Here is a 61797-nt window from a genome sequence, read left to right on the forward strand (position 1 = left end):
TGAGAGTGGACTCCCCCGTTTTGGGCGGGTCCATACTCCACCTCGCCTGGCGGCGGTCCTCACTCGCTGGGAGGGTCTTCCTCCATCCGCTGGGAGGGTCTTCCTCCATCCGGAGCCAGGCTCCCTCAGTCGTCCGCCAGCGCTCAGAGGGGACGGACGTCGCTCCGTGTTCCTCCCTCTCCACTCTCCTATTTCAGGCTTTCTGCCTTATTAAAATATGTCTAACTTATAAATAAACATCGCTACTGTCGCTGGGCACACGACCAAACTACAAACAATCACTATGAACTGGCGTTTATCGTGCTTACCACAGATTAATTGGTCGAGGGCGCTTTCCCTCTGACGGCGTCTGGTCAGGGCGCTCCCACGGCCCACAATAATGTCTCTGGCCGGCTTGATACTCTCTTCTTCGACCAGGACTTGAGACCACAACGTTCCCAGCTCGGTTCCACAGCTGGCACGTCTACACACTTCTCTTCTCTTCGAGATATATCACTAGGGGTTCCCTTCTGATGGGAGCTCAACGGAGCGCGGCTACCCCCTGCGATGTCTGGCACTCAAGTGAGGTCAAGGTCCTCCGGAAGCGAGCCTCACGCCTCCAGCAAAATGTCCACATCTCCTAGCCCGTCATTTATCTATTTTCTTCTACATTGCCCTTAATCTCAAACTGTTACACATATCCAACCAACTATTTTACATATGCAATATTACCTCAATACTTGCTAGACCTTCTAGTTAGGTCAGGCTTGCTGAATAACTCTCAAGAAGGGAGACTCGTTTCTCCTGCAGGCTGAGATCATAACAGATTGTGGGGTAATGTGCATACGAGCAGTAACAGACTCGTAGATCCCATACCAGTGATTATAAATAATGCCTTACTAGTGCTCTGTAGCAGTCGATGGGAACGGGGAAATTCGTGTCAGTGTTTTAAGGCAGATTTCCCATGTTCGTGTAAGACGCTATCGTTGTGCGCGTCACCTGGGTATGAACGCTTCACTTCGCCAGTGGGTCGAGGGTGCGAACCGAGCCGTGTTGTGAGTGGGAGGGGTTCGAGTGCGCGCCAATTGTACGTAAAATACCACGTGAGGTACTATCGCCGCCTACGCCACCTACCACTGCCGTGAGCGAGCCAGCCACCCGTAGCTGGGTGCCTGATGTATGGGAATGGTGTGTAAGTCGGCAGTATGAATGAGTAAGTACCTATGTGTGTATTTCTGGTGATCAGTGTTATGATCTCAGCCTACAGAAGAAACGAGTCTCCCCCTTGAGAGTTATTCATCAAGCCTGACCTGATTAGAAGGTCTAGCAAATATTGAGGTGATAACACATATGTAAAATAGTTGCTTGGATATATATAACAATTTGAGATTATGGGCAATGAAGAAGAAAACAGATAAATGACTGGCTAGGAGATGTGGATATTTTGCTGGAGGCGTGAGGCTCGCTTCTGGAGGGCTTTGACCTCACTTGAGTGCCAGACATCACAGGGGAAAGCCGCGCTCCGTTCGAGCTCCCGTCAGCAGGAACCCCTAGTGATATATCTCGAAGAGAAGAGAAATGTGCAGACGTACCAGGTGTGGAATCGAGCTGGGAACGTTGTGGTCTCAAGTCCTGGTCGACGAGGAGAGTATTAAACCGCCCAGAGGCATTATTGTGGGCCGTGGAAGCGCCCTGACCAAGCTTCGTCAGAGGGAGGAGCGCCCTCGACCAGACAATCTGTGGTAAGCACGATATACGCCAGTTCATAGTGATTGCTTGTAGTTGGTCGTGTGCCCAGCGACAGTAGCAATGTTTATTGATAAGTTAGACATGTTTTGGTGAGGCAGAAAGCCTGAAATAAGAGAGTGGAGAGGGAGGAACACGGAGCAACATCCGTCTCCTCTGAGCACTGGCAGGCAACTGAGGGAGCCCGGCTCCTGACGGCGAAGGACCCTCCCAGTGTGACTCACACCCGCCAGGCGAGGTGGAGTATGGACCCGCCCAAAACGGGGGAGTCCACTCTCACTGTATGTAGAGGACAGATAGAGGTTTGAGGCAAACATATTGTGTGATTATTTTTGTTTATGTGTTAAAGGGGAAACATTTTATTGGAGTGTCGATGGGTTGCAGGTTTGTCCTTTGGGGAAGAAGTTGCTGAGAACTTCGAAGCCAACACAGAGGGAGTAGTGATGAGACTCCAAGGTAGTGGAGGAAAGGACCTCGAGCTGTGAGAAAAAGCAGTGAAGAGGAGTGTCACGTGCTTCTGTAGAGGTGGTGAAGCACCATAGTTGCTCGAGGAAACTTCATGGTGTAGCAGCCCAGAGAGCTGTGGAGGACCCTAGCAGATGGGTGCAGCACCGTAGTTGCTCAAGGAAATTTCATGATAGCAGCCTGGAGGAGCTGCAGAGGATCCTGGTAGTGAAGCCCGGAAGAACCTGAAGATATCAGGGTAGTGAACTTCCAGAGGTGGAAGGGAAGTTCTGGTGGATTACTTGTAGGGAGTTGATAGTGTTTGGTTGTCATTAGCGTGCTAGACGCAGTGAGAGGTGAGTGAGTGATTGCATTCTTATGTCAAGGAGTGTTTTATACTGAAGTTTAGAGTTACAGTCGTAGGCTGGATTACCTACAGATGTATGTGTTCTAGGACTGATAGAGTGATCGATTGATCATTGTTGTGTATCAAGGAACATTTATACTGATATATGTTATTGCATTCAAATGCTGATTTTCTTTGTACACATTTATAGATACATATATATATTCTCTTGCTGATGGTGCAACAGCGTATGTAGACTTGATCAACTTGAGGAGGTTGATAGTATCAGGTGGTGAACCAGGAGATAGGATACCACTTGATAAGCTAATGATAGAGTTCTGATGGTGTTGGAGAGCAACCTGATTGTAATAGTATAGAGTATAGGATTCATTATTATTATATGTGTGTATGTGCTTTGTCCAGTAAATGTGTTCCAATTTGCTGGTGTTTGCCCTTGTCCTAGTGAAGCTTCCCATGAAATAGTACAGAAGAAGAGAGAGAGAGAGAAAGAACCAAGAACCACTGCTGTGGACAGGGTAGAAGGTAATACTAATAAGTCAAAAGGGGATTGAAGAGTTCATATCACCTAAGGAGAGAGTGGGGAGTCACAGCGGCTCGAGTGGGTGTGTGCACGTGACAACGAGGCTAAGTGTTGGAGCCGCATCCCCTAAACGTGTGACGTTGAGCCCCTCTCCAAGAGCCAGAAACGCCAAGGGTGATCTCCTAGTGAGGTATAAGCACTCTACCGAGTTGTGGGTTGGGTTGTCCGTAAAGGAGGAACACAACGACACCAACACAAACTATAAAATCAGTTAGTCTCTAAAAGCTTGAATTCGAGGTCAAGTGTTCCGTCACATTGTCACGCAGCACCTGCAGAGGTGAAGTGAAGTGTGGACGAGGAGATAATCACCCTCTATTGTCATCTTGTCAGTCCAGAGGGACTTAATACGTCTTGTGTACACAGACGTACAGTGTGTGTGTGTGGGTACACACGGGATCAGAGTATATATAGATTAGCCAAGGACTGAAAGGATGTCCATGTAATATTATATTATTCCATTGTTGTAATTAAATAATTTTTGATCGTCCGTGGGACGGAGTGATATTATTTCCACGTGTAGTCTTGCAGGCGTGGAATTCCAACACGGAGCGCTCAGGTTAGTGTGTGTGTAAAGTCAGTGATTCCTGGCAATGATTATTGTAGGGTGTACCACAGTGTGGTCTTAATTTCTTGTATTGTTCCCAAGGCCGTGACAAGTGTGATTTATATATATATATAATAGTATTGTGGTTGCAGTATTAACGTAATTTTGGTAGAATTTGGTGAGTGACGAGTCTGTCTGCAGAGACCGCCGTCGCTCTGTCGAGTAACGTAATACTCTGTAGTGTTTATCGGCATGCGGGATCGATAAATCACTCACCCATGTGATTTATGGAGTGCAAGATCTCCATAGGGTTCCCAATAACGTTTGATAGCTGTAGGGTACATGTGTTAGCAGTAATTATATGTATATATATAATCGTAGTGTCACAGTGCCCAGTGTTATTGTGTTATTTACTGTGGTGATTGCAAATTGTGGACCTATGTTCTAAGGGTTATTGAGAGCACTGGGGTCATTTGCAACAGTAAGTAAGTGTGTGCAGTATTCTAATACTTCGAAATTAGAGTACTTGCCGTGTGTGTTATTGCAAATGGGTTGTCATTGTTAGTGATTGTTGCTAGAGTTGAGCAATCACCGTATGTGATTGCACTTCAGTAAAGTTATTGTGGGGCAGTGTTCTAGAGGGTTCATGTCCTGTATGTTATTTTACTAGGTTCTGCAGAATTGTCATTGCAACCGGATTGTAACGTAAATCACTGTGATTTGTTAGTGTGATTGGTCATTGTCGTGGGTGAACTCGGCTGTGGACGAGTAGTTGGGTTATATATTCTCCTGGTTATCTGGTAGGACATCGAAGTCCAGTATTCACTGAGGTGATTGCGAGGCAATTAATATAACGTAACCAAGGGAACACCCATTGCTTTAAGAGAATTTGTTCTCCCTCACCCCACCCTCTAGGCTGGGTGAGGGAGGCCATCACCCCTCCAGGTGGGGTGAGGGAGGCCATCATCCTCCAGGTGGGGTGAGGGAGGCCGTCACCCTCCAGGTGGGGTGAGGGAGGCCATCACCCCTCCAGGTGGGGTGAGGGAGGCCATCATCCTCCAGGTGGGGTGAGGGAGGCCGTCACCCTCCAGGTGGGGTGAGGGAGGCCATCACCCCTCCAGGTGGGGTGAGGGAGGCCATCATCCTCCAGGTGGGGTGAGGGAGGCCGTCACCCTCCAGGTGGGGTGAGGGAGGCCATCACCCCTCCAGGTGGGGTGAGGGAGGCCATCACCCTCCAGGTGGGGTGAGGGAGGCCATCACCCCTCCAGGTGGGGTGAGGGAGGCCATCACCCCTCCAGGTGGGGTGAGGGAGGCCATCACCCCTCCAGGTGGGGTGAGGGAGGCCATCATCCTCCAGGTGGGGTGAGGGAGGCCGTCACCCTCCAGGTAGGGTGAGGGAGGCCATCACCCTCCAGGTGGGGTGAGGGAGGCCACCACCCTCCAGGTGGGGTGAGGGAGGCCATCACCCCTCCAGGTGGGGTGAGGGAGGCCATCACCCCTCCAGGTGGGGTGAGGGAGGCTATCATCCTCCAGGTGGGGTGAGGGAGGCCATCACCCTCCAGGTGGGGTGAGGGAGGCCATCACCCCTCCAGGTGGGGTGAGGGAGGCCGTCACCCTCCAGGTGGGGTGAGGGAGGCCATCACCCCTCCAGGTGGGGTGAGGGAGGCCGTCACCCTCCAGGTGGGGTGAGGGAGGCCATCATCCTCCAGGTGGGGTGAGGGAGGCCATCATCCTCCAGGTGGGGTGAGGGAGGCCATCATCCTCCAGGTGGGGTGAGGGAGGCCATCATCCTCCAGGTGGGGTGAGGGAGGCCATCATCCTCCAGGTGGGGTGAGGGAGGCCATCACCCTCCAGGTGGGGTGAGGGAGGCCGTCACCCCCCAGGTGGGGTGAGGGAGGCCATCACCCCTCCAGGTGGGGTGAAGGAGGCCGTCACCCTCCAGGCGGGGTGAGGGAGGCCATCACCCCTCCAGGTGGGGTGAGGGAGGCTGTCACCCCCCCCCCCCCCAGGTGTGGTGAGGGAGGCCATCACCCCTCCAGGTGGGGTGAGGGAGGCCGTCACCCTCCAGGTAGGGTGAGGGAGGCCGTCACCCTCCAGGTAGGGTGAGGGAGGCCGTCACCCTCCAGGTAGGGTGAGGGAGGTCATCACCCCACACTGACAACACACGAGGCCACACGGCTCTCCTTCTCTCCATAAATACACTCAATTACTTTATTCATTCAGTTTTTTCCTACCAAACTGATTATTTTTTATTCTTTCATTCTCTCCGTTTTGATACAGAGTGTAGATATTTTCACCCTAAGCTATGCACACTCTCAGTCAATGAGAGGAAATGCTACGATCTTCACTGCCCCGATTTCCACGTCAGAGGTACACAGCGCCATATAAGAGAAGAAGTCCAACATAATAGCCCTGAAAATTTTTTAGAGGCAGGTACAAACAGAGGGAGAAACAGACAGGCAGAAACGTGGCAGGAGTACGGATGGAGAGGGGGAAATGCCCAAGACTGGACTACAGTTCGGCATCAAGCCCACACATACTACACCCCCCAACTACACAGAGACTACCACACTCCCCAGTATCACTTCCAAAACTGGACAAACCATTGCCACAACAACACACCCTGGGTCAGGGTAGAGAGGAGGGAGAACTACCAAAACCTTCCAGAAGTGACACACAATATGGACAATCATTCATATTTGCAAACATTCAAGGTTTAAAGCCAAAGTCAAGAAATAAAGTTAAGTTCATAAATGGCCTTCTATTAGAGTCAAACTCAATATTTGGGGCATTCACGGAAACTCATACAAAAGATTACATGGATGGTGAAATCTGGATTCCAAATTATAATCTATATAGATGTGATAGAAAAACTAGGTCAAATGGAGGAGTAGGTCTGTATATTAAAGAAGACCTGGTATGCACAGAACTACTAAATTCAACTAATGAGGTGGTAGAGGTACTTGGAATGAAGGTAGAGAAACTAAACCTAATTATTATTCTAATATATAAACCGCCAGATACAACGATTGAGGAATTCACAGAGCAGATGCACAAAATAGAGAACATACTTGACAACCTAGCAAACCCAGCTCCAGATATTATCTTTCTTGGAGATTTCAATTTACCGAGTCTAAGATGGAGAACGGCAAACACAAATATCATAGCAGGGAATGACCCGGGAAATAACCAACCACAGGTTAGAGAACTTTTGAGATTCTGTGACAAATTCTCGCTCAATCAACAGATTACAGAACCAACTAGGAACGAAAACACACTAGACTTGTTATTCACAAACAATGATGAACTAATCAGGGATATCACAATCTCAGATACTTCATACTCAGACCATAAGCTCATTGAAGTGCGAACTAGCATAAATAACGGTAGTAGGTCTAAGAGACCCAACAAGCGAGAAGGAATATTCAATCAATTCAATTTCAACAATAAGAGGATTGACTGGGAAAAAATAAATGTAGACCTTGCAACCATTCAATGGGAGACGGTCTTAAGCGACAAAACTCCCACACAGGGAATAGCTCAACTGACAGCTGAAGCTTACAAGGTCTGCTTGAAGCACGTACCTGTGAGGAGGGGCAGAAAGAGGACCACTCTAGAAAGAGAACGGAGACGACTGTACAGGAGAAGGAAAAAAATAACGGAAATGCTTCGGCAGACACAACTATCACAAGCAAGGATTTCAAGCCTAAGCAGGGAGATTGAGGAAATAGAACAAACGTTGAAGCGATCATATGAGTCTGAGGAAATGGAATTGGAACAGAAAGCTATACAAGAGATAAGGAAAAATCCGAAATATTTTTTCACATACGCAAAATCAAAATCCAAAACCTCGACCAGTATTGGACCGTTAATTACAAATGAAGGTACGTACACAGAGGACAACAAAGAGATTAGTGAAATTCTAAGAAGCCAGTATGAGGCTATGTTTAGCACACCAATAAACAACATGAAAGTTGATGACCCAGACAGCTTCTTTATGAATGACATTCAAGCTGCAGATAATATAACGGATATTACCACAAACTCGGAAGACTTTGAAAGAGAAATTTATAATATGCCTATGCACTCAGCTCCTGGGCCTGACTCATGGAATTCAATATTCATAAAGAAATGTAAAGTACCAGTAGCGAGAGCACTCAGCTCTCTCAGCTCTAATATGGAGAAAGAGCCTGGATACAGGGGAGATACCAGCAGCACTTAAATCTGCAGATATAGCTCCGTTGCACAAGGGGGGGAGTAAAGCCTTGGCAAAAAATTATAGGCCAGTTGCACTAACATCACACATAATAAAAGTGTTTGAAAGAGTGATTAGGAATCAAATTTCTAGTTTTATGGAAAACAATGAATTGCACAATCCAGGACAACATGGATTTAGAGCGGGAAGATCCTGTCTGTCACAGTTACTCAACCACTATGACAAAATCACAGAAGCCCTAGAAGAAAAGCAAAATGCAGATGTTGTATACACAGACTTTGCAAAGGCGTTCGACAAATGTGACCATGGGGTGATAGCTCACAAAATGAGGTCAATGGGAATAACTGGAAAAGTAGGACGCTGGATACTCAATTTCCTGTCGAACAGAACACAAAGAGTAACAGTCAATCAGATAAAATCGAGTCCAAACGATGTTAAAAGCTCTGTACCTCAAGGTACAGTCCTTGCACCGCTACTGTTCCTTATTCTCATATCTGATATAGACAAAAATACACGTCACAGCTTCGTGTCATCCTTTGCAGATGACACAAAAATCAGCATGAAAATTACCTCTGCTGAAGACATTGAAAAACTACAAGCAGATGTCAACAAAGTTTTTGATTGGGCAGCAGAAAATAACATGATGTTTAACAGTGATAAATTTCAGGTACTCAGGTACGGCAAAAATGAGGATCTGAAACATAATACAGGGTACAAAACACAATCGAATCTTCCCATAGTAGAAAAACAGCATGTCAAGGATTTGGGAATAATGATGTCCGTCGATCTAACGTTTAGGGAGCATAACCAAGCAAATATCGCGTCAGCCAGAAAAATGATCGGATGGATTACGAGAACTTTCAAATCCAGGGATCCCATCACAATGGTTGTACTCTTCAAGTCACTTGTGCTGTCCCGTCTCGAGTACTGCTCAGTACTCACTTCCCCCTTCAGAGCAGGAGAGATTGCTGATATAGAGGGAATACAGAGAACATATACGGCACGCATAGACGAGATAAAACACCTAAATTATTGGGATCGTCTCAAAGCTCTCCAAATGTACTCTCTAGAAAGGAGACGAGAGAGATACCAAATAATATACACATGGAAAATACTGGAGGGTCAGGTCCCAAATCTACACAGTAAAATAACAACGTACTGGAGTGAACGATATGGAAGAAAATGCAAGATTGAACCAGTGAAGAGCAGAGGTGCCATAGGCACAATCAGAGAGCACTGTATAAACATCAGGGGTCCGCGGTTGTTCAACGTCCTCCCAGCGAGCATAAGAAATATTGCCGGAACAACCGTGGACATCTTCAAGAGAAAACTGGACGGTTTTCTAAGAGAAGTTCCGGATCAGCCGGGCTGTGGTGGGTACGTGGCCCTGCGGGCCGCTCCAAGCAACAGCCTGGTGGACCAAACTCTCACAAGTCGAGCCTGGCCTCGGGCCGGGCTTGGGGAGTAGAAGAACTCCCAGAACCCCATCAACCAGGTATCAACCAGGTATCCCCCTCCCTTTCCCCTCCCTTCCCCCTCCCTTTCATGTCTTCTATCCCTCTTCCATCACTATAATGTTCATAGGCCCATTAAAGATAAATACAAATATTATTGAAGCAAATAATGTTTCAAAAGTTTTCAAAGCATTACCATTGTTTCTGGAATTTATTGAGAAACACCTTTGTGCAGAATAAATAACTATATTTTGGTACATATAATTCTGAGAGGCCACACGATAGCCATAACAAATGTTACGAGATATAATATGTGATAACAACCACAACATTGGACACGTGCAGCTATATAACACATCGTTCAAAGCCAGACGATACTACATGATAACTAGGAGGTGTTAAATGGCACACAGCTTACTGGACACGATAGCCTCATAGAGTGATAACCACTGTACCGTTTATATATCATGTTAACCACTTCATTGGATATCACACATCACACCCTGGCTGTAGTTACACACTGTATTAATGGCACCTCCTCCCTCCTCCCTCTCGCTTCTTCCCTCCTCCCTCTCGCTTCTTCCCTCCTCCCTCTCGCTTCTTCCCTCCTCCCTCTCGCTTCTTCCCTCTTCCCTCCTCCCTTTTTCCACTCTCCTCCTTCCTCCCTCTTCCCTCCTCCTTCCTACCTCCTCCTTTCTCCCTCTACCCTCCCTCCTTCCCCACCTCCTTCCCCTCCTCCTCCCTCCTCCCTCCTCCCTACTCCCAAACACCAAGTTTCCGTGGAAAAAAGATCATTGTCCACAAATACAATATAATAACAATAATAATAACATTAAATGTGATATATATTAGAGAGGCAAAAGGAAGACCCAATAAGCATATTAGAAACATATTAACATAATTTCAACTTAGACAACACGACAACCTCAACAATTACGTAACGAAAATATAGCATTTTTATTACAAAATTCAACATGGATCATATAATACACGATGATAATATTTAACACTATCGCTCACTTCGGACACGTATCATGTCCATCATGTCCTTATCATGTCCATTTCCAAGTTAAAAAATGTTTATGTTATGTCGAAAACGATAACATGACTCGCAAAATTGTCCACGATGTCACTAATTAAAGTACTACCTAATTGTAATTAGGTTGAGAGTTGAGAACCACAATAGAGCATTAGTCAATACTGAGACAGGCAACAGACAGTGTCAGCCAGTGTTAACTTTATGCCCTTGTGTCATCATCTATGATCTAGTATAATCTGATACCAACTGTTCGTGAACTTCCGTCAGGATGTAAGGTCACCAGACATCCTTCAACAACACGTGCCCCCATAACTCGTCACCAGTACTCTCTGACTTATGACTTATCACTTATATTACACTGCACCATGGGCCACCATGGGTCACTATGAGCCACCATAGGTCACCATGGTCAACATGGGTCATCATGTGCCACCATGGGTCACCATGGGCCACCATGGGCCACCATGGGTCACCATGTGCCACCATGGGTCACCATGGGTCACCATGTGCCACCATGGGTCACTATGAGTCACCATAGGTCACCATGGTCAACATGGGTCACCATGTGCCACCATGGGTCACCATGGGTCACCATGGGCCACCATGGGCCACCATGGGTCACCATGTGCCACCATGGGTCACCATGGGTCACCATGTGCCACCATGGGTCACTATGAGCCACCATAGGTCACCATGGTCAACATGGGTCACCATGTGCCACCATCGGTCACCATGGGCCACCATGGGCCACCATGGGTCACCATGGTCAACATGGGTCACCATGTGCCACCATGGGTCACCATGGGCCACCATGGGCAACCATGGGTCACCGTGGTCAACATGGGTCACCATGTGCCACCATGGGTCACCATGATCAACATGGGTCACCATGGTCAACATGGGTCAACATGGGTCACCATGGGTCACCATGGGTCACCATGTGCCACCATGGGTCAACATGGTCACCATGGGTCACCATGGGTCACCATGTGCCACCATGGGTCACCATCGGTCACCATGTGCCACCATGGGTCACCATGGGTCACCGTGTGCCACCATGGGTCATCATGGGTCACCATGGGTCACCATGGGCTACCATGGGTCACCATGGTCACCATGGGTCACCATGTGCCACCATGGGTCACCATGGGTCACCATGTGCCACCATGGGTCAACATGGGTCACCATGGGTCACCATGGGTCACCATGTGCCACCATGGGTCACCATGGGTCACCATGGGTCACCATGTGCCACCATGGGTCACCATGGGTCACCATGGGTCACCATGTGCCACCATGGGTCACCATGGGTCACCATGGGCCGCCATGGGTCACCATGGGTCACCATGTGCCACCATGGGTCACCATGGGTCACCATGGGTCACCATGTGCCACCATGGGTCAACATGGGTCACCATGGTCAACATGGGTCACCATGGGTCACCATGTGTCACCATGGGTCAACATGGGTCACCATGGTCAACATGGGTCACCATGTGCCACCATGGGTCAACATGGGTCACCATGGTCAACATGCGTCACCATGGGTCAATATGTGCCACCATGGGTCAACATGGGTCAACATGGGTCACCATGTGCCACCATGGGTCACCATGTGCCACCATGGGTCACCATGGGTCACCATGGTCAACATGGGTCACCATGGTCAACATGGGTCACCATGGGTCACCATGTGCCACCATGGGACAAAATGGATCACCATGTGCCACCATGGGTCACCATGGGTCACCATGGGCCACCATGGGTCACCATGTGCCACCATGGGCCACCATGGGTCACCATGGGTCACCATGTGCCACCATGAACGACAATGTGCCACCATGGGCTACCATGGGTCACCATGGGTCACCATGTGCCACCATGAACGACAATGTGCCACCATGGGTCACCATGGGTCACCATGTGCCACCATGGGTCAACATGGGTCACCATGGTCAACATGGGTCACCATGGGTCACCATGTGCCACCATAGGTCACCATGTGCCACCATGGACGACAATGGGCCACCATGGGTCACCATGGGTCACCATGTGCCACCATGGGTCAACATGGGTCACCATGGTCAACATGGGTCACCATGGGTCACCATGTGCCACCATAGGTCACCATGTGCCACCATGGACGACAATGGGCCACCATGGGGCACCATGTACCAGAATTCAGCACATGAACACGTGTGAAATAATCTACTACAACCTTTAATAATGTAGTACAACACCGTAGTATCACGCTCCTCACCCCCTACCATCTACACCTCGGCCCCCTACCATCTACACCTCTGCCCCCTACCATCTACACCTCTGCCCCCTACCATCTACACCTCTGCCCCCTACCATCTACACCTCTGCCTCCTACCATCTACACCTCTGCCTCCTACCATCTACACCTCTGCCCCCTACCATCTACACCTCTGCCCCCTACCATCTACACCTCTGCCCCCTACCATCTACACCTCTGCCTCCTACCATCTACACCTCTGCCCCCTACCATCTACACCTCTGCCTCCTACCATCTACACCTCTGCCTCCTACCATCTACACCTCTGCCCCCTACCATCTACACCTCTGCCTCCTACCATCTACACCTCTGCCCCCTACCATCTACACCTCTGCCTCCTACCATCTACACCTCTGCCTCCTACCATCTACACCTCTGCCCCCTACCATCTACACCTCTGCCTCCTGCCATCTACACCTCTGCCTCCTACCATCTACACCTCTGCCCCCTGCCATCTACACCTCTGCCTCCTGCCATCTACACCTCTGCCTCCTACCATCTACACCTCTGCCTCCTGCCATCTACACCTCTGCCTCCTACCATCTACACCTCTGCCCCCTGCCATCTACACCTCTGCCTCCTGCCATCTACACCTCTGCCCCCTGCCATCTACACCTCTGCCTCCTGCCATCTACACCTCTGCCCCCTGCCATCTACACCTCTGCCTCCTACCATCTACACCTCTGCCTCCTGCCATCTACACCTCTGCCTCCTACCATCTACACCTCTGCCCCCTGCCATCTACACCTCTGCCTCCTGCCATCTACACCTCTGCCCCTGCCATCTACACCTCTGCCTCCTGCCATCTACACCTCTGCCTCCTACCATCTACACCTCTGCCCCCTGCCATCTACACCTCTGCCTCCTGCCATCTACACCTCTGCCCCCTACCATCTACACCTCTGCCCCCTGCCATCTACACCTCTGCCTCCTGCCATCTACACCTCTGCCTCCTACCATCTACACCTCTGCCCCCTGCCATCTACACCTCTGCCTCCTGCCATCTACACCTCTGCCTCCTGCCATCTACACCTCTGCCCCCTGCCATCTACACCTCTGCCCCCTACCATCTACACCTCTGCCCCCTACCATCTACACCTCTGCCCCCTACCATCTACACCTCTGCCTCCTGCCATCTACACCTCTGCCCCCTACCATCTACACCTCTGCCCCCTACCATCTACACCTCTGCCTCCTGCCATCTACACCTCTGCCCCCTACCATCTACACCTCTGCCCCCTACCATCTACACCTCTGCCTCCTACCATCTACACCTCTGCCCCCTACCATCTACACCTCTGCCCCCTACCATCTACACCTCTGCCCCCTGCCATCTACACCTCTGCCCCCTACCATCTACACCTCTGCCCCCTACCATCTACACCTCTGCCCCCTACCATCTACACCTTTGCCCCCTACCATCTACACCTCTGCCCCCTACCATCTACACCTCTGCCTCCTGCCATCTACACCTCTGCCCCCTACCATCTACACCTCTGCCCCCTACCATCTACACCTCTGCCTCCTACCATCTACACCTCTGCCCCCTACCATCTACACCTCTGCCTCCTACCATCTACACCTCTGCCCCCTACCATCTACACCTCTGCCCCCTACCATCTACACCTCTGCCCCCTGCCATCTACACCTCTGCCCCCTACCATCTACACCTCTGCCCCCTACCATCTACACCTCTGCCCCCTACCATCTACACCTCTGCCTCCTACCATCTACACCTCTGCCCCCTACCATCTACACCTCTGCCCCCTACCATCTACACCTCTGCCCCCTACCATCTACATCCCTGCCCCCTACCATCTACATCCCTGCCCCCTACCATCTACACCTCTGCCTCCTGCCATCTACACCTCTGCCTCCTGCCATCTACACCTCTGCCCCCTACCATCTACACCTCTGCCCCCTACCATCTACACCTCTGCCCCCTACCATCTACACCTCTGCCTCCTACCATCTACACCTCTGCCCCCTACCATCTACACCTCTGCCCCCTACCATCTACACCTCTGCCCCCTACCATCTACATCCCTGCCCCCTACCATCTACATCCCTGCCCCCTACCATCTACACCTCTGCCTCCTGCCATCTACACCTCTGCCTCCTGCCATCTACACCTCTGCCCCCTACCATCTACACCTCTGCCCCCTACCATCTACATCCCTGCCCCCTACCATCTACATCCCTGCCCCCTACCATCTACACCTCTGCCTCCTGCCATCTACACCTCTGCCTCCTGCCATCTACACCTCTGCCCCCTACCATCTACATCCCTGCCCCCTACCATCTACACCTCTGCCTCCTGCCATCTACACCTCTGCCTCCTGCCATCTACACCTCTACCTCCTGCCATCTACACCTCTACCTCCTGCCATCTACACCTCTGCCTCCTGCCATCTACACCTCTACCTCCTGCCATCTACACCTCTACCTCCTGCCATCTACACCTCTGCCTCCTACCATCTACACCTCTGCCTCCTGCCATCTACACCTCTGCCTCCTGCCATCTACACCTCTACCTCCTGCCATCTACACCTCTACCTCCTGCCATCTACACCTCTACCTCCTGCCATCTACACCTCTACCTCCTGCCATCTACACCTTTGCCTCCTGCCATCTACACCTCTGCCTCCTGCGATGTACACCTTTGCCTCCTACCATCTACACCTTTGCCTCCTACCATCTACACCTCTACCTCCTACCATCTACACCTTTGCCTCCTGCCATGTACACCTCTGCCTCCTGCCATGTACACCTTTGCCTCCTGCCATCTACACCTCTGCCTCCTACCATCTACACCTCTGCCTCCTACCATCTACACCTCTGCCTCCTACCATCTACACCTTTGCCTCCTGCCATCTACACCTCTGCCTCCTGCCATCTACACCTCTGCCTCCTACCATCTACACCTCTGCCTCCTACCATCTACACCTTTGCCTCCTGCTATCTACACCTCTGCCTCCTACCATCTACACCTTTGCCTCCTGCCATCTACACCTCTGCCTCCTACCATCTACACCTTTGCCTCCTGCCATCTACACCTCTGCCTCCTACCATCTACACCTCTGCCTCCTGCCATCTACACCTCTGCCTCCTACCATCTACACCTTTGCCTCCTGCTATCTACACCTCTGCCTCCTGTCATCTACACCTCTGCCTCCTACCATCTACACCTTTGCCTCCTGCCATCTACACCTCTGCCTCCTACCATCTACACCTCTGCCTCCTGCCATCTACACCTCTGCCTCCTACCATCTACACCTTTGCCTCCTGCCATCTACACCTCTGCCTCCTGCCATCTACACCTTTGCCTCCTGCCATCTACACCTCTGCCTCCTGCCATCAACACCTCTACCTCCTGCCATCTACACCTTTGCCTCCTGCCATCTACACCTCTGCCTCCTACCATCTACACCTTTGCCTCCTGCCATCTACACCTCTGCCTCCTACCATCTACACCTTTGCCTCCTGTCATCTACACCTCTGCCTCCTGCCATCTACACCTTTGCCTCCTGCCATCTGCACCTCTGCCTCCTGCCATCTACACCTTTGCCTCCTACCATCTACACCTCTGCCTCCTGCCATCTACACCTCTGCCTCCTGCCATCTACACCTCTGCCTCCTGCCATCTACACCTCTGCCTCCTGCCATCTACACCTCTGCCTCCTGCCATCTACACCTCTGCCTCCTGCCATCTACACCTCTGCCTCCTGCCATCTACACCTCTGCCTCCTGCCATCTACACCTCTGCCTCCTACCATCTACACCTCTGCCTCCTGCCATCTACACCTCTGCCTCCTACCATCTACACCTTTGCCTCCTGCTATCTACACCTCTGCCTCCTGTCATCTACACCTCTGCCTCCTACCATCTACACCTTTGCCTCCTGCCATCTACACCTCTGCCTCCTACCTTCTACACCTCTGCCTCCTGCCATCTACACCTCTGCCTCCTACCATCTACACCTCTGCCTCCTGCCATCTACACCTCTGCCTCCTACCTTCTACACCTCTGCCTCCTGCCATCTACACCTCTGCCTCCTGCCATCTACACCTCTGCCTCCTGTCATCTACACCTCTAACCATCTACAGTTAGGCACCACAAACAACCACTTCCCCTACATCAATTTATCTCAATACAACAACAGTGGCATCAACTTTTTTTCACAGTAGCCGCCCTGCCAGTGATAGGGGGGGGAGGGAGGGGGTGGGGTGGGGGTGGTGGTGGGGGGGTAGATCAATACGGTGCACGCCCAGGACTCCTAAGAGGCTGTAAAGGTACCCTGGAGGACCTGGAGAATACTATATGCTGCTCCTTAGAAAACATAAAATGAATTTTCTTTTAATAAAAATACACCTTCATACTGCCCTCGTCCTCTTCACCATTTAAATGTATTTTTCGTACATTTCATTTCATATATAAGGAATTTATATCCAATCCAAGTTGTGCTCAATAGACAAGGAAAAATACCACTTTCCTTGGTTGTAAAGACCCAAGGAATTGGGAGTTCAATCCCCGGCCGCCCAAGTGGTTTGGGTACCATTCCTTCCCTCCGTCCCATCCCAAATCCTTATCCTGACACCTTCCCAGTTCTATATAGTCGTAGTAGCTTGGTGCTTTCTCCTGATAGTTCTCGTCCCAGCACACTGCCTCGAGTACACTAACACTTAACGTGTACACCAGCACTCTACGTGTACACAAGCATCCTACGTGTACACCAGCACTCTACCTGTACACCAGCACTCAACGTGTACACCAGCAGTCTGTGTACACCAGCACTCTGTGTACACCAGCACTCTACGTGTACACCAGCACTCTACATGTACACCAGCACTATACGTGTACACCAGCACTATACGTGTACACCAGCACTCTACGTGTACACCAGCACTCTACGTGTACACCAGCACTCTACGTGTACACCAGCACTCTACATGAAAAACAACACTCTACGTGTACACCAGCAATCTACGTGTACACCAGCACTCTACGTGTACACCAGCACTCTACGTGTACACAAGCACTCTACGTGTACACAAGCACTCTACGTGTACACCAGCACTCTACATGTACACCAGCACTCTACGTATACAACAACACTCTACGAGTACATCAACACTCTACGTGTACACCAACACTCTACGTGTACACCAGCACTCTACGTATAAACCAGCACTCTACGTGTTCAACAACACTCTACGTGTACACCAGCACTCTACGTGTACACAGGCACTCTACGTGTACACCAGCACTCTACATGTACACCAGCACTCTACGTGTACAACAACACTCTACGTGTACAACAGCACTCTACGTGTACAACAGCACTCTACGTGTACAACAACACTCTACGTGTACAACAGCACTCTACGTGTACAACAGCACTCTACGTGTACACCAGCACTCTACGTGTACACCAGCACTCTTTGTGTACAACAGCACTCTACGTGTACATCAGCACCCTACGTGTACAAAAACACTCTACATGTACACCAGCACTCTACGTGTACAACAACACTCTACGTGTACAACAGCACTCTACGTGTACACCAGCACTCTACGTGTACACCAGCACTCTACGTGTACACCAGCACTCTATGTGTACAACAGCACTCTACGTGTACAACAACACTCTACGTGTACAACAACACCCTACGTGTACACCAGCACTCTACGTGTACAACAGCACTCTACACGTACACCAGCACTCTACAAGTACACCAGCACTCTACGTGTACATCAGCACCCTACGTGTACAAAAACTCTACGTGTACACTAGCACTCTACGTGTACATCAGCACCCTATGTGTACACCAGCACTCTACGTGTACACCAGCACTCTACGTGTACAACAACACCCTATGTGTACAACAACACTCTATGTGTACAACAGCGCTCTACGAGTACACCAGCACTCTACGTGTACATCAGCACCCTACGTGTACACCAGCACTCTACGTGTACAACAACACTACGTGTACACCAGCACTCTACGTGTACAACAGCACTCTACGTGTACAACAGCACTCTATATGTACACCAGCACTCTACGTGTACAACAACACCCTATGTGTACAACAACACTCTATGTGTACAAAAGCGCTCTACGAGTACACCAGCACTCTACGTGTACATCAGCACCCTACGTGTACACCAGCAATCTACATGTACAACAACACTTTACGTGTACACCAGCACTCTACGTGTACAACAGCACTCAACGTGTACAACAGCACTCTATATGTACACCAGCACTCTACGTGTACAACAGCACTCTACGTGTACATCAATACTCTAAGTGTACACCAGCACTCTACGTGTACAACAGCACTCTACGTGTGCAACAGCACTCTACGTGTACACCAGCACTCTACGTGTACAACAACAACCTACTTGTACACCAGCACTCTACGTGTACAACAACACTCTAAGTGTACAACAACACTCTAAGTGTACAACAACACTTTAAGTGTACACCAGCACTCTACGTGTACATCAGCACTCTATGTGTACACCAGCACTCTACGTGTACACCTGCACTCTGTGTACACCAGCACTCTGTGTACAACAACACTCTTCGTGTACAACAACACTCTACGTGTACACCAGCACTCTACGTGTACACCAGCACTCTACATGTACAACAGCACTCTACGTGTACAACAACACTCTACGTGTACAACAACACTCTATGTAAACAACAACACTCTACGTGTACACCAGCACTCTAAGTGTACACCAGCACTCTACGTGTACACCAGCACTCTACGTGTACAACAACACTCTACGTGTACATCAGCACTCTATGTGTATACCAGCACTCTACGTGTACACCAGCACTCTACATGTACAACAGCACTCTACGTGTACAACAACACTCTACGTGTACAACAGCACTCTACATGTACACCAGCACTCTACGTGTACAACAACACTCTACGTGTACATCAGCGCTCTACGAGTACACCAGCACTCTACGTGTACATCAGCACCCTACGTGTACACCAGCACTCTACGTGTACAACAACACTCTACGTGTACAACAGCACTCTACGTGTACACCAGCACTCTACGTGTACATCAGCACCCTACGTGTACAAAAACACTCTACATGTACACCAGCACTCTACGTGTACAACAACACTCTACGTGTACAACAGCACTCTACGTGTACACCAGCACTCTACGTGTACACCAGCACTCTACGTGTACACCAGCACTCTATGTGTACAACAGCACTCTACGTGTACAACAACACTCTACCTGTACAACAACACCCTACGTGTACACCATCACTCTACGTGTACAACAGCACTCTACACGTACACCAGCACTCTACATGTACACCAGCACTCTACGTGTACATCAGCACCCTACGTGTACAAAAACTCTACGTGTACACCAGCACTCTACGTGTTCATCAGCACCCTACGTGTACACCAGCACTCTACGTGTACACTAGCACTCTACGTGTACAACAACACCCTATGTGTTCAACAACACTCTATGTGTACAACAGCGCTCTACGAGTACACCAGCACTCTACGTGTACATCAGCACCCTACGTGTACACCAGCACTCTACGTGTACAACAACACTCTACGTGTACACCAGCACTCTACGTGTACAACAGCACTCTACGTGTACAACAGCACTCTATATGTACACCAGCACTCTACGTGTACAACAACACCCTATGTGTACAACAACACTCTATGTGTACAAAAGCGCTCTACGAGTACACCAGCACTCTACGTGTACATCAGCACCCTACGTGTACACCAGCACTCTACATGTACAACAACACTTTACGTGTACACCAGCACTCTACGTGTACAACAGCACTCAACGTGTACAACAGCACTCTATATGTACACCAGCACTCTACGTGTACAACAGCACTCTACGTGTACATCAATACTCTAAGTGTACACCAGCACTCTACGTGTACAACAGCACTCTACGTGTGCAACAGCACTCTACGTGTACACCAGCACTCTACGTGTACAACAACAACCTACTTGTACACCAGCACTCTACGTGTACAACAACACTCTAAGTGTACAACAACACTCTAAGTGTACAACAGCACTCTACGTGTACAACAGCACTCTACGTGTACATCAGCACTCTATGTGTACACCAGCACTCTACGTGTACACCTGCACTCTGTGTACACCAGCACTCTGTGTACAACAACACTCTTCGTGTACAACAACACTCTACGTGTACACCAGCACTCTACGTGTACACCAGCACTCTACATGTACAACAGCACTCTACGTGTACAACAACACTACGTGTACAACAACACTCTATGTAAACAACAACACTCTACGTGTACACCAGCACTCTACATGTACACTAGCACTCTACGTGTACACCAGCACTCTACGTGTACACCAGCACTCTACGTGTACACCAGCACTCTACGTGTACAACAACACTCTACGTGTACATCAGCATTCTATGTGTATACCAGCACGCTACGTGTACACCTGCACTCTGTGTACACCAGCACTCTGTGTACAACAACACTCTTCGTGTACAACAACACTCTACGTGTACACCAGCACTCTACGTGTACACCAGCACTCTACATGTACACTAGCACTCTACGTGTACACCAACACCCTATGTGTACAACAACACTCTATGTGTACAACAGCGCTCTACGAGTACACCAGCACTCTACGTGTACATCAGCACCCTACGTGTACACCAGCACTCTACGTGTACAACATCACTCTACGTGTACACCAGCACTCTACGTGTACATCAGCACCCTACGTGTACACCAGCACTCTACATGTACAACAACACTTTACGTGTACACCAGCACTCTACGTGTACAACAGCACTCTACGTGTACAACAGCACTCTATATGTACACCAGCACTCTACGTGTACAACAGCACTCTACGTGTACATCAATACTCTAAGTGTACACCAGCACTCTACGTGTACAACAGCACTCTACGTGTGCAACAGCACTCTACGTGTACACCAGCACTCTACGTGTACAACAACAACCTACTTGTACACCAGCACTCTACGTGTACAACAACACTCTAAGTGTACAACAACACTCTAAGTGTACAACAACACTCTAAGTGTACACCAGCACTCTACGTGTACATCAGCACTCTATGTGTACTCCAACACTCTACGTGTACACCTGCACTCTGTGTACACCAGCACTCTGTGTACAACAACACTCTTCGTGTACAACAACACTCTACGTGTACACCAGCACTCTACGTGTACACCAGCACTCTACATGTACAACAGCACTCTACGTGTACAACATCACTCTACGTGTACAACAACACTCTATGTAAACAACAACACTCTACGTGTACACCAGCACTCTACATGTACACTAGCACTCTACGTGTACACCAGCACTCTATGTGTACACCAGCACTCTACGTGTACACCAGCACTCTACGTGTACAACAACACTCTACGTGTACATCAGCACTCTATGTGTACACCAGCACTCTACGTGTACACCTGCACTCTGTGTACACCAGCACTCTGTGTACAACAACACTCTTCGTGTACAACAACACTCTACGTGTACACCAGCACTCTACGTGTACACCAGCACTCTACATGTACAACAGCACTCTACGTGTACAACAACATTCAATGTAAACAACAACACTCTACGTGTACACCAGCACTCTACATGTACACTAGCACTCTACGTGTACACCAGAACTCTACGTGTACACCAGCACTCTACGTGTACACCAGCACTCTACGTGTACAACACTCTACGTGTACAACAGCACTCTACGTGTACAACAGCACTCTACATGTACAATAATACTCTACGTGTACACCAGCACTCTACGTGTACATCAGCACTCTATGTGTACACCAGCACTCTACGTGTATACCAGCACTCTACGTGTACACCAACACACTACGTGCACACCAGCACTCTACGTGTACACCAGCACTCTACGTGTACACCAGCACTCAACGTGTACAACAACACCCTACGTATACACCAGTACTCTACGTGTTCAACAACACTCTATGTGAAAAACAAAATTCTACGTGTACACCAGCACTCTACGTGTACACCAGCACTCTATGTGCAAAACAACACTCTATGTGTACACCAGCACTCTACGTGTACAACAGCACTCTACGTGTACACCAGCACTCTACGTGTACAACAGCACTCTATGTGTACAACAGCACTCTATGTGCACAACAACACTCTACGTGTACACCAGCACTCTACGTGTACAACACCACTCTACGGGTACAACACCACTCTACGTGCACAACAACACTTTGCGTGTACACCAGCACTCTACATATACACCAGCACTCTACGTGTTCATTAGCACTCTACCTGTACAAGACCCTACGTGTACACCAGCACTCTACGTGTACACCAGCACTCTACGTGTACACCAGCACTCTACGTGTACAACAGCACTCTACCTTTACAACAACACCCTACGTGTACACCAGCACTCTACGTGTACACCAGCACTCTACGTGTACACCAGCACTCTACGTGTACAAGAGCACTCTACGTGTACAACAACACCCTACGTGTACAACTGCACTCAACGTGTACAACAGCACTCTACGTGTACAACAGCACCAGCACTCTACGTGTACACCAGCACTCTACGTGTACAACAGCACTCTACGTGTACATCAGCACTCAACGTGAACAACAACACCCTACGTGTACACCAGCACTCTACATGTACAACAGCACTCTAGGTGTACAACAGCACTCTACGTGTACACCAGCACTCTGTGTACAACAGCACTCAAGGTGTACACCAGCACTCTTTGTGTAAAAAACACTCTATGTGTACACCAGCGCTCTACGTGTACACCAGCACTCTACGTGTACACCAGCACTCTACGTGTACAACAGCACTCTACCTGTACAAGAAGACCCTACGTGTACACCAGTACTCTACGTGTACACCAGCACTCTACGTGTACACTAACACTCTACGTGTACACCAGCACTCTACGTGTGCAACAACACTCTGCGTGTACAACAGCACTCTACGTGTACACCAGCTCCAGCTTGCACTCTGGACATTACCTTAGGATAACTTGACCTTTTGGAGCCATTCTCTAGTGTTTATTGAATGCCCTCCAAGTGTGACTACCGGTAGTTAAGGTTGTTCTTAAGTTGGTAGTTAATGTGGTAGTTAAGGTGGTTGTTAAGGTGTTAGTTAAGGTGGTAGTTAGGGTGGTAGTTATGGTGGTAGTTAAGGTGGTAGTTAAGGTGGTAATTAAGGTGGTATTTATGGTGATAGTTATGATGGTAGTTAAGGTGGTAGTTAAGGTAGTTATTAAGGTGGTAGTTAAAGTGGTAGTTAAGGTGGTAGTTATGGTGGTAGTTAAGGTAGTAGTTAATGTGGTAGTTAAGGTGGTTGTTATTGCGGTAGATAAGGTGGTAGTTAAGGTGGTAGTTATGGTAGAAGTTAAGGTGGTAGGTAAAGTGGCAGTTAAAGTGGTAGTTAAGGTGGTTATTAAGGTGGTAGTTAAGATGGTAGTTATGGTGGTTAAGGTGGTAGTTAAGGTGATTGTTAAGGTGGTAGGTAAGGTGGTAGTTAAGGTGGTAGTTATGGGGGTTGTTAAGGTGGTTGTTAAGATGGTACTTAAGGTGGTTGTTAAGGTGTAGTTAAGGGGGTAGTTAATGTGGTAGTTAGGGTGGTAGTTAAGGTATTTGTATAGGTGGTAGTTAAGGTGTTAGTTAAGGTGGTGGTTAAGGTGGTAGTTAAGGTGGTAGTTAAGTTGGTAGTTAAGGTAGTAGTTATGGTGGTATTTAAGGTGGTTGTTAAGGTGGTAGTTAGGTGGTATTTATGGTGGTTGTTAGGTGGTTGTTAAGGTGGTGGTTAAGGTGGATTAAACTGGTTGTTAAGGTGTAGTTAAAGGGGTAGTTAAGGTGGTAGTTAGGGTGGTAGTTAAGGTATTTGTAAAGATTGTAGTTAAGGTGATAGTTAAGGTGGTTGTCAAGGTGGTAGTTAAGGTGATAGTTAAGGAGGGTAGTTAAGGTGGTAGTTATGGTGGTAGTTAAGCTGGTTGTTAAGGTGGTTGTTAAGGTGGTAGTTATGGTGGATGTTAAGGTGGTAGTTAAGATGATTGTTAAGGTGGTAATTAAGGTGGTAGTTAAGGTGGTTGTTAAGGTGGTTGTTAAGGTCCTAGTTAAGGTGGTTGATTAGGTAGTTGTTAAGGTGGTTGATTAGGTAGTTGTTAAGGTGGTATTTATTGTGGTAGTTGTGGTGGAAGTTAAGGTGTTTGTTAAGGTGGTTGTTAAGTTCGTAGTTAAGGTGGTATTTATGGTGGTAGTTATGGTGGTAGGTAAGGTGGTAGTTCAGGTGGTTGCTAAGGTGGTAATTAAGGTGGTATTAAAGGTGTTATTTATGGTGGTAGTTATAGTGGTAGTTAAGGTGTTTGTTAAGGTGGTTGTTAAGGTGGTAGTTAAGGTTGTATTTATGGTGGTACTTAAGGTGGCTGTTAAGGTGGTAGTTAAGGTACTAGTTATGGTGCTAGTTAAGGTGGTAGTTATGGTGGTACTTAAGGTGGTAGTTCAGGTGGTATTTATGGTGGTAGTTAAGGTGATTGTCAAAGTGGTAGTTAGGGTAGTAGTTAAGGTGGTAGTTAAGGTGGTAATTATTGTGGTTGTTACAGTGGTAGTTATGGTTTTAGTTAAGATAGTTGTTAAGGTGATAGTTATAGTGGTAGTTAAAGTGGTAGTTAAGATGGTATTTATGGTGATAGTTAAGGTGTTAGTTATGGTGGTAGTTAAGGTGGTAGTTAAGGAGGTAGTTAAGGTGGTAGTTAGGTGGTATTTATGGTGGTTGTTAGGTAGTTGTTAAGGTGGTAGTTAAGGTGATTGTTAAAGTGGTTGTTAAGGTGTAGTTAAGGGAGTAGTTAAGGTATTTGTAAAGATTGTAGTCAAGGTGGTTGTCAAGGTGGTAGTTAAGGTGATAGTTAAGGAGGGTAGTTATGGTGGTAGTTATTGTGGCAGTTAAGGTGGTAGTAAGGGTGGTGTTACGGTGGGTGGTAAGGTGGCAGTTAAGGTGGTAAAGGTGGTAGTTATTGTGGTTGTTACGGTGGTAGTTATGGAATTAGTTAAGATAGTTAAGGTTGTAGTTAAGTTGGTAGTTAAGGTGGTTGTTAAGTAGGTAGTTATGGTGGTTGTTAAGGAGGTTGTTAAGGTGGTAGTTAAGGTAGATCTTAAGGTGGTAGTTAAGGTGGTATTTAGGTGAAATTTATAGTGGTAGTTAAGGTGGTATTTTTGGTGATAGTTACAGTGGTAGTTAAGGTGGTAGTTAAAGTTTTATTTATAGTGATAGTTATAGTTGTAGTTAAGGTGGTAGTTAAGGTGGGTGTTAAGGTGGTAGTTAAGGTGGCAGTTATAGTGGTAGTTACAGTGGTAGTTAAGGGTTTTTTTATGGTGGTATTAAGGTGGTAGTTAAGGTGGTAGTTATGGTGGTAGTTAAGGTTGTTAAGGTGGTAGTTACGATGGTAGTTAATTATGGTGGTAGTTAAGGTGGTAGTTAAGGTGGTAGTTTAGGTGGTACTTAAGGTGGTATATAAGGTGGTATTTAAGGTTGTAGGTGGACGTTACGGTTGTTAAGGTGGTAGTTACGATGGTAGGTAATTATGGTGGTAGTTAAGGTGGTAGTTAAGGTGGTAGATAAGGTGGTAGTTATCGTGATAGTTAAGGTGGTTGTAAAGGTGGTTGTTAAGGTGGTCTTAAAGGTTGTAGTTAAGGTGGTAGTTAAGATGGTAGTTAAGGTTGTTCTTAAGATGGTAGTTAAGGTGATTGTTAAGGTGGTAGTTAAGGTGGTAATTAAGGTGGTTGTTAAGGTGGTTGTTAAGGTGGTAGTTAAGGTTGTAGTTAAGGCGGTAGTTAAGATGGTAGTTAAGGTTGTTCTTAAGGTGGTAGTTAAGGTGATTGTTAAGGTGGTAGTTAAAGTGGTAGTTAAGGTGGTATTTATTGTGGTAGTTAAGGTGGTAGTTAAGGTGGTAGTTATAGTGGTTTTTAAGGTGGTAGTTAATGTGGTAGTTAAGGTGGTATTTAAGGTGTTAGGTGGTAGTTATGATCGTAGTTAAGATGGTTGTTATAATGGTGGTTGTTAAGGTTTTTGTAAAGGTGTAGTTAAGGGGTAGTTAAGGTAGCAGTTAGGGTGGTAGTTAAGGTGGTAATTAAAGTGGTTAATTAGGTAATAGTTAAGGTGGTAGTTAAGGTGGTAGTTATGGTGGTAGTTATTGTGGTAGTTATGGTGGTAATTAAGGTGGTTGTTAAGTTGGTAGTTATGGTGGTTGTTAAGGTGGATGTTAAGGTGGTAGTTAATGTGGTTGTTAAGGTGGAAGTAAAGGTGGTTGTTAAGGTGGTAGTTAAGGTTGTTTTTAAGGTAGTTGTAAAGGTGTTTGTTAAGTTGGCAGTTAAGTTGGTAGTTAAGGTGGTAGTAATGGAATTTTTTTTTGGTAGTTAAGGTGGTAGTTATCGTGGTAGTTAAGGTGGTACTTAAGGTGGTATTTTTGGTGATAGTTATTGTAATAGTTATAGTGGTAGTTAAGGTGGTATTTATCGTGGTAGTTAAGGTGATATTTAAGGTGGTAGTTATCGTGGTAGTTAAGGTGGTTGTTAAGGTGGTAGTTATGGTGGATGTTAAGGTGGTAGTTAAGATGATTGTTAAGGTGGTAATTAAGGTGGTAGTTAAGGTGGTTGTTAAGGTGGTTGTTAAGGTCCTAGTTAAGGTGGTTGATTAGGTAGTTGTTAAGGTGGTTGATTAGGTAGTTGTTAAGGTGGTATTTATTGTGGTAGTTGTGGTGGAAGTTAAGGTGTTTGTTAAGGTGGTTGTTAAGTTCGTAGTTAAGGTGGTATTTATGGTGGTAGTTATGGTGGTAGGTAAGGTGGTAGTTCAGGTGGTTGCTAAGGTGGTAATTAAGGTGGTATTAAAGGTGTTATTTATGGTGGTAGTTATAGTGGTAGTTAAGGTGTTTGTTAAGGTGGTTGTTAAGGTGGTAGTTAAGGTTGTATTTATGGTGGTACTTAAGGTGGCTGTTAAGGTGGTAGTTAAGGTACTAGTTATGGTGCTAGTTAAGGTGGTAGTTATGGTGGTAGTTAAGGTGGTAGTTCAGGTGGTATTTATGGTGGTAGTTAAGGTGGTAGTTAAGGTGGTTGTTAAGGTGGTTGTTAAGGTGGTAGTTAAGGTACTAGTTATGGTGGTAGTTAAGATGGTAGTTATAGTGGTATTTAAGGTGGTGGTTAAGGTGGTAGTTCAGGTGGCATTTATGGTGGTAGTTAAGGTGATTGTCAAAGTGGTAGTTAGGGTAGTAGTTAAGGTGGTAGTTAAGGTGGTAATTATTGTGGTTGTTACAGTGGTAGTTATGGTTTTAGTTAAGATAGTTGTTAAGGTGATAGTTATAGTGGTAGTTAAAGTGGTAGTTAAGATGGTATTTATGGTGATAGTTAAGGTGTTAGTTATGGTGGTAGTTAAGGTGGTAGTTAAGGAGGTAGTTAAGGTGGTAGTTAGGTGGTATTTATGGTGGTTGTTAGGTAGTTGTTAAGGTGGTAGTTAAGGTGATTGTTAAAGTGGTTGTTAAGGTGTAGTTAAGGGAGTAGTTAAGGTATTTGTAAAGATTGTAGTCAAGGTGGTTGTCAAGGTGGTAGTTAAGGTGATAGTTAAGGAGGGTAGTTATGGTGGTAGTTATTGTGGCAGTTAAGGTGGTAGTAAGGGTGGTGTTACGGTGGGTGGTAAGGTGGCAGTTAAGGTGGTAAAGGTGGTAGTTATTGTGGTTGTTACGGTGGTAGTTATGGAATTAGTTAAGATAGTTAAGGTTGTAGTTAAGTTGGTAGTTAAGGTGGTTGTTAAGTAGGTAGTTATGGTGGTTGTTAAGGAGGTTGTTAAGGTGGTAGTTAAGGTAGATCTTAAGGTGGTAGTTAAGGTGGTATTTAGGTGATAGTTATAGTGGTAGTTAAGGTGGTATTTTTGGTGATAGTTACAGTGGTAGTTAAGGTGGTAGTTAAAGTTTTATTTATAGTGATAGTTATAGTTGTAGTTAAGGTGGTAGTTAAGGTGGGTGTTAAGGTGGTAGTTAAGGTGGCAGTTATAGTGGTAGTTACAGTGGTAGTTAAGGGTTTTTTTATGGTGGTATTAAGGTGGTAGTTAAGGTGGTAGTTATGGTGGTAGTTAAGGTTGTTAAGGTGGTAGTTACGATGGTAGTTAATTATGGTGGTAGTTAAGGTGGTAGTTAAGGTGGTAGTTTAGGTGGTACTTAAGGTGGTATATAAGGTGGTATTTAAGGTTGTAGGTGGACGTTACGGTTGTTAAGGTGGTAGTTACGATGGTAGGTAATTATGGTGGTAGTTAAGGTGGTAGTTAAGGTGGTAGATAAGGTGGTAGTTATCGTGATAGTTAAGGTGGTTGTAAAGGTGGTTGTTAAGGTGGTCTTAAAGGTTGTAGTTAAGGTGGTAGTTAAGATGGTAGTTAAGGTTGTTCTTAAGGTGGTAGTTAAGGTGATTGTTAAGGTGGTAGTTAAGGTGGTAGTTAAGGTGGTTGTTAAGGTGGTTGTTAAGGTGGTAGTTAAGGTTGTAGTTAAGGCGGTAGTTAAGATGGTAGTTAAGGTTGTTCTTAAGGTGGTAGTTAAGGTGATTGTTAAGGTGGTAGTTAAAGTGGTAGTTAAGGTGGTATTTATTGTGGTAGTTAAGGTGGTAGTTAAGGTGGTAGTTATAGTGGTTTTTAAGGTGGTAGTTAATGTGGTAGTTAAGGTGGTATTTAAGGTGTTAGGTGGTAGTTATGATCGTAGTTAAGATGGTTGTTATAATGGTGGTTGTTAAGGTTTTTGTAAAGGTGTAGTTAAGGGGTAGTTAAGGTAGCAGTTAGGGTGGTAGTTAAGGTGGTAATTAAAGTGGTTAATTAGGTAATAGTTAAGGTGGTAGTTAAGGTGGTAGTTATGGTGGTAGTTATTGTGGTAGTTATGGTGGTAATTAAGGTGGTTGTTAAGTTGGTAGTTATGGTGGTTGTTAAGGTGGATGTTAAGGTGGTAGTTAATGTGGTTGTTAAGGTGGAAGTAAAGGTGGTTGTTAAGGTGGTAGTTAAGGTTGTTTTTAAGGTAGTTGTAAAGGTGTTTGTTAAGTTGGCAGTTAAGTTGGTAGTTAAGGTGGTAGTAATGGAATTTTTTTTTGGTAGTTAAGGTGGTAGTTATCGTGGTAGTTAAGGTGGTACTTAAGGTGGTATTTTTGGTGATAGTTATTGTAATAGTTATAGTGGTAGTTAAGGTGGTATTTATCGTGGTAGTTAAGGTGATATTTAAGGTGGTAGTTATCGTGGTAGTTAAGGTGGTTGTTAAGGTGGTAGTTATGGTGGATGTTAAGGTGGTAGTTAAGATGATTGTTAAGGTGGTAATTAAGGTGGTAGTTAAGGTGGTTGTTAAGGTGGTTGTTAAGGTCCTAGTTAAGGTGGTTGATTAGGTAGTTGTTAAGGTGGTTGATTAGGTAGTTGTTAAGGTGGTATTTATTGTGGTAGTTGTGGTGGAAGTTAAGGTGTTTGTTAAGGTGGTTGTTAAGTTCGTAGTTAAGGTGGTACTTATGGTGGTAGTTATGGTGGTAGGTAAGGTGGTAGTTCAGGTGGTTGCTAAGGTGGTAATTAAGGTGGTATTAAAGGTGTTATTTATGGTGGTAGTTATAGTGGTAGTTAAGGTGTTTGTTAAGGTGGTTGTTAAGGTGGTAGTTAAGGTTGTATTTATGGTGGTACTTAAGGTGGCTGTTAAGGTGGTAGTTAAGGTACTAGTTATGGTGCTAGTTAAGGTGGTAGTTATGGTGGTAGTTAAGGTGGTAGTTCAGGTGGTATTCATGGTGGTAGTTAAGGTGGTAGTTAAGGTGGTTGTTAAGGTGGTTGTTAAGGTGGTAGTTAAGGTACTAGTTATGGTGGTAGTTAAGATGGTAGTTATAGTGGTATTTAAGGTGGTGGTTAAGGTGGTAGTTCAGGTGGCATTTATGGTGGTAGTTAAGGTGATTGTCAAAGTGGTAGTTAGGGTAGTAGTTAAGGTGGTAGTTAAGGTGGTAATTATTGTGGTTGTTACAGTGGTAGTTATGGTTTTAGTTAAGATAGTTGTTAAGGTGATAGTTATAGTGGTAGTTAAAGTGGTAGTTAAGATGGTATTTATGGTGATAGTTAAGGTGTTAGTTATGGTGGTAGTTAAGGTGGTAGTTAAGGAGGTAGTTAAGGTGGTAGTTAGGTGGTATTTATGGTGGTTGTTAGGTAGTTGTTAAGGTGGTAGTTAAGGTGATTGTTAAAGTGGTTGTTAAGGTGTAGTTAAGGGAGTAGTTAAGGTATTTGTAAAGATTGTAGTCAAGGTGGTTGTCAAGGTGGTAGTTAAGGTGATAGTTAAGGAGGGTAGTTATGGTGGTAGTTATTGTGGCAGTTAAGGTGGTAGTAAGGGTGGTGTTACGGTGGGTGGTAAGGTGGCAGTTAAGGTGGTAAAGGTGGTAGTTATTGTGGTTGTTACGGTGGTAGTTATGGAATTAGTTAAGATAGTTAAGGTTGTAGTTAAGTTGGTAGTTAAGGTGGTTGTTAAGTAGGTAGTTATGGTGGTTGTTAAGGAGGTTGTTAAGGTGGTAGTTAAGGTAGATCTTAAGGTGGTAGTTAAGGTGGTATTTAGGTGATAGTTATAGTGGTAGTTAAGGTGGTATTTTTGGTGATAGTTACAGTGGTAGTTAAGGTGGTAGTTAAAGTTTTATTTATAGTGATAGTTATAGTTGTAGTTAAGGTGGTAGTTAAGGTGGGTGTTAAGGTGGTAGTTAAGGTGGCAGTTATAGTGGTAGTTACAGTGGTAGTTAAGGGTTTTTTTATGGTGGTATTAAGGTGGTAGTTAAGGTGGTAGTTAAGGTTGTTAAGGTGGTAGTTACGATGGTAGTTAATTATGGTGGTAGTTAAGGTGGTAGTTAAGGTGGTAGTTTAGGTGGTACTTAAGGTGGTATATAAGGTGGTATTTAAGGTTGTAGGTGGACGTTACGGTTGTTAAGGTGGTAGTTACGATGGTAGGTAATTATGGTGGTAGTTAAGGTGGTAGTTAAGGTGGTAGATAAGGTGGTAGTTATCGTGATAGTTAAGGTGGTTGTAAAGGTGGTTGTTAAGGTGGTCTTAAAGGTTGTAGTTAAGGTGGTAGTTAAGATGGTAGTTAAGGTTGTTCTTAAGGTGGTAGTTAAGGTGATTGTTAAGGTGGTAGTTAAGGTGGTAGTTAAGGTGGTTGTTAAGGTGGTTGTTAAGGTGGTAGTTAAGGTGATTGTTAAGGTGGTAGTTAAAGTGGTAGTTAAGGTGGTATTTATTGTGGTAGTTAAGGTGGTAGTTAAGGTGGTAGTTATAGTGGTTTTTAAGGTGGTAGTTAATGTGGTAGTTAAGGTGGTATTTAAGGTGTTAGGTGGTAGTTATGATCGTAGTTAAGATGGTTGTTATAATGGTGGTTGTTAAGGTTTTTGTAAAGGTGTAGTTAAGGGGTAGTTAAGGTAGCAGTTAGGGTGGTAGTTAAGGTGGTAATTAAAGTGGTTAATTAGGTAATAGTTAAGGTGGTAGTTAAGGTGGTAGTTATGGTGGTAGTTATTGTGGTAGTTATGGTGGTAATTAAGGTGGTTGTTAAGTTGGTAGTTATGGTGGTTGTTAAGGTGGATGTTAAGGTGGTAGTTAATGTGGTTGTTAAGGTGGAAGTAAAGGTGGTTGTTAAGGTGGTAGTTAAGGTTGTTTTTAAGGTAGTTGTAAAGGTGTTTGTTAAGTTGGCAGTTAAGTTGGTAGTTAAGGTGGTAGTAATGGAATTTTTTTTTGGTAGTTAAGGTGGTAGTTATCGTGGTAGTTAAGGTGGTACTTAAGGTGGTATTTTTGGTGATAGTTATTGTAATAGTTATAGTGGTAGTTAAGGTGGTATTTATCGTGGTAGTTAAGGTGATATTTAAGGTGGTAGTTATCGTGGTAGTTAAGGTGGTTATTAAGGGGAAAGTTAAGGTGGTATTTAAGGTGGTTGTTAAGGTGGTACTTAAGCTGGTAGTTAAGGTGGTTGTTATCATAGTAGTTAAGGTGGTTGTTAAGGTGGGAGGTAAGGTGTTTGTTAAGGTGGTAGTTAAAGTGGTAGTTAAGGTGGAAGTTATAGCGGTAGTTATGGTGGAAGTTAAGGTGGTATTTTTGGTGTAAGTTATGGTGGTAGTTAAGGTGGTAGTTAGGGTGCTTGTTAAGTTGGTAGTTAAGGTGGTAGTTAAGGTGGTAGTAATGGGGGTATTTATTGTGGTAGTTATGGTGGTATTTATTGTGGTATTTATGGTAGTAGTTAAGGTGTTTGTTAAGGTGGTAGTTAAGGTGGTAGTTAAAGTGGTATTTATTGTGGTAGTTATGATGGTAATTAAGGTGTTTGTTAAGATGGTAGTTAAGGTGGTAGTTAAGGTGGTAGTTATGGTGGTAGTTAAGGTGAGAGTTAATGTGGTAGTTAAGGTGGTTGTTATTGTGGTACTTAAGGTGGTATTTAAGGTGGTAGTTAAGGTGGTAGTTAAAGTGGTAGTTAAGGTGGAAGTTAACGTGGTAGTTATGGTGGTAGTTAAGGTGGTATTTATGGTGGCAGTTATGATGATAGTTATGATGGTAGTTAAGGTGGTAGTTAAGGTGGTATTTATGGTGATAGTTATGGTGGTAGTCAAGGTGGTAGTTAAGGTGTTTGTTAAGGTGGTACCATAACTACCTCCTTAACTACCACCTTAAACAACCACCTTAACTACCACCTTAACAACCACTTTAACTAAAACCATAACTATCACCGTTACCACCCCCTTAACAACCACCTTAACTACCACCTTAACTAGCACCATAACTACCACCTTAACTACCACATTAACTACAACCTTAACAACCAACTTAATACCAGCTTAACTACCACCATAACTACCATCATAAATACCACTTTAACTACCACCTTAACTACCACCATAACAACCAACATAACTACCACATTAGGTACCAACTTAACAAACACCTTTACAACTACAGTAACAACAACTTTAACTACCATCTTAACAACCACCTTAACAACCACCTTAACTACCACCTTAACTACCACCTTAACAACCACTTTAACTACCACCTAAACAATCATTTTAACTTCCACATAACTACCACCTTAACAACCACCTTAACTATTACCTTAACTTCCACCTTATCTACCACCTTAACAACCACCTTAACTACCACCTTATCAATTACCTTAACAACAACCTTAACCCCTAACTACAACATTAACTATCCCTTTAACTACACTTTAACAACCATTTTAACAATCACTTTAACTACCACCTTAACAACCATCTTAACTACCACCTAAACAACCATTTTAACTACCACCTTAACAACCACCTTAACTACTATCTTAACTTTCACCTTAATTACCACCTTATCAACCACCTTAACTGTCACCTTAACTACCACCATAACTACCACCTTAACTACCAACTTACCTCCCACCTTAACAACCACCTTAACTACCACCTTAACTACCACCTTAACTACCACATTAACTACCGCCATAACTACCACCTTAACTACCACCTTGAGAACCACCTTAACTACCACCTTAACTACCTCATTAAGATCTACCATAACTACCACTATAACTACCACCTTAACTACCACCTTAACAACCACCTTAACTGAAACCATAACTACCACCTTAACAACCACCTTAACTGAAACCATAACTACCACCTTAACAACCACCTTAACTACCACCTTCACAACCACCTTAACTACCACCTTAAAAACCACATTAACTACCACCTTAACTACCACCTTAACTACCACCTTAATTACCACCTTAACAAAAAACATAGATACCACCTTAACTACCACTATAACTACCACCTTAACTACCACCTTAATAACCAACTTAACAACCACCATATACACCACCTTAACTACGACCATAACAACCATCTTAACTACCACCTCAATAACCACCTTAACTACCACCTTATCTCCAACCATAACTACCACCTTATCTACCACCTAATACCCACTTTAACTACCAGTTAACTACATTCTTAACAACCACCTTAACTACCACTATAACTACCACCTTGACTACCACCTTAAATACCACCTAAACTACCATCATAACAACCACCTTAACTACCAGCTTAACTACCACTTTAACCATAACTATAACTACCACCTTAACTACCTCCTTACCAACCACCTTATCTACCTCCTTACACTACCACTATAACTATCACCATATATTCCACCTTAACTACAACCTTAACTACCACCATAACTACCACCTTGACAACAACCTTAACTACCACTTTAACTACCACCTTAATAACCACCTTAAATACCACTTTAACTACCAAATTAACTACCACCTTAACAACTATCTTAACTACCACCTTAACTACCACCATAATTAACTACCACCATAACTACCACATTAACTACCACCTTATCTACCACCTTAACAACCACCTTAACTACCACCTTAACAACCACATTAACTACCACCTTAACTACCACCTTAACCACCACCTTAACAAACACCATAGATACCACCTTAACTACCACCTTAACAAACACCATAGATATCACCTTAACTACCACCATAACTACCACCTTAACTACCACTATACCTCCTATTTTAACTACCACTATACCTCCCACCTTAACAACCACCTTAACTACCACCCTAACTACAATAATAACTATCCCTTTAACTACACTTTAACAATCACCTTAACTACCACCTTAACAACCACCATAAATACCACCTTAACAACCACCTTAACAACCACCTTAACTACCACCTTAATAACCAACTTAACAACCACCATATACACCACCTTAACTACCACCATAACAACCATCTTAACTACCACCTCAATTACCACCTTAACTACCACCTTATCTCCCACCTTAACTACCACCTTAACTACCACCTTAATAACCAATTTAACTACCACTTAACTACATTCTTAACTACCACCTTAACTACCACTTTAACTATCACCTTAATAACCACCTTAAATACCACTTTAACTACCACCTTAACTACCACCTTAACAACTATCTTAACTACCAGCTTAACTACCACCGTAACTACCACACTAACTACCACCTTAACTACCACCTTAACTACCACCTTATCTACCACCTTAACAACCACCTTAACAACCACAATAACTACCACCTTACCTACCACCTTAACAACTACTTTAACAACAACCTTAACAACCACCTTAACTACGACCTTAACAACCACCTTAACAACCACCTTAACTACCACCTTAACTACTACCTTAACAACCACCTTAACTAAAACTATAACATTCACCGTAACTACCACCTTAACTACCACCATAACTACCACCATAACTACTACCTTAACTACCACCATAACTACCACCAAAAATACCACCTTAACTTCCACTTTAACTACCACCATAACTACCACCTTAACTACCACCTTAACAACCACCTTAACAACCACCTTAACTACCACCTTAACTACTACCTTAACAACCACATTAATTAAAACTATAGCATTCACCATAACTACCACCCTAACTACCACCATAACTTCCACCATAACTACTACCTTAACTACCACCATAACTACCACCAAAAATACCACCTTAACTTCCACTTTAACTACCACCTTAACTACCACCTTAACTACCACCTTAAAAACCACTTTAACTACCAGCTTAACTACCACCTTGAATACCACCTTAACAACAACCTTAGCTACCTTAACTACCACGATAACTACCACCTTAACTACCACCTTAAAAACCACTTTAACTACCACCTTAACTACCACCATAACTACCACCTTAACTACCACCTACCACCTTAACTACCACCATAACTACCACCATAACTACCACCTTAACTACCACAATAACTACCACCATAACAACAACCTTAACTACCACCGTAACTATCTCCATAACTACCACCTTAACTATAACTGTCACCATAAATGCCACCTTAACTACCACTTTAACTATAACCATAATTACTACCTTAACTACCACTTTAATTACTACCTTAAGAACCACCTTAACTACCACCATAACTACCACCGTAAATACCACCTTAACTACCACCTTAACAACCACCTTAAAAAACACCTTAACTACGACCATAACAACCACCATAAATAACACCTTAAATACCACCTTAATTACCACCTTAACTACCACCTTAACAACCACCTTAACTACCACCTTAACTACCATCATTACTACCACCATAAATACCACCTAACTACCTCCTTAACCACTATCTTAACAAACACCTTAACTACCACCACAAGTACCACCATAAATACCACTTTAATAACCACCTAACTGCCACCTTAACTACCACCTTAACAACCACCTTAACTACGACTTTAACAACCACCTTAACAATCATCTTAACTTCCACCCTAACTACCACCTTAACTACCACCTTAACAACCACCATAACTACAACCTTCACAACCACCTTAACTACCACCTTAACAACTATCTTAACTAAAACCATAACTACCATCGTACAACCACAATAATTACCAACTTAATCACGACCTTAACTACCACCTTAACAACCACCTTAACACCACCCAAACTACCACCTTAAATACCACCATAACTACCACCTTATCTACCCCCCTTAACTATCACCTTAACTACCACCTTGACAACCACCTTAACTACCACCTTAACTACAATCTTTACAAATACCTTAACAATCACCTTAACTACCACAAAACTACCACCTTAACTACTCCCTTAACTACACCTTAACAACCACCTTAACTACAACCTTACCAACTACCTAACAATCACCAAAAATACCACCTTAACAACTACCTAACAATCACCAAAAATACCACCTTAACTACCACCTTGTCAACCACCTTAACTACCACCATAACTACCACCTTAACTACTACCATAAGTACTAAGCTAACAACCACCTTATCTACCACCTTAACTACCCCCTAAACTACACATTAACAACCACCTTAAGTACCACCTTAAGTACCACCTTAACAACCACCATAACTACCATCTTAACAACCACCTTAACAACCACCTTAACTACGACCTTAACAACCACATTAACAACCACTATACCTACCACCATAACTACCACCTTAACTACCACATTAAGATCTACCTTAACTACCACTATAACTACAACCTTAACAACCACCTTAACAAACACCTTAACTACCACCACAACTACCACCATAAATACCACTTTAGTAACCACCTTATCTACCACCTTAACTATATCCTTAACAACCACCATAACTCCCACCATAACTACCACCTTAAGATCTACCTTAACTACCACCTTAACAACCACCTAACAACCAATATAAATACCACCCTAACAAACACCTTAACTACCACCTTTACTACCACCTTAACAACCACCTTAACTACCAGCTTAACCACCACTTTAACCATAACTATAACTACCACCTTAACTACCTCCTTACACTACCACTATAACTATCACCATATATACCGCCTTAACTACCACCATAACTACCACCTTGACAACTACCTTAACTACCACCTTAACTACGACCATAACTACCACGTTAACTACCACCTTAATTATCACCTTATCTACCACCTTAACAACCACCTTAACAACCACTTTAACTACCACACCAACTTAACAACCACCTTAACAACCACCTTAACTACCACCTTAACAGCTACTTTAACAACAACCTTAACTACCACCTTAACTACCACCTTAACAACCACCTTAACAACCACTAAAACTACCACTTTAACTACCACTTTAACTACCACTTTAACTACCACCTTAACTACCCCTAACTACCACCTTAACTTCCACCTTAACAACCATATTAACTACCACCTTAACTACCACCTTAAAAACCACCTTAACAACATCCTTAACTACCACCTTAACAACCACATTAACAACCACCTTCACTACCACCTTAACAACCACCTTAACAACCAGCTAAACTACCACCTTAACTACCACCTTAACTATCCCTTTAACTACCACCTTAACAACCACATAAACTACCACCCTAACTACCACCTTAAAAACCACCTTAACAACCACCTTAACAAACACCATAGATACCACCTTAACTACCATCTTAACTACCACCTTAACTACCACCATAACTACCACCTTAACTACCACCACAACTACCACCTTAACTACCACCACAACTACCACCATAAATACCACTTTAATAACCACCTAACTACCACCTTAACTACCACCTTAACAACCACCTTAACTACGACTTTAACAACCACCTTAACAATCATCTTAACTACCACCTTAACTACCACCTTAACTACCACCTTAACAACCTCCATAACTACTACCATAACTACCACCATAACTACCACCTTAAGATCTACCTTAACTATCACCTTAACCACCTAAACAACCACCATAACTACACCTTAACAACCACCTTAAAACCACCTTAACTACCACCTTAACAACCACCTAACAATCACCAAAAATACCACCTTAACTACCACCTTAACAACCACCTTAACTACCACCATAACTACCACCTTAACTACCACCATAAGTACTACCTTAACAACCACCTTAACTACCACCTTAACAACCCACTTAACTAACACCTTAACAACGACCTTAAGTACCACCTTAACAACCACCATAACTACCACCATAAATGCCACCTAACTACCTCCTTAACAACTACCTTAACAAACACCTTAACTACCACCACAACTACCACCATAAATACCAATTTAATAACCACCTAACTACCACCTTAACTACCGCCATAACTACCACCTTAACTACCACCTTGAGAACCACCTTAACTACCACCTTAACTACCTCATTAAGATCTACCATAACTACCACTATAACTACCACCTTAACTACCACCTTAACAACCACCTTAACTGAAACCATAACTACCACCTTAACAACCACCTTAACTACCACCTTCACAACCACCTTAACTACCACCTTAAAAACCACATTAACTACCACCTTTACTACCACCTTAACTACCACCTTAACCACCACCTTAACAAACAACATAGATACCACCTTAACTACCACTATAACTACCACCTTAACAAACACCATAGATACCACCTTAACTACCACCATAACTACCACCTTAACTACCACCTTAATAACCAACTTAACAACCACCATATACACCACCTTAACTCCGACCATAACAACCATCTTAACTACCACCTCAATAACCACCTTAACTACCACCTTATCTCCCACCATAACTACCACCTTATCTACCACCTAATACCCACTTTAACTACCAGTTAACTACATTCTTAACAACCACCTTAACTACCACTATAACTACCACCTTGACTACCACCTTAAATACCACCTAAACTACCACCATAACAACCACCTTAACTACCAGCTTAACTACCACTTTAACCATAACTATAACTACCACCTTAACTACCTCCTTACCAACCACCTTATCAACCTCCTTACACTACCACTATAACTATCACCATATATTCCACCTTAACTACAACCTTAACTACCACCATAACTACCACCTTGACAACAACCTTAACTACCACTTTAACTACCACCTTAATAACCACCTTAAATACCACTTTAACTACCAAATTAACTACCACCTTAACAACTATCTTAACTACCACCTTAACTACCACCATAATTAACTACCACCATAACTACCACATTAACTACCACCTTATCTACCACCTTAACAACCACCTTAACTACCACCTTAACAACCACATTAACTACCACCTTAACTACCACCTTAACCACCACCTTAACAAACACCATAGATACCACCTTAACTACCACCTTAACAAACACCATAGATACCACCTTAACTACCACCATAACTACCACCTTAACTACCACTATACCTCCTATTTTAACTACCACTATACCTCCCACCTTACCAACCACCTTAACTACCACCCTAACTACAATAATAACTATCCCTTTAACTACACTTTAACAATCACCTTAACTACCACCTTAACAACCACCATAAATACCACCTTAACAACCACCTTAACAACCACCTTAACTACCACCTTAATAACCAACTTAACAACCACCATATACACCACCTTAACTACCACCATAACAACCATCTTAACTACCACCTCAATAACCACCTTAACTACCACCTTATCTCCCACCTTAACTACCACCTTAACTACCACCTTAATAACCACCTTAACTACCACCCTAACTACAATAATAACTATCCCTTTAACTACACTTTAACAATCACCTTAACTACCACCTTAACAACCACCATAAATACCACCTTAACAACCACCTTAACAACCACCTTAACTACCACCTTAATAACCAACTTAACAACCACCATATACACCACCTTAACTACCACCATAACAACCATCTTAACTACCACCTCAATAACCACCTTAACTACCACCTTATCTCCCACCTTAACTACCACCTTAACTACCACCTTAATAACCAATTTAACTACCACTTAACTACATTCTTAACTACCACCTTAACTACCACTTTAACTATCACCTTAATAACCACCTTAAATACCACTTTAACTACCACCTTAACTACCACCTTAACAACTATCTTAACTACCAGCTTAACTACCACCGTAACTACCACATTAACTACCACCTTAACTACCACCTTATCTACCACCTTAACAACCACCCTAACAACCACAATAACTACCACCTTACCTACCACCTTAACAACTACTTTAATAACAACCTTAACTACCACTATAACTACCACCTTAACTACCACCTTAACAACCACCTTAACAACCACCTTAACTACCACCTTAACTACTACCTTAACAACCACCTTAACTAAAACTATAGCATTCACCGTAACTACCACCCTAACTACCACCATAACTTCCACCATAACTACTACCTTAACTACCACCATAACTACCACCAAAAATACCACCTTAACTTCCACTTTAACTACCACCTTAACTACCACCTTAACTACCACCTTAAAAACCACTTTAACTACCACCTTGAATACCACCTTAACAACAACCTTAGCTACCTTAACTACCAGAATAACTACCACCTTAACTACCACCTTAACAACCACCTTAACTATTACAATATATATCTCCATAATTACCACCTTAACTACCACCTTAACAACCACCTTAACTTCCACCTTAACATCCACCATAACTACCAACTTAACAACCACCTTAACTACCACCATAACTACCACCTTAACTACTACCTACCACCTTAACTACCACCATAACTACCACCATAACTACCACCTTAACTACCACAATAACTACCACCATAACAACAACCTTAACTACCACCGTAACTATCTCCATAACTACCACCGTAACTATCTCCATAACTACCACCTTAACTATAACTGTCACCATAAATACCACCTTAACTACCACTTTAACTATAATCATAAATACCACCTTAACTACCACTTTAACTATAATCATAAATACCACCTTAACTATCACCTTAACTACCACTATAACTATCACTATAATTACTACCTTAACTACCACTTTAATTACTACCTTAAGAACCACCTTAACTACCACCATAACTACCACCGTAAATACCACCTTAACTACCACCTTAACAACAACCTTAAAAACACCTTAACTACGACCATAACAACCACCATAAATAACACCTTAAATACCACCTTAATTACCACCTTAACTACCACCTTAACAACCACCTTAACTACCACCTTAACTACCATCATTACTACCACCATAAATACCACCTAACTACCTCCTTAACAACTATCTTAACAAACACCTTAACTACCACCACAACTACCACCATAAATACCACTTTAATAACCACCTAACTGCCACCTTAACTACCACCTTAACAACCACCTTAACTACGACTTTAACAACCACCTTAACAATCATCTTAACTACCACCCTAACTACCACCTTAACTACCACCTTAACAACCACCATAACTACAACCTTCACAACCACCTTAACTACCACCTTAACAACTATCTTAACTAAAACCATAACTACCACCGTACAACCACAATAATTTCCAACTTAATCACGACCTTAACTACCACCTTAACAACCACCTTAACACCACCCAAACTACCACCTTAAATACCACCATAACTACCACCTTATCTACCCCCCTTAACTATCACCTTAACTACCACCTTGACAACCACCTTAACTACCACCTTAACTACAATCTTTACAAATACCTTAACTATCACCTTAACTACCACAAAACTACCACCTTAACTACTCCCTTAACTACACCTTAACAACCACCTTAAAACCACCTTAACTACAACCTTACCAACTACCTAACAATCACCAAAAATACCACCTTAACAACTACCTAACAATCACCAAAAATACCACCTTAACTACCACCTTATCAACCACCTTAACTACCACCATAACTACCACCTTAACTACTACCATAAGTACTAAGTTAACAACCACCTTAACTACCACCTTAACTACCACCTTAACTACCCCCTAAACTACACATTAACAACCACCTTAAGTACCACCTTAAGTACCACCTTAACAACCACCATAACTACCATCTTAACAACCACCTTAACAACCACCTTAACTACGACCTTAACAACCACATTAACAACCACTATACCTACCAATATAACTACCACCTTAACTACCACATTAAGATCTACTTTAACTACCACTATAACTACAACCTTAACAACCACCTTAACAAACACCTTAACTACCACCATAAATACCACTTTAGTAACCACCTTATCTACCACCTTAACTATATCCTTAACAACCACCATAACTCCCACCATAACTACCACCTTAAGATCTACCTTAACTACCACCTTAACAACCACCTAACAACCAATATAAATACCACCCTAACAAACACCTTAACTACCACCTTTACTACCACCTTGACAACAACCTTAACTACCACTTTAACTACCACCTTAATAACCACCTTAAATACCACTTTAACTACCAAATTAACTACCACCTTAACAACTATCTTAACTACCACCTTAACTACCACCATAATTAACTACCACCATAACTACCACATTAACTACCACCTTATCTACCACCTTAACAACCACCTTAACTACCACCTTAACAACCACATTAACTACCACCTTAACTACCACCTTAACCACCACCTTAACAAACACCATAGATACCACCTTAACTACCACCTTAACAAACACCATAGATACCACCTTAACTACCACCATAACTACCACCTTAACTACCACTATACCTCCTATTTTAACTACCACTATACCTCCCACCTTACCAACCACCTTAACTACCACCCTAACTACAATAATAACTATCCCTTTAACTACACTTTAACAATCACCTTAACTACCACCTTAACAACCACCATAAATACCACCTTAACAACCACCTTAACAACCACCTTAACTACCACCTTAATAACCAACTTAACAACCACCATATACACCACCTTAACTACCACCATAACAACCATCTTAACTACCACCTCAATAACCACCTTAACTACCACCTTATCTCCCACCTTAACTACCACCTTAACTACCACCTTAATAACCACCTTAACTACCACCCTAACTACAATAATAACTATCCCTTTAACTACACTTTAACAATCACCTTAACTACCACCTTAACAACCACCATAAATACCACCTTAACAACCACCTTAACAACCACCTTAACTACCACCTTAATAAGCAACTTAACAACCACCATATACACCACCTTAACTACCACCATAACAACCATCTTAACTACCACCTCAATAACCACTTTAACTACCACCTTATCTCCCACCTTAACTACCACCTTAACTACCACCTTAATAACCAATTTAACTACCACTTAACTACATTCTTAACTACCACCTTAACTACCACTTTAACTATCACCTTAATAACCACCTTAAATACCACTTTAACTACCACCTTAACTACCACCTTAACTACTACCTTAACAACCACCTTAACTAAAACTATAACATTCACCGTAACTACCACCTTAACTACCACCATAACTACCACCATAACTACTACCTTAACTACCACCATAACTACCACCAAAAATACCACCTTAACTTCCACTTTAACTACCACCATAACTACCACCTTAACTACCACCTTAACAACCACCTTAACTATTACAATATATATCTCCATAATTACCACCTTAACTACCACCTTAACAACCACCTTAACTTCCACCTTAACATCCACCATAACTACCAACTTAACAACCACCTTAACTACCACCATAACTACCACCTTAACTACCACCTACCACCTTAACTACCACCATAACTACCACCATAACTACCACCTTAACTACCACAATAACTACCACCATAACAACAACCTTAACTACCACCGTAACTATCTCCATAACTACCACCTTAACTATAACTGTCACCATAAATACCACCTTAACTACCACTTTAACTATAATCATAAATACCACCTTAACTATCACCTTAACTACCACTATAACTATCATTATAATTACTACCTTAACTACCACTTTAATTACTACCTTAAGAACCACCTTAACTACCACCATAACTACCACCGTAAATACCACCTTAACTACCACCTTAACAACAACCTTAAAAAACACCTTAACTACGACCATAACAACCACCATAAAAACACCTTAAATACCACCTTAATTACCACCTTAACTACCACCTTAACAACCACCTTAACTACCACCTTAACTACCATCATTACTACCACCATAAATACCACCTAACTACCTCCTTAACAACTATCTTAACAAACACCTTAACTACCACCACAACTACCACCATAAATACCACTTTAATAACCACCTAACTGCCACCTTAACTACCACCTTAACAACCACCTTAACTACGACTTTAACAACCACCTTAACAATCATCTTAACTACCACCCTAACTACAACCTTAACTACCACCTTAACAACCACCATAACTACAACCTTCACAACCACCTTAACTACCACCTTAACAACTATCTTAACTAAAACCATAACTACCACCGTACAACCAAAATAATTACCAACTTAATCACGACCTTAACTACCACCTTAACAACCACCTTAACACCACCCAAACTACCACCTTAAATACCACTATAACTACCACCTTATCTACCCCCCTTAACTATCACCTTAACTACCACCTTGACAACCACCTTAACTACCACCTTAACTACAATCTTTACAAATACCTTAACTATCACCTTAACTACCACAAAACTACCACCTTAACTACAATCTTTACAAATACCTTAACTATCACCTTAACTACCACAAAACTACCACCTTAACTACTCCCTTAACTACACCTTAACAACCACCTTAAAACCACCTTAACTACAACCTTACCAACTACCTAACAATCACCAAAAATACCACCTTAACAACTACCTATAATCACCAAAAATACCACCTTAACTACCACCTTATCAACCACCTTAACTACCACCATAACTACCACCTTAACTACTACCATAAGTACTAAGTTAACAACCACCTTAACTACCACCTTAACTACCACCTTAACTACCCCCTAAACTACACATTAACAACCACCTTAAGTACCACCTTAAGTACCACCTTAACAACCACCATAACTACCATCTTAACAACCACCTTAACAACCACCTTAACTACGACCTTAACAACCACATTAACAACCACTATACCTACCAATATAACTACCACCTTAACTACCACATTAAGATCTACCTTAACTACCACTATAACTACAACCTTAACAACCACCTTAACAAACACCTTAACTACCACCACAACTACCACCATAAATACCACTTTAGTAACCACCTTATCTACCACCTTAACTATATCCTTAACAACCACCATAACTCCCACCATAACTACCACCTTAAGATCTACCTTAACTACCACCTTAACAACCACCTAACAACCAATATAAATACCACCCTAACAAACACCTTAACTACCACCTTTACTACCACCTTAACAACCACCTTAACTACCCCTTAACTACCACTTAATAACAACCTTAAATACCAATTTACCTACATTCTTAACTATTACATTAACTACCATCTTAAATACCACCTTAACTACCACCATAACAACCACCTTAACTACCAGCTTAACCACCACTTTAACCATAACTATAACTACCACCTTAACTACCTCCTTACACTACCACTATAATTATCACCATATATACCGCCTTAACTACCACCATAACTACCACCTTGACAACTACCTTAACTACCACCTTAACTACCACCATAACTACCACGTTAACTACCACCTTAATTATCACCTTATCTACCACCTTAACAACCACCTTAACAACCACCTTAACAACCACCTTAACTACCACACCAACTTAACAACCACCTTAACAACCACCTTAACTACCACCTTAACAGCTACTTTAACAACAACCTTAACTACCACCTTAACTACCACCTTAACAACCACCTTAACAACCACCAAAACTACCACTTTAACTACCAATTTAACTACCACTTTAACTACCACCTTAACTACCCCTAACTACCACCTTAACTTCCACCTTAACAACCATATTAACTACCACCTTAACTACCACCTTAAAAACCACCTTAACAACATCCTTAACTACCACCTTAACAACCACATTAACAACCACCTTCACTACCACCTTAACAACCACCTTAACAACCAGCTAAACTACCACCTTAACTACCACCTTAACTATCCCTTTAACTACCACCTTAACAACCACATAAACTACCACCCTAACTACCACCTTAAAAACCACCTTAACAACCACCTTAACAAACACCATAGATACCACCTTAACTACCATCTTAACTACCACCTTAACTACCACCATAACTACCACCTTAACTACCACCACAACTACCACCTTAACTACCACCACAACTACCACCATAAATACCACTTTAATAACCACCTAACTACCACCTTAACTACCACCTTAACAACCACCTTAACTACGACTTTAACAACCACCTTAACAATCTTCTTAACTACCACCTTAACTACCACCTTAACTACCACCTAAACAACCTCCATAACTACTACCATAACTACCACCATAACTACCACCTTAAGATCTACCTTAACTATCACCTTAACCACCTAAACAACCACCATAACTACACCTTAACAACCACCTTAAAACCACCTTAACTACCACCTTAACAACCACCTAACAATCACCAAAAATACCACCTTAACTACCACCTTAACAACCACCTTAAGTACCACCATAACTACCACCTTAACTACCACCATAAGTACTACCTTAACAACCACCTTAACTACCACCTTAACAACCCACTTAACTAACACCTTAACAACGACCTTAAGTACCACCTTAACAACCACCATAACTACCACCATAAATGCCACCTAACTACCTCCTTAACAACTACCTTAACAAACACCTTAACTACCACCACAACTACCACCATAAATACCAATTTAATAACCACCTAACTACCACCTTAACTACCACCTTAACTACGACTTTAACAACCACCTTAACAATCACCTTAACAATCATTTTAACTACCACCTTAACTACCACCTTAACTATATCCTTAACAACCACCATAACTACCACAATAACTTCCACCTTAAGATCTACCTTAACTACCACCTTAACATCCACCATAACTACCACCTTAACTACCACCTTAACTGCCACCTTAACTACCACTTTAATAACTATCTTAACTAAAACCATAACTATCATTGTAACAACCACAATATTTACCAACTTAATCACCACCTTAACTACCACCTTAACACCACCCTAACTACTACCTTAACTACCACCTTAAATACCACCATAACTACCACCTTATCTACCCCCTTAACTATCACCTTAACTACCACCTTAACTACAATCTTTACAAATACCTTAACTACCACCAAAACTACCACCTTAACTACTCCCTTAACTACACCGTAACAACCACCTTAACAACCATTTTAACTACCACCTTAACAACCACCTAACAACCAATATAAATACCACCCTAACAACCACCTTAACTACCACTATAACTACCACCTTAACTACCACCATAAGCACTACCTTTACTACCACCTTAACTACCACCTTAACAACCATCTTAACTACCACCTTAACTACCACTCTAACTACCACCTTAACTACCCCCTAAACTACACCTTAACAACCACCTTAAGTACCACCTTAAGAACCACCTTAACAAACACCTTAACTACCACCTTTACTACCACCTTAACAACCACCCTAACTACGACCTTATCAACCACCTTAACAACCACCTTAACTACCACCTTAACTACCACTTAATAACCACCTTAAATACCACTTTACCTACATTCTTAACTATTACATTAACTACCACTATAACTACCACCGTGACTACCACCTTAAATACCACCTTAACTACCACCATACCAACCACCTTAACTACTAGCTTAACCACCACTTTAACCATAACTATAACTACCACCTTAACTACCACCTTACCTACCACCTTAACTACCTCCTTAACTACCTCCTTACACTACCACTATAACTATCGCCATATATACCACCTTAACTACAACCTTAACTACCACTATAACTACCACCTTGACAACCACCTTAACTACCACCTTAACTACCACCTTAACTACCACCATCATTAACTACCACCTTAATTATCACCTTATCTACCACCTTAACAACCACCTTAACTACCAACTTAACAACCACCTTAACAACCACAATAACTACTACCTTAACTACCACCTTAACAACTACTTTAACAACAACCTTAACTACCACCTTAAAAACCACCTTAACAACCACCTTAACTACCACCTTAACTACCACCTTAACAACCATTTTACCTACCACCATAACTACCACCTTAACAACCACCATAACTACCACCTTAACAACCACCATAACTACCACCATAAATACAACCTTAACAACCACCTTGACAAACACCTTAACTACCACCACAACTACCACTTTAACTACCACCATAACTACTACCTTAACTACCCCTTAACTACCACCTTAACTTCCACCTTAACAACCACATTAACTACCACCTTAACTACCACCTTAAAAACCACTATAGATACCACCTAAACTACCACCTTAACAACCATCTTAACAACCACGTTAACTACCACTATAACTACCACCTTAACTACCACTATACCTCCCACCTTAACAACCACCTTAACTACCACCCTAACTACAACCTTAACTATCCCTTTAACTACACTTTAACAACCATTTTAACAATCACCTTAACTACCACCTTAACAACTACCTTAACAACCACCATAAATGCCACCTTAACTACCACCTTAACAACCACCTTAACTACCACCATAACTACCACCTTAACCATAACATTACCTCCCACCTTAACAACCACCTTAAAAAAGAGCTTAACTACCACCTTAATAACCACCTTAACTACCACCATAACTACCACCTTAACAACCACCTAAACTACCTCCATAACTATGACCATATATACCACCTAAACTACCACCTTATCTACCACCTTAACAACCATCATAACTACCACCTTAACTACCACCTTAACAACCATTTTAACTACCACCTTAACTACCACCTTAACTACCACCAAAAATACCACCGTAACTTCCACTATAAATACCACCTTAACTACCACCTTAACTACCACCTTAACAACCACCTTAACTACCACCTTAACAACCACCTTAACAACCACCTTAACTACCACCTTAACAGCCTCCTTAAATACCACTTTAACTACTAGCATAACTACCACCTTAAGCAGGCGATGAGTCACAATAACGTGGCTGAAGTATGTTGACCAGACCACACACTAGAAGTTGAAGGGATGACGACGTTTCGGTCCGTCCTGGACCATTCTCAAGTCGATTGTGATGAGGAGGTAGGGACAGGCAATAAATAGGCAAGAGAGAGCTGAGGAGGAAAGTTAGGTGTAGGGGATAGTAGTAATGAGAACTGCAGAAGGCCTATTGGCCCATACAAGGCAGCTCCTATTATAACCACCGAAGGAGATAGTAATAGGAATCAGAAGAGGATAGCAAGGGAGCGTAGGAGAAGACAATGAACAGAAAAAGGGAGAAGAGAGAAAGAAAAGGAAAGAGAAAGAAAGATAAATGGAAGGGGGAAAGCTTATGTTAAGTCACGTTTGTTAGAAAGATTAGAGCATTTGAGTATATACTGTGAAAGGGAAGAGTCCACAGCAACAAAGCCAGGACTCAAGTTCATGTTGGGTACATTGTGTATAAGAGCCGATTCTACAAGACGGCGTCTGTGTAGAGTAGAGGCAGGAAAGATTATTTTCGAGGAAGACCAATCAATGGGATGATTAGAATCCCTCACATGGCAGAAGAGAGCATTGTTAGTGTCTGCAGACTTAACACTTCTCTTGTGTTCTTTAAGTCTGTCATTCAGTGTACGGCCAGTTTCGCTAAAGTATTGGAGAGGACAAGATGAACAGGAAATAGAGTAGACACCAGCAGCATTAGAAGCAGGAGGAGCAGTGTGAACTAGATTGCTACGAAGTGTGTTAGTTTGTCGAAAGGCGAGTTTAATGTCAAGAGGACGAAAGGTATTGGTAAAAGTTTTGAGTTCAGATATGAAGGGAAGGCATAGTACAGTGCTACTAGTGTTGGAAGCAGGTTTAGGATGAAAGAAATTTCGTTTAGCTTGAGAGTAGGCACAGTTCATGAAATGCAAAGGATAACCAAGGCGAGAGAATGATTTGTAGATAAAGGCAATTTCAGAATCAAGAAACTGAGGGTCGCTGATGCGTAGAGCGCGGAGGAAGAGAGAGACGAGGACACTTTTCTTACAAGAAGGAGGATGGTAGGAAAAGAAGTGAATGTACATGCCACTATGCAAGGGTTTACGGTAGACAGAGAAAGAGAACCCAGACACAGAGCTGTGAACATGAACATCAAGAAAAGGAAGGAGGGAATTAGATTCCCACTCATCTTTGAAATGGATAGAAGGAGCCAGATTGTTAAGAGAGGCGAGGAAAGGCTGGAAAAGATTAAGGTCATGAGGCCATAAAGCAAAAATGTCAACATAGCGAAGCCAGAGAGAGGGACGAGTATCAATAGAAGGAAGAAGAACAGTTTCGAAGTATTTCATGTAGAAATTAGCAAGAACAGGGGAGAGAGGGGAACCCATAGCGACACCGAAAGTTTGAGTGTAATATTTACCGTTGAAAGAGAAAGAGTTAGATTCAACACAGAGTCTAATGAGATCGAGGAAAACGTCAGTGGGAAGTGGGAGAGGAAGGAGGCCCTCTGACGCCTTCTGTCTGAGGAAAGAGAGAACGTCATCGAGCGGAACATTAGTGAACAGAGAGTCGACATCAAGACTAAGCATCTTACAAGAGGGTTGCAGGCGCAGTCTTTCTATGAAGTCCTGAGAGTGACGAAGGTGGGCAGGGGAAAAAGTGCCAAGGTAAGGTGTCAGGGTTTTAGCGAGCCAGGAGGCAAGAGGATAGCTGACAGATCCCCGTGAAGAAATGATAGGACGAAGAGGAACACCAGGTTTATGAGTCTTAGGAAGACCATAGAAATAAGGAAGAGAAAGGCAGATGACACGGAAACGTTTAATGAGATCAAAGACAGGAGGGCAAAGACTAGAGAGCTGTCTTAGTTTGCGGTTAAAGGAAGTTTTGAGGCGATCCAAAGGGTTAGAAGTCAGAGGAGCATAAGTGTGAGAGTTAGAGAGCAAGACATCTGCTTTTCGGAGGTAGTCCTCACGGTCAAGGACAACCACCGAATTGTTTTTGTCGGAAGGAAGGATAAGAAAAAAGTTGTTAGATTTCAGGGAGGCAAGGGCAAGCTGGAAGCGACGAGGAAGGTGGTGATTTTTAGAAAACAAGCTGTCAAGAACGGGGATAAGGGCCCCTCTAAAGGCAGACAGGACAGAAACGGACCATAATGGTCCAGGACGGACCGAAACGTCGTCGTCCCTTCAACTTCTAGTGTGTGGTCTGGTCAACATACCACCTTAACTTCCACCTTAATAACCACCTTAACTACCATGATAACTACCACCTTAACTACCACCAAAACTACCACCTTAACTACAACCTTAAATACTACCACCTTAACTACCACCTTAACTACCACCTTAACTACCAACATAACTTCCACCTTAACTACCACCATAACTACCACCCTAACTACTACCTTAACTACTACCTTAACTACTACCTTAACTACCACCCTAGCTACCCTATCTACCCACCCTACCACCCTAGCTTAACTACCCCTTAACTACACCTTTACAAACACCTTAACAACCACCTTAACTACCAGTATAACAACCACCTTAACTACCTTCATAACTCCCACATACCACCTTAAATACCACCTTAACTACCACCTTAACTACCACCATAACAACCACCTTAACTACCTTCATAACTACCACCTTAAATACCACCTTAACTACCACCATAACTACAACCATAACTACCACTTTAAAGGCCACATTAACTACCACCATAACAACAACCTTAACTACCACCTTAACTACCACCATAACTACCCCCCTTAACTACCACCTTAACAACAACCTTAACTACCACCTTAACTACAACTATACCTATCACCATAAATACCACCTTAACTACCACTTTAACTATAACCATAAATACCACCTTAACTATCACCTTAACTACCACTATAACTATCACTATAATTACCACCTTAACTACCACCTTAACTACCCCATAACTACCACCATAAATATAACCTTAACTACCACCTTAGTAACCACCTTAACAACCACCTTAAAAACACCTTAACTACCATCATAACTACCACCATAAATAACACCTTAAATACCACCTTAAATACCACCTTAACTACCACATTAACTACCACCATAACTACCAACATAAATACCACCTTAACTACCTCCTTAACTACCTCCTTAACAACTACCTTAACAAACACCTTAACTACCACTATAAATACCATTTTAATAACCACCCTAACTACCACCTTAACAACCACCCTAACAACCACCTTAACAATCATCTTAACTACCACCTTAACTACCACCTTAACTACCACCTTAAGATCTACCTTAACTACCACCATAACTACCACCTTAACAACCACCTTAACTACCACCTTAACTACCACCTTAACTACCACCTTAACTACCACCTTAACAACTATCTTAACTAAAACCATAACTACCACCGTAACAACCACAATAATTACCACCTTAAGATCTACCTTAACTACCACCATAACTACCACCTTAAGATCTACCTTAACTACCACCATAACTACCACCTTAAGATCTACCTTAACTACCACCATAACTACCACCTTAACAACCACCTTAACTACCACCTTAACTACCACCTTAACAACCACCTTAACAACTATCTTAACTAAAACCATAACTATCACCGTAACAACCACAATAATTACCAACTTAATCACCACCTTAACTACCACCTTAACTACCACCTTAAATACCACCATAACTACCACCTTATCTACCCCCCTTAACTATCACCTTAACTACCACCTTGACAACCACCTTAACTACCACCTTAACTACAATCGTTACAAATACCTTAACTACCACCTTAACTACCACCTTAACTACCACCAAAACTACCACCTTAACTCCTCCCTTAACTACACCTTAACAACCACCTTAAAACCACCTTAACTACCTCCTTAACCACCTAACAACCAACATAAATACCACCTTAACAACCACCTTAAAAACCACCATAACTACCACCTTAACTACCACAATAAGTACTACTTTAACTACCACAATAAGTACTACCTTAACTACCACCTTAACTACCACCTTAACAACCACCTTAACTAACACCTTAACTACTTCCTTTACAAATACCTTAACTACCACCTTAACTACCACCCTAACTACCACCTTAACTACCCCCTAAACTACGCCTTAATAACCACCTTAAGTACCACCTTAAGAACCACCTTACAAACACCTTAACTACCACCTTAACTACCACCATAACTACCACCATAAATACCACCTTAACTACCTCCTTAACAACTACCTTAACAAACACCTTAACTACCACCACAACTACCACTATAAATACCACTTTAATAACCACCTTAACTGCCACCTTAACTACCACCTTAACAACCACCTTAACTACGACTTTAACAACCACCTTAACAACCACCTTAACAATCATCTTAACTACCACCTTAACTACCACCTTAACTACCACCTTAACAACCACCATAACTACCACTATAACTACCACATTAAGATCTACCTTACCTACCACCTTAACAACCATAATAACTACCACCTTAACAACCACCTTAACTACCACCTTAACTACCACCTTAACTACCACCTTAACTACCACCTTAACAACTATCTTAACTAAAACCATAACTACCACCGTAACAACCACAATAATTACCAACTTAAACACCACCTTAACTACCACCTTAACTATCAACTTAAATACCACCATAACTACCACCTTATCTACCCCCCTTAACTATCACCTTAACTACCACCTTGACAACCACCTTGACAACCACCTTAACTACCACCTTAACTACAATCTTTAGAAATACCTTAACTACCACCTTAACTACCACTCTAACTACCACCTTAACTACCCCCAAAACTACACCTTAACAACCACTTTAAGTACCACCTTAAGAACCACCTTAACAAACACGTTAACTACCACCTTTACTCCCACCTTAACAACCACCCTAACTACGACCTTAACAACCACCTTAACAACCACCTTAACTACCACCTTAACTACCACCTTAACTACCACCTTAACTACCACCTTAACAACCACCATAACTACCATCTTAACAACCACCTTAACAAGCACTTTAACAACCACCTTAACAACCACCTTAACTACGACCTTAACAACCACATTAACAACCACTATAACTACCACCATAACTACCACCTTAACTACCACATTAAGATCTACCTTAACTACCACTATAACTACCACCTTAACTACCACCTTAACAACCACCTTAACTACCACCTTAACAACCATTATAACTACCACCATAACTACCAACTTAACAACCGCCTTAACTACCACCTTAACTACCACCTTATCTACCACCTTAACAACCACCTTAACAACCACCTTAACTACCACCTTAACAACCACCTTAACAACCACCATAACTACCACCTAACTATCACCTTAACTACCACCTTAACACCAACCTAACTACCACCTTAACTATCACCTTAACTACTACCATACCTACCACCTTAACTACCCCCTTAACTACACCTTAACAACCACCTTAACAACCACCTTAACTACCACCTTAACAAACACCGTAAATACCACCTAAACTACCACCTTAAGAACCACCTTAACTACCATCATAACTACCACCTTAACTACCACCATAAGTAACACCTTAACTACCACCATAACTACCACCTTAACAACCTTCATAACTACCATCTTAACAAGCACTTTAACAACCACCTTAACAACCACCTTAACTATCACCATAACTACCACCTTAACTACCACCTTAACTACCACCTTAACTACCACCTTAACAACCACCATAACTACCATCTTAACAACCACCTTAACAAGTACTTTAACAACCACCTTAACAACCACCTTAACTACGACCTTAACAACCACATTAACATCCACTATAACTACCACCATAACTACCACCTTAACTACCACATTAAGATCTACATTAACTACCACTATAACTACCACCTTAACAACCACCTTAACTACCACCTTAACAACCATTATAACTACCACCATAACTACCAACTTAACAACGGCCTTAACTACTACCTTAACTACCACCTTATCTACCACCTAAACAACCACCTTAACAACCACCTTAACTACCACCTTAACAACCACCTTAACAACCACCATAACTACCACCCAACTATCACCTTAACAACAACCTTAACACCACCCTAACTACCACCTAAACTATCATCTTAAATACCACCATAACTACCACCTTAACTACCCCCTTAACTACACCTTAACAACCACCTTAACAACCACCTTAACAACCACCTTAACAACCACCTTAACAACCACCATAAATACCACCTAAACTACCACCTTAACAACCACCTCAACTACCACCATAACTACCACCTTAACTACCACCATAAGTACTACCTTAACTACCACCTTAACTACGACCTTAACAACCACCTTAACTACCACCTTAACTACCAACCTAACTACCACCTTAACTACCCCTTAAACTACACCTTAACAACCACCTTAAGTACCACCTTAAGAACTACCTTAACAAACTTCTTAACTACCACCTTTACTACCACGTTAACAACCACCTTAACTACGATCTTAACAACCACCTTAACAACCACCTTAACCACCATCTTAACTACCACCTTAACTACCACCTTAACTAACACCATAACTACCATCTTAACTACCTCCTTAACTACCACCTTAACTACCACCATAACTACCACCATAACTACCACTTTAACAATCACCATAACTACCACCTTAACTACCACCTTAACAACCACCTTAACAACCACTTTAACAACCACCTTAACAACCACCTTAACTACGACCTTAACAACCACATTAACAACCACTATAACTACCACCTTAACAACCACCTTAACTAAAACCATAACTACCACCATAACAACCACCTTAACTACCACCTTAACCAGCTTAGCAACCAACTTAACTAACACTGTAACTACCACCTTAACAACCACCTTAACTACCACCATAACTACAACCTTAACTATCCCTTTAACTACACCTTAACAACCACCTTAACTACCTTAACAACCTTAATAAATACCACCTTAACAACCACCTTAACAACCACCATAACAACTACCTTAACTACCACCTGAATAACCACCTTAACTACCACCTGAATAACCACCTTAACTACCACCTGAATAACCACCTTAACTACCACCTTACCTCCCACTTTAACAACCACCTTAACAACCACCTTAAGGTGGTTGTTAAAGTGGTTATTAAGGTGGTTGTTAAGGTGGTATTTATGGTGGTAGTTATGGTGGTAGTTAATGTGTTTGTTAAGGTGGTTGTTAAGGTGGTTGTTATGGTGGTAATTAAGGTGGTATTTATGGTGGTAGTTATGGTGGTACTTAAGGTGATAGTTAAGGTGGTTGTTACGGTGGTAGTTAAGGTAGTAGTTAAGGTGGTACTTAAGGTGGTAGTTATGGTGGTTGTTAAGGTGGTAGTTTAGGTGGTTGTTAAGGTTGTAGTTAAGGTAGTTGTCAAGGTGGTAGTTAAGGTGGTAGTTATGGTGGTTGTTAAGGTGGTTGTTAACGTGGTAGTTAAGGTGGTTGTAAAGGTGGTTGTTAAGGTGATTGGTAAGGTGGTACTTAAGGTGGTAGTTATGGTGGTTGTTAAGGTGGTAGTTTAGGTGGTTGTTAAGGTTGTAGTTAAGGTAGTTGTCAAGGTGGTAGTTAAGGTGGTAGTTATGGTGGTTGTTAAGGTGGTTGTTAACGTGGTAGTTAAGGTGGTTGTAAAGGTGGTTGTTAAGGTGATTGGTAAGGTGGTAGTTAAGGTGGTAGTTAAGGTGGTTGTTAAGGTCGTAGTTATTGTGGTAGTTAAAATTGTTGTTAAGGTGGTAGTTAAGGTGGTTGTTAAGGGGGTAGTTAAGGTGGAAGTTAAGGTTGTTGTTAAGGTGGTAGTTAAGGTTGTTTTTAATGTAGTTGTAAAGGTATTTGTTAAGTTGGTACCAAAGGTGGTAGTTAAGTTGGTAGTTATGGTGGTAGTTAAGGTGGTAATTAAGATGGTATTTATAGTGGTTGTTATGGTGGTAGTTAAGGTTGTAGTTAAGGTGGTAGTTAAGGTGGTTGTTAAGGTGGTAGTTAAGGTGGTAGTTATGGTGGTAGTTAAGATGGTATTAAGGTGGTTGTTAAGGTGGTTGTTAAGGTGGTTGTTAAGGTAGTAGTTAAGGTAGTAGCTAAGGTGGTAGTTAAGGTGGTAGTTATGGTGGTAGTTAAAGTGGTAGTTACGGTGGTAGGTATGGTGGTAGGTAAGATGGTATTAAGGTTGTTGTTAAGGTGGTAGTTAAGGTGGTAGTTAAGGTGGTAGTTATGGTGGTAGTTATGGTGGTAGTTAAGGTGGTAGTTAAGGTGGTTGTTCAGGTGGTTGTTAAGGTAGTAGTTAAGGTGGCAGTTAAGGTAGTAGTTAAGGTGGTAGTTAAGGTGGTAGTTATGGTGGTAGTTATGGTGGTAGTTAAAGTGGTAGTAACGGAGGTAGTTATGGTGGTAGGTAAGATGGTATTAAGGTTGTTGTTAAGGTGGTAGTTATGGTGGTAGTTAAAGTGGTAGTTAAGGTGGTAGTTAAGATGGTTGTTAAGGTGGTTGTTACGGTGATAGTTATGGTTTTAGTTAAGGTGGTTGTTAAGGTTGTAGTTAAGGTGGTTGTTATTGTGGTAGTTATGGTTTTAGTTAAGGTGGTTGTTAAGGTGGTAGTTATTGTGGTAGTTATTGTGGTAGTTAAGGAGGTTGTTCAGGTGGTAGTTAAGGTAGATGTTAATGTGGTAGTTAAGGTGATAGTTATGGTGGTAGTTATAGTGGTTGTTAATGTGGTTGTTAAGGTCGTAGTTAAGGTGGTTGTTAAGGTGGTTCTTAAGGTGGATGTTTAGGTGGGTTGTTAAGGTGGTAGTTAAGGTGGTAGTTTAGGTGGTAGTTATGGTGGTTGTTAAGGTGGTAGTTAAGGTGGTAGTTATGGTGGTAGTTAAGGTGGAAGTTAAGGTGGTTGTTAAGTTGGTAGTTAAGGTCATATTTAAGGTGATAGTTAAGGCATTTGTAAAGGTGGTTGTTAAGATGTTTGTTAAGGTGGTTGTTAAGGTGGTAATTAAGGAGGTACTTAAGGTAGTATTTATGGTGATAGTTATGGTGGTAGTTAAGGTGGTAGTTATCGTGGTAGTTAAGGTGGTATTTAAGGTGGAAGCTAAGGTGGTAGTTATGGTGGTAATTAAGGTGGTAGTTAAGGATGAATTTAAAGTGGTAGTTAAGGTGGTTATTAAGGTGGAAGTTAAGTTGGTATTTAAGGTAGTTGTTAAGGTGGTAGTTAAGCTGGTAGTTAAAGTGGTTTTTAAACTGGGAGGTAAGGTGTTTGTTAAGGTGGTAGTTAAGGTGGTAGTTAAGGTGGAAGTTATGGTGGTAGTTATGGTGGTAATTAAGGTGGTAGTTAAGGTGGTTGTTAAGGTGGTAGGTAAGGTGGTAGTTAAGGTGGTAGTTATGGGGGTAGTTAATTATTATGATAGTTAAGGTGGTATTTATGGTGGTTGTTAAGGTGGTAGATAAAGTGGTAGGAAAAGTGGTATATATGGTGATATTTATGGTGGTAGTTAAGGTGGTAAAGGTGGTTGTTAAGGTGGTTGTTAAGGTGGTAGTTAAGGTGGTAGTTATAGTGGTAGTTAAAGTGGTAGTTATGGTCGTAGTTAAGGTGGTAGTTAAGGGTGTTGTTAAGGTGGTAGATAAGGTGGTATTTAAGGAGGTAGTTAAGGTGGTAGTTATAGTGGTTGTTAAGGTGGGAGGTAAGGTGGTAGTTAAGGGGGTTGTTAAGGTGGTAGTTAAGGTGGTAGTTAATGTGGTTGTTAAGGTGCGAGGTAAGGTGGTAGTTAAGGTGGTAGTTATGGTGGTAGTTAAAGTGGTTGTTAAGGTGGTTTTTAAGGTGGTAGTTAAAGTGGTATATATGGTGGTTGTTAAGGTGGTTGTTAAAGTGGTAGTTAAGGTGGTTGTTAAGGTGGTTGTTAAGGTGTAGTTAAAGGCATAGTAAAGGTTGTAGTTAGGGTGGTAGTTAAGGTGGTTGTTAAGGTGGGAGGTATTGTGGTAGTTAAGGTGGTTGTTAAGGTGGTAGTTAAGGTGGTATCTATGGTGGTTGTTAAGGTGGTTGTTAAGGTGGTAGGTAAGGTGGTTGTTAAGGTGGTAGTTAAGGTGGTAGTTAATATGGTTGTTAAGGTGGTAGTTAAGGTGGTAGTTAATGTGGTTGCTAAGGTGGTAGTTAAGGTGGTACTTAAAGGGGTAGTTAAGGTGGTAGTTATGGTGGTAGTTAAGGTGGTAGTTATGGTAGTAGTTAAGATGTTGTTAAGGTGGTTGTTAAGGTGGTAGTTTAGGTGGTAGTTAAGGTGGTAGTTATGGTAGCAGTTAAAGTGGTAGTTAAGGTTGTTGTTAAGGTGGTTGTTACGGTGGTAGTTATGGTTTTAGTTAAGGTGGTTGTTAAGGTGGTAGTTATAGTGGTGGTTAAGGTGGTTGTTAAGGTGGTAGTTAAGGTGGTTGTTAAGGTCGTAGTTAGGGTGGTAGTTATGGTGGTAGTTATAGTCGTTGTTAAGGTGGTAAAGATCGTAGTTAAGGTGGTTGTTAAGGTGGTTGTTAAGGTGGTAGTTAAGGTGGCAATTATGATGATAGTTAAGGTGGTAGTTAAGGTGGTAATTAAGGTGGTTGTTAAGTTGGCAGTTAAGGTGGTAATTAATGTGGTAGTTAAGGTGGTTTTTAAGGTGGTTGTTAAGGTCGTAGTTAAGGTGGTTGTTAAGGTGGTAGTTAAGGTGGTAGTTAAGGTGGTTGTTTAGGTGGTTGTTTAGGTGGTTGTTAAGGTGGTAGTTAAGGTGGTATTTATGGTGGTTGTTAAGGTGGTTGTTAAGGTCATAGTTAGGGTGGTAGTTATGGTGGTAGTTATAGTCGTTGTTAAGGTGGTTAAGGTCGTAGTTAAGGTGGTTGTTAAGGTGGTTGTTAAGGTGGTTGTTAAGGTGGTTGTTACGGTGGTAGTTAAGGTGGCAATTATGGTGATAGTTAAGGTGGTAGTTAAGGTGGTAGTTAAGGTGGTAATTAAGGTGGTTGTTAAGTTGGTAGTTAAGGTGGTAATTAATGTGGTAGTTAAGGTGGTTATTAAGG

General features: G+C 42.8%; 3 protein-coding genes across 3 annotated transcripts in view; 1 reads left to right on the forward strand and 2 right to left on the reverse strand.

The window, feature by feature from the left end:
* Nucleotides 1-4004, reverse strand: part of LOC138370985 (uncharacterized) — a 15298-nt gene extending 11294 nt beyond the window's left edge. The window contains exon 1 of the mRNA XM_069335624.1: nt 3937-4004. Coding sequence (XP_069191725.1) covers nt 3937-4004 — 68 coding nt within the window. The remainder of the gene's footprint in view (nt 1-3936) is intronic.
* Nucleotides 4005-41012: 37008 nt separating this feature from the next.
* On the reverse strand, nt 41013-48549 carry LOC138370986 (uncharacterized). Its single transcript, XM_069335625.1, has 4 exons — nt 48355-48549; nt 46500-46730; nt 43427-43645; nt 41013-41234 (listed from the first exon to the last, which is right to left on the reverse strand). The coding sequence occupies exons 1-4, from the start codon at nt 48547-48549 to the stop codon at nt 41013-41015; spliced, it is 867 nt and encodes a 288-aa protein (XP_069191726.1).
* An 11043-nt stretch (nt 48550-59592) lies between these two features.
* LOC138370987 (uncharacterized) lies at nt 59593-60174 on the forward strand. The gene has a single exon (XM_069335626.1). It carries the CDS (start codon nt 59593-59595, stop codon nt 60172-60174), a length of 582 nt encoding a protein of 193 aa, XP_069191727.1.
* Nucleotides 60175-61797: the final 1623 nt, after the last annotated feature.

The sequence above is a fragment of the Procambarus clarkii genome, chromosome 34 (genome assembly GCF_040958095.1).
Source record: "Procambarus clarkii isolate CNS0578487 chromosome 34, FALCON_Pclarkii_2.0, whole genome shotgun sequence".
NCBI classification, from domain to species: domain Eukaryota; kingdom Metazoa; phylum Arthropoda; class Malacostraca; order Decapoda; family Cambaridae; genus Procambarus; species Procambarus clarkii.

Bases quoted from the DNA above. Each gene is read 5' to 3' on its own strand.
- LOC138370986 (XM_069335625.1), bottom strand. From the start codon at position 48,549: ATGGTTTTAGTTAAGATAGTTATTAAAGTGGTAGTTAAGGTGGCAGTT. The intron at 43,646-46,499 runs GTAGGTATAGTG...ATTGGTTGTTAG, and splicing joins TTAAGGTGGTAGTTATATTG to GTGGTTGTTAAGGTGGTAGT. The intron at 41,235-43,426 runs GTAGGTATAGTG...TTGGTTATTAAG, and splicing joins TTAAGGTGGTAGTTATATTG to GTGGTAGTTAAGGTGGTAGT.
- LOC138370987 (XM_069335626.1), top strand. From the start codon at position 59,593: ATGGTGGTTGTTAAGGTGGTAGTTAAGGTGGTAGTTATGGTGGTAGTT.